The sequence below is a fragment of the Gossypium hirsutum genome, chromosome D11 (assembly GCF_007990345.1).
Source record: "Gossypium hirsutum isolate 1008001.06 chromosome D11, Gossypium_hirsutum_v2.1, whole genome shotgun sequence".
NCBI lineage: Eukaryota > Viridiplantae > Streptophyta > Magnoliopsida > Malvales > Malvaceae > Gossypium > Gossypium hirsutum.
The window spans coordinates 47,905,028-47,977,116 of record NC_053447.1 but is presented as its reverse complement, the minus strand read 5'-3'; the positions used below and the strand labels follow the sequence as shown (position 1 = coordinate 47,977,116).

At 35.3% G+C, this 72,089-nt stretch overlaps 2 protein-coding genes and 1 long non-coding RNA gene across 6 annotated transcripts; 2 read left to right on the top strand and 1 right to left on the bottom strand.

The window, feature by feature from the left end:
- The first annotated feature begins 42,330 nt into the window (after positions 1 to 42,330).
- Positions 42,331 to 46,815, top strand: LOC107913567 (RNA polymerase sigma factor sigA). 4 transcript variants are annotated; one of them, XM_041104184.1, is made up of 10 exons: positions 42,331 to 42,727; positions 43,654 to 44,489; positions 44,584 to 44,782; positions 44,886 to 44,978; positions 45,201 to 45,329; positions 45,497 to 45,550; positions 45,637 to 45,714; positions 45,816 to 45,878; positions 46,056 to 46,168; positions 46,466 to 46,815. In XM_041104184.1, exons 2-10 carry the CDS (start codon positions 43,801 to 43,803, stop codon positions 46,572 to 46,574), a joined length of 1,527 nt encoding a protein of 508 aa, XP_040960118.1. In that variant the 5' UTR covers positions 42,331 to 42,727; positions 43,654 to 43,800; the 3' UTR covers positions 46,575 to 46,815. The 4 variants fall into 4 exon arrangements, with proteins under 4 accessions (XP_040960118.1, XP_016697690.2, XP_016697692.2 ...); XM_016842201.2 differs by having other exon boundaries at positions 42,334 to 42,727; positions 43,657 to 44,489; positions 45,416 to 45,550; XM_016842203.2 differs by having other exon boundaries at positions 42,387 to 42,727; positions 43,657 to 44,489.
- Positions 46,816 to 47,760: 945 nt separating this feature from the next.
- On the bottom strand, positions 47,761 to 51,273 carry LOC107913566 (septin and tuftelin-interacting protein 1 homolog 1). Its single transcript, XM_016842200.2, has 2 exons — positions 51,036 to 51,273; positions 47,761 to 50,909 (listed from the first exon to the last, which is right to left on the bottom strand). Exon 2 carries the CDS (start codon positions 50,882 to 50,884, stop codon positions 48,323 to 48,325), a length of 2,562 nt encoding a protein of 853 aa, XP_016697689.2. The 5' UTR covers positions 50,885 to 50,909; positions 51,036 to 51,273; the 3' UTR covers positions 47,761 to 48,322.
- An 11,427-nt stretch (positions 51,274 to 62,700) lies between these two features.
- On the top strand, positions 62,701 to 64,222 carry LOC107913569 (uncharacterized). Its single transcript, XR_001688562.2, has 2 exons — positions 62,701 to 63,245; positions 63,367 to 64,222. It is a non-coding gene; the product is annotated as an uncharacterized lncRNA (long non-coding RNA).
- Positions 64,223 to 72,089: the final 7,867 nt, after the last annotated feature.

The window sequence follows — 72,089 nt, the reverse complement described above, 5'->3', positions numbered from 1 at the left end:
ATGGAATATATTAGTCCTTTGAAGGTCATGATCATCCCCCAATTGGATGTTGAGGGTGCGCCTCACAACTAGACAATGAAAATCATCTCCATCTATTGGTGGTTCCACCAACTCTTCTTCACAATAAAACTTACCTCTATCATCGACATCATCAATTAATGTAGGCATATCCAGATCTGTTTTGTCCAAATCAGAGGTATGTTAACCATCTTCTTTGATAAACAAAAGTCTCATTTTAGCACAATCACGACTATAGTGCTTACACCCTTTGCACTTAAAACATTCAATTTCACGAGCTCTTTGTTGTTTTGGTAAAGAATTAGTAAAAGTGGGCTACTTAGAAGAAGATTTTGTAGGAGCCCTAGTTTTCCACTCAAAAGATTTAGTCTCATCACGTTTTGGTAGCAACTTATTAGTGGCATAAGGAGGTTTTGAGTTCTTGAAGGTAGAATTAAAACTCGTATCTCTATAATATTGTGATGCACCAAATGGACGAGATTGACGTTGTTGAAATTATTGCTCAACCTTAACTGCCTTGTGTATCGCCTTCTTAAGATCAATGTAGGTTTGAAAATTAAGAGTATTGGTTATCGAAATGTTCAAGCCATTTACAAACCATACCATGATAGCCTCTTCATCTTCTTGTACATTTTCTCTTTGCATGAGCATCTCCATCTCCATAAAGTACTCATCACCGGATCGATTATTTTAAACAAGACATTGAAGTTTTCGTTTAATATCCTTATAATAGTGAAAAGGGACAACATTTTCTCATGATCTGTTTCAATTGTTCCCCTGAATCAACATCTCGTTCATGATTCATTTGGCGGTTCAACACAAGTTGAGTCCACCAACTCAATGCATAATCCCAAAATTCCAATGTAGCTAATGGAACTTTCTCCTCCTCCGAACATCTATAATAATGAAACATGATCTCAAATTTATCCTCTCAATCACAATATGCATCTAGATCACTCTTCTCTCAAAATGGTGGAATGTTGAACTTTGGTCTAGCTACAGAAGGTTGGCCACGATCATGAGTACCCAAAGTTTCATTAGTGTGACGATATCCTCGTCTACCAGTATTAGAACGAGTGTGAGGCTATTAATTGTCCCCATCATCATCACTACCACGAGCTCGAGATTATCGGTTCGAAAAAGTCTCCAAACAAGAAATAACTTAAGTTAGCATTTGAATTGGATTGGGAAGCTGATTAATGCTCTCTTTTTGTTCCATTCGAAACTTAGCCAAATTAGCCTCAAATGTATCACGTACCTCGTGCAATTGTTGATGTTGATAATTTGTCATCCCCAAAATATTCTCAAATGTAATATCATGCTGTTTGTCATCAGATGGTATCTCATCATGATTTTTATGGCTATGAATGTCATGAGTCATTATGGAATTACTGAGAAAAAAATTTAACACTCACAAGAAAAAAAATATAAAGTAAACTCACCGTTAACTTTCAAAAAGAAAAAAAAAACTTAATGAGGCAAGATATCAATCTTGCAAGTTTTAAAGTTATCTTAACAACAACCGTTTTAGATTTATTTAGATCGTGCACTAACAAAAGTAATCCTAGGCACTAGGAGTCCAAGGAAGGGCTAGACACCAATGAAGCTTGTTACACTGATGAAAAATGTGCAACTTTGTAAATCCATTTAACACAAGAAAGAAGAAAGTGTTGAAAATTATAAAGGAACAATAAAAGCAAAAACAAATGAAATTCTATTGTTAAGAGTCAAAGAAATCGCATAAAACCTGAAAACCGAAAAAATTACGGAGAAACTTGACAAACTTCGTTCGAAGTGTTCCTAATTTCCAAAAATAAAAAAATTTAAAATAGAGCCTCATTAAATAATGTAAACCTGATTTGGAAAATTTCAGCAACAAAATTCAACCCACAAAATTTTTTATTTTTCTTTATTTTTCGTATTTTTCTATATTTTTCCATTTTTCGATCACTTTTTTTTGTGGGAAATATTTTTCAATATTTGAAGAGAGTGCCAAGAATCAACATATAAAATTTTAGATCATTTGAAAAATGTTTACCCACTGAAAAATATTTTTTTCTGAAAACTTTCTAAGTAAAAAAAATTATTTTGATTCTGTTTACTGGAAATCAGTTGATAAGAACACAAAGAACACATAAACTCCTAAGAAACTGACACATAAACAAATGAAATTCTATTGTTAAGAGTCAAAGAAATCGCATAAAACCTGAAAACCGAAAAAATTACGGAGAAACTTGACAAAATTCGTTCGAAGTGTTCCTGATTTCCAAAAATAAAAAAAATTTAAAATAGAGCCTCATTAAATAATGTAAATCTGATTTGGAAAATTTCAGCAACAAAATTCAACCCACAAAATTTTTTATTTTTCTTTATTTTTCGTATTTTTCTATATTTTTCCATTTTTTCGATCACTTTTTTTTTGTGGGAAATATTTTTCAATATTTGAAGAGAGTGCCAAGAATCAACATATAAAATTTTAGATCATTTGAAAAATGTTTACCCACTGAAAAATATTTTTTTCTGAAAACTTTCTAAGTAAAAAAATTATTTTGATTCTGTTTACTGGAAATCAGTTGATAAGAACACAAAGAACACATAAACTCCTAAGAAACTGATACAAAATGATATAGATAGTGAATTAGGATCGAAAAGTTTTCAAGTTGCAGGTTTAACTTAAGACGCTAGACCGAGTTGAATGGAAAATTGTAGCCTTAATACCTAAACATAAACAACAACGTTATTAGAAGAAAAACAATGAAAACGATAAAAAATGTTTGAAATAAAGAGAAGGAAAAAGAAAAAGATTCGATTTGGAGAAATACTCTTAGTTTGATTAACTTTGATGTTCTTAGACTAAAGAAAATACAAACCAAATGGATTTTCAGATTCTTGAACCTAGAAAATAAGAACTTGAAGTGATTAGATTCAAGAAAGCAAATAAATAAAATAAACAAGTAAAACTAAAGAAGAAATGAAAAATATGATGGGTGGACAAAATTAAAGATGGAAGATAGAGTATAGATAATTGAATAGACGCCCTAAGAAGCTTTTGGGATGAGAGATCCAACAACTCCCTTCAATCGACTCTAATCTCCCCTTCAAGAAAGATCTCTTGGAAAGTCAAAGCTTGAAGATAATCCCCAACAATCTAAGAAGATTGTGTTGAACAACTTCTAAAACAGACAAGAAACAAGTCTTGCAAAAAGAAACTCAAAGAGTTTTTTTTTTATTAATCAAAAGCTGACAATGTGTCGTAAAGATGGTGGATATCACTCCTTTTTATACTACAATGAGGTTGGATAAAAGAGAAACAAATCACTAAAATTGTGGAAGACAACTTGACTTGACTAAGATTATTAATTGGGCCACTAACAGATTGGTCAAACTAAAAATGAAAAATAAACTAAGTCAGAAAAAGATCCAAATAGAATCTAGTTGAAACTTCAAGATGGGCTTATGGACGTACCCATGGGCTGATTTTGCATGTTGGATCCGCTCATTGCAAGATTGGACTCATTTAAGCTCGTCAATGTGATCCATTTCGTTCCAACTCCAAAATGTGGTTTCTTAAACCAATATTCAAAATCTTGTTTTCTTTTAACTCTTGGATCTTCATATATGATGGAATTGGGCCAAGAAAGTGAATATTAATATCCTTTTTTTCCTTTGAATAAGCTTGTAGGTTCTTCGTTACAAACTCTTGGACTACTACATTCAATCTGAACTTGATTTGCTTAGCTTTCGATCTTGTAATAGGGCCTTGAGGTAGCGTTTTCCCATCATGCCCATGCTCCCTTGATTGGGTCTTGATGCTTGCATCATAAACCTAAAAGAGCAAAACTCAAAACCCGAATACAAAGCTCTCTTAAAAAATCTCCCCAAAACTCTTCATCAAATCTCACATAAGAGATATTCAATCAAATCTTTAAATGAGGGTTATAAGGACCCTTTAAATAGGCTAATATTAAAGCCCTAATATGATTAAAATATTTCTAGATTAATCAGATTTCAACTAGTAGAAGATAACGGAGTTTAACTGGGAGAAAAGACATAATTTATGTGGAAACACGTCGCCACGTCGTGATGTCATTTATCGCCTTGTTGTGACATTGTCCATTGCGTCGTTCTGATGTCCCAAAGCTCCTTGTCATGGTGTTGGGCCTATTTTGAGTCTTCTTCAGTTGTTCTAAGTGCCTACAAAGAGCCCGATAAATGCAAGGCACCCTACAGTACGGGCATCATTCAACGTCATTTTGGGGCTTAAAAAATATGCTTTGTTGTGCAAGCATGTATGTCTTAAGACATCAGACCCTTAAAGTAGTATTTGGGCAATCTTTCTTTTTTGTCACAAGACATAAGTGTCATGTATCGAGACTTGGAGGTAGAAGACCAAAAATTCAAGTCTAAAATGCTCAATCCCCCCCAAACCTTACCTAATCATACCATTATGTCTCAACTCAATTTAAAACATTTTAAAAGCTCATTGAAGCATAAATTAAATTCTCAAATATGTTTAAAACAATTTATAAATCAAAGGCTACATAAAATATCTAAACAACTTCAATAACACTTAATATTGACAAATTTATTATTAGTCCAAGCCTTTATGTGCATACCAAAATACAATTAATGAAGTTAATATTTCTTGGTGTTTGGATAAATCTGTGTAAAATATTTTCTGTTGTTTGACAGATTTCTTAAAAATATTTTATAAAAGTTTTTTTCAATGAAACATACATTTGATATTTTCTTATCTTTTCATTATTTAATTAAGTTTATTTTATATCTATAAATTTATATTTTACATTTGTTTTGCGTATATTAAAAATATTTTGTTAAATTCAAGTCCATTACAACGTTATTTTTTAGTTACATGACTACCAAGTGAGGTTTTTTTTATTTAAAAATGTGACATCAACAAAACTGACAAAAAATTTAACAATGTCAGCAATTGGACTTGATTTTCAAATCCTAAAAGTAAAGAGACTAAATTCTTGAAAATAAAAGTACAAAGACTAAATTGCAAATTTGTGAAGAGTACATAGACTTATAACATATTTTAACCTTTATACTACAAAACATTTATTATTAAAATATTAATATTGAATATTTTCAATAATATGTGAAGAATATTATTTAAAATTATTATTTTTAAAATTTATTATTAAAATAAAATTAAAATAATTTTTAATAAATTATATTAATAATTTATTATATGAGTAAATATACATAATTAAATATGTATGTTTAATAATATTGGAAAATATAATATTTTAAGTTAATTTTTAATAATTTTAAATATTTTTTAAAATAAAAATAAAATGTATTATCAATATAATAATATTAAGTTTGATTTAAGTTAATTTTTATATAAAAATAAAATTACCTATATAGGAACTTTTTTCCGGAAAATGACTTACGCTTTTAAGAAGGGTAAGTCATTTTATAGGAAAAATGACTTATTTTACGTTGACCAAACTGTTTTATGTGAGACAAACACAGGAAAATGCAGGAAACATTTTCCGTAAAACCTTTTACATGTAAACAAATGAACCGCTAATCTCTTCGGTGATGCAACCTTCTAAAGGTCTGGGCTTAGACTTCTCAGAAGAGTCTTCCAGCTACCTATTTAAAGCGCTAAGCTTGAAGTTGCTTCGACAACAAATGTGACATCTTGTAACTCGAATCTGGCGACCGTGTCTGGTATCCCAGTGTTACAAATAGCCAACCATATTTTAAAGGAAATGTTGTGCTAATTTGATTAAGTTATCTTTGTTATTTTCCCTTGTATTTTCACACTCTACAAATAGCCATTCTTTTTGAGAGATTGAACCTTTGTATGTGAGATTTTGGGTGAGTGGTTGTAACAAGATAGGACTAGCTATTGGAGTTGCAATTACTTCTTTATGTAAGGGTAGATTGGGTTTTATCCAATAGGTGGTTGGATCAATTGTGGAATGAAACTATTCATAGAGTGAGGCTCTGTAGTGTAGGATTGTTTCCAAACTATGTTAACAAATGACTGTGTGCAAATCTCTCTTTTCTTTCTCTGTTTTTCGTTTCTATTTCATTGATTGATCAAAACTGTGATTGAACACGTATTTGGACAGTCATGTTAAACTTACAACAAACTATTGTGTTTTTCAAGTTGTGTTGAGCTAGCTGAGGGACCAATTGAACAAATATAATTAGGGCTCAAATAATTTGTAATTATATTCTGATTCTTCTTCTATTAATTATAACATTATTTAGTCATAGAGTCAATCCACTAAAAGCAACTTATAATTTTGCTCGTTTAATAATTTGTAACAAATATAATTAGGGCTCAACTTATAGTTCTTCTATTAATTATAAAAAAATATAATTAGGGCTCAAATAATTTATAACTCTTCCTTAATATATAGCATATTAGAAGCAACTTATAGTTTTGCTCGTTTAATGACCTTATCATTAGTGTGTTACCGTTATAGGATATCTTTAATAAAACTCTTTGGGTTAAATTTGTTCACTTAATATGATCCTATTTATCTTATGGTAACCATTGCATCTTTCTCTGTAAACAAGTCTATTACTAACAAATAGTAATAAAATCATTGTTTTTGGACAAATGACTCGTGGTCACGTTTCTTTTTCATCAATGTACAATGTCAGTTAGAGGATACCATTTACTCTTTATTGAGCTATAACTCCGCTATTGCAAGTAAATTTATGCCATACATAAATTGTATACCCAATATACCAACTTTTGACTCTATTACCGATTCAACACAGACTTTTAATATATCAAAATATATGAGCTGCATTCACATAGTTACATACTCAGGAATAAGGCAAGTCACACCATGAATGTCATAAGTGAATAAATCTATAAATGGATTTAAAATTAATTCAACTTGGTTCATGTCTGATGTATTGTTAATCCAGATAATCATATCTATGTGTCTATCTTTTTAGAAGTCATCTGCTCGATAACTAAGATAAGTTATCTCCCAAATTAGACTTGATAGACAACACAATAGTCCATTGAATCAATTTGCTTAATTTTGATTCTTTGGGACATGGACCATTTAAATTACCTACTAATATAAATTGTCTTCTCGCATCATGACTCTACCACATGATGCAACTTGATCATTGTTAAACATTAGGTAATCAGTGAGCCAATATTTGCTTATACATTTTGCTTTTCATGCAAAAACCATTAAAGACAAACATACAAAAAATGTAACACTCTACACTCAATTCGATCGTTGGATCCAAATGTGTGATGTCACATTACGTTATTGAAGCAACTCGGACTTCCTCAATACATTTCCACTAAAGTTAATACGTAATTAACACTCATATCAATTCAACCATCAATCATAAATATATACATACATTAATAATGCTAAAGATTCTTAATTAACAAGTCATAGGATTATGCGAGGTTGAATTCGATGTTAGGATTCAAATTCAAACTCAATATTCAAAATCCAATAGCATGTCTCAAGATAAAAAGACTATTTCTCGAGATAGATCTCCCTTTGATTAGCATTTTTGTAACACCCCTCACCCGTCTCTGTTACTAGATTAGGGTTACGAGATGCTATCACACAAAACAAAACAAAATCATGCTATATCAATTCCAACTTCATTAAACGATAATAATTCATCAATCATTTAATCAAATACGGAATCATACATTTCCAAGCTTCCATTTAATATCAAGAACATTCAAAAATCATCAATGGTAATTTTAACAAATTTTAACAATTTTAAAAATAGAAATACGAGTTAGCTGGACTTAGTTGCAATGATTTCAAAAACATAAAATTTACTAAAAATGATTGAAAAAAGTACTTACTATGCAATAGTATTGAGCTTGGCCAAATCTTTGGTTCTCAAACAATGGTGATTTCGGTGGAACAAAAGAAACATTGAAGAAGATGTTATCTTTTTTTTTATGTTTTTAAGTAATGTTTAATATTTAATTGCTTAACATATATTTTATTTTATCTAAAATAATGCCATCAACCGTCGACCAACATTTAAAAAGGGTATATTTACCTTTTAAATCCTTAAACCCATTTTAATCATACATTTTAGCTAATAAAATAATAGTACTTAACTTTTTCGTCTATTACGATTTAGTCCTTTTTTCTTAATTAATTAAAAATTCATCATAATTACCAGACCAAACTTCAATTCACCTATATAATAGCTTTGTAAATATTCAATAATAATATTTTTAAGCTCGGTCTATCTGTAACACCCCAAAATTTCTAATTTCGTTATTATGAAAATATGAAACAAATATCTGTTAGCTTTAATGGTTATGTGTTCTGGGAGTGTTTGGGAGGTCCCAAGTTCAAGCCTTCGCTTGGGAAAATTTTGGTATTTTGAATGAATTAGGCCTTACTCTTGTTTAGTAGGCTTTTATTTGATTGTTGGGTAAATTACATTAGAATGGGCCTGCTGATCTGGTGATTAAATGGTGTGTTATTATGGTGAAGGTCTTGTATTCGAATCCCGATGCAGGTAAGGGTATTTTTTTGCTCAGATTTCGGGATAGAGTTGTGTAATAGGGGGATTCTGAGTAGTGGATGTGTAGTGGGAATTAGGGGAGAAGATTAAGGGATTTTGGGGTTATCGGGCTTTTATTTTATTTTTTCCCATAACCAAAATTTGACTCTCTTTTCCAAAAAAAAAAGTATGTCATCTATTCTTCTCCCTCTCCTCTTGCCGATATTCTCTGAGTTTTTCCATCTTTCTCTTTTTTTTTCTTCTTGATTTTTCCCCAATCCATTTATTTTCCTTCGTTTTCGAACACGGTTAGTGCTCGCTTAGTTTCGGTAAGTGTTTCTCTTTATTTCTATCATGAATCTCTTAAAGACTGAAGTGGTAATATTTTTTCTCTGTGATTTTTGGCATAGGGGGAGGCTCAGATTGGTGAATTCAGTGTTCTCGTCTTACTAATAGTTAAACGAAGGGTTATCATTGGTGGTAAGTTGGGTTTCTGTTCATTCTTGGTTGTCAATTCACTTGTAAATCCATTAAATTGATGTTGAGTATCTTGATTATAGGCTTTGGAGTGCTCAGGTACTGTTTTAGCATCAAACAAAACCAGGTGTGTACTTGAAACGAAAAAAAAGGGATTCGGCAAAAAACCAAAATTGATTGTTGTTTGGATAGCAGCAATAGGCTAACTTTGAAAAATCACCATAAATTGTGAAAATCAAATTAGAGGATGAAAAAAACATGGAATTAAAGCTTACTAATTCTAGTTTCTTATAGAAGAAACGGTATAAGTAATGGAATTGTAAACCGTGAGGTATAATAAACTTTGTGAGACAAGGTCAGATTGAATTCGGGTTCCCCTATTCTGACTTTGGAAATCATCAAAGATTGGAGAAAAATAATTAGGGGTTAAAATTTACATGTTTAAATTAGTAATGAGTCTATTTTCAATATAAACAAATGGAAACATCATCCAAATTTTTTACTAAGAGATAATTAATTTTTAGCAAAGAAGGAACGAAGCTATCAAATAGCAGAACAAAGGTAAGTTCGAAGATTTTACTGTACTTATTGGCTGAACCAAAAAAATTGAAAATTTTATGGTAGAAAGGTATTTAAGTCTAGCTTCAAAAACATTAAGCAGATCTTAATTCGGAATTCTATAGCTGAAGATATAAATAATTTAGTAATAGTAACTCAAGTAGACAATTTTGAAGGAACATATAAGTAAATAGTGAAAACATATATGAATAATTAACTAGCAGGTACATTAAAAATGGATAACGTGACCAAGGCTTATTTGGGCCGAGTAGGCCACATGGGCGTATGATCCCATTTTTTTGAAAAGTTCTGTAAGGTTGCACGGGTCGCCTAAGTTGACTGTGGACCTACTGTAGGGTCGGTAAGCTTTACTTAGACCCCTATATTTGTGATCTATCTGTCTGATTTTTATACCGAGCATGACTTATGATATCTGAATGTATGTACTATTAATTGCATAATGGCATGACATATTTTGTATGTTGCATTGCATCGAGGTGGGTTGATGATATTCGGAGGAAGTGTCTGAAAGGTTATTAAGCCTGTTATCTAACAGTTCAGTTGCAACCTTGTGATTATGTGCCGCATTTCGGTACATCATAGTGTGTAGGGATGGGTGGGTTGATTTAATCCCCACATGGTGTGTAGCGTTGGACGGAGATGGTGTGTAGAGGTTGGTGGGTAGGATTCTAATTTACTGTATCTGCATTCTGTATCCAAGGCCCTAATGTATTTCTGAAACTGTATCTAGATGGGCTAAGGCCCAAACTGATTATGTGATGGGCACAAGCCCCAGACTGTATATAACTGAATTTTGTTAATTATCTGTATGCATGTTTTCTGTGGGGATTACACACTAAGTTTGCAAAAACTCACCCTTTCTCTGTTTAATCTGTACAGGTAATCCCCAGACTTGACGGGTTGATGCAGCCGAGGACTCGATGGTGGCCACACGTAAATTTTAGTCTGTTTTTCGTTAATGCCTAGAATTTATTACTTATTTGGGGTTTTTGATATATCTTATGGGCTATGGACTGGTAGGCTTTAAATTTGGGACTTTATACTGTTTTTATGGATTTTTTAAAACTGTAACTCCATAAAATACGATTTTTTTCTAAAAATTAAGGTTTTTCATAAATAAATTCGATTTTCCCTAAATTAATTGGTTACAAAAGCTTCCGCTAAGAGACAAGTTTTAAAGAAAATCAACTAGTTTTTTTAATTAAATAAAAGCTAACTTACTATAACGATTTTTAAACTCGACAATCTTGTCTTCAAATCCCTTTCCATGTAACATCGCCAAATTTAGCCATAACGTCTAGGCTGGGTTTGGGGTGTTACATTTAGTGGTATCAGAGCCAAGTTGCAAAACTCGGCTGTGGATTTGGGTTTTAAAACTTGGTTTTAAAGAGATGAATTTTAAATGGTTTGAAATATTTTTGACTGAGTATGTGTTACACTGAATCTCCGGCGCCGATTCTGTAAGTGTTCTAAAAACTCTGATAAGTTTTTGATAATATGAGTAGCATATCCTGAAACTACTATAGGTAGTACTCTGTACTGAGAACGCTGTAGATAGTGTATACTAAAACAGTAGCGAAACTGAAAACTATAATAAGATTGCGATTCGTGATAATAAACTCTAAACTTCTAATATTGTTTTGCATAAAATATCTACTAATAGATATCGAAACTATAACTGATTCATAAAATTGTTAACACAGATAAGCTACGAATTCTATGATGAGTGCACGAGGTATCCACAGATGGGGTACTAGAGGCTGAGGTTGAGGCCGTAGTGGGGCTCGAGCTGAGTTCTCGTCGTTAAGTAGCATGCCAAATCTGGATACGAGTGAGACACCAGTTTCACGTGCTACAAAGACTGGGTCTCATGATCGTATGGCCGAGGACGACACCTTGTCCCAGGCTATGCTGAGGATATTAGAGTTGGGCCCAACACTAGATCTGGGAGCCGATGGTCGGTTACAAACTGACTCCGGTCCAATGAGGCTGAGCTATTCAGGGGTGTCACCGGAGTCGCCCCTAGCGTGTCTGAGTACTAGATGGAAGCCACGGAAAGTATCATTGACGATCTAGACTTTACCCCTGAATAGAAATTGAAAGGGGTTGTTTCCTTACTTTGCGATAAAGCATACCAATGGTGGCTGACCGTTAAGGAGGGCACTCAGCCCGAACGACTGACTTGGGATTTCTATAAGTCTACTTTTTAAGGTAAACAAGTGGGGGCAAGTTACATTAACGCTAGAAGATGTGAGTTTCTGGATCTCACACAAGGGGATCGTTCAATAGCTGAGTATGAGGCCGAGTTTCTGAGATTGAGTTGCTATGGGTGAAGCATGGTGGCGACTGATTATGAGCATTGTGTTCTCTTCGAGGATGGACTTAGGGACAGTTTGAGAGTTCTAATAGCTCCGTAGAGGGAGCGTGACTTTTCAGTACTAGTAAAGAAGGCGAAGATCGCTGAGGAGGTGAAGCGCGCTGAGCGCTAAAACTGGGATAAAGAGAGAGGCAAGACTAAGAGGGATTCTGAGCCCTCGAGTTCTATGATGAGGCCTAAGAAAAATGTCAGATCTGGTGGGCTTATTAAAGTTCGGGCCCCTGTTACACCTACTAGGATCAAAATTTGTGGGCATTGTGGAAGACGCCATCCGGGCGAATTTTGGAGGATGGTTGGGGCTTATTTAAGATGTAGGTCTACTGAGCACCGTGTTCGAAAGTGTCTGTTGAGGGCCGATCATGTACAACCTACGGGTTCTGGTACTGCACAGCTACCAGGGCTAGTTCAGCAGCTGCCTAGGGGCCGTGGTCAGGCTAGGGGTGCTAATGGTATGGATCGGGTGTAGAGAGCACCGGGTAGAGGTGTTGGATAGGCTGAGGCTAAACAGTCGACCCTAGTTTATGCTGCTCATCGTCAAGAAGATAGAGATGCTCCGGACGTTATCACGGGTACGTTTCTTATTTTTGATGTGCCTTACACTGCGTTGATAGATATAGGATCTACGTATTCCTATGTTGCCTGTTCTGTTTCCAAAAACCTAAGGATTCTTGTTGAGAGTACTTCTAGTGAGGTGACTGTGTTGAGCCCGCTGGGGAAATCTGTTAGAGTTAGCAAACTGTTAAAGGTTTAAGAGACGGTATTTCTGGCTGATTTGATGGAGATTCCATTTAGGGAGTTCAATATGATATTGGGGATGGACTGGTTGGTCAAGCATCGTGTCAGTTTGGACTATATGACTAAGAGGGTCGTATTGAAAACTGAAGGGGGTAATGAAGTAGTTGTGATTGGGGAACGTTGGAATTAATTGGCTAACGTGATCTCTACACTGGTAGCTGAGAAACTGGTTCGCAAGGGATGTGAGGCATATTTGGCCTACGTAAGTGTTTTCGCTTCTAGGGACTACTGTTAAGGACTTCAGAACTATAAAGGATTTTCTGAACGTCTTTTACTAAGGGGCTACCAGGTTTACCTCTGAATCGGAAAGTGGAGTTTGGATTGAGCTTCTCCCTGGTACAGCTCCGGTGTCTATCGCTCCCTATCGAATGACACCGAAAGAGCTTACAGAGCTCAAGGCTCAAATTCAAGAGTTATTGGATCGTGGGTTCATCCACCCTAGTGTGTCTCCGTGGGGAGCATCGGTACTATTTTTTAAGAAAAAGGATGGATCCGTGAGGATGTGTATCGACTACTGACAACTAAATAAGTTGACTATTAAGGACAAGTATCCATTTCTGAGGATTGGTGATTTGTTTGACTAGTTTCGAGGGGAGTCTGTATTCTCCAAAATTGACTTGCGTTCTAGGTATCATCAGTTGAGGGTTAAGGAGGCTGATGTGCATAAGACGGCATTTAGGACTCGTTATGGTCACTACAAGTTCCGAGTGATGCCATTTGGACTAACTAATGCACCGACAACTTTTATGGATCTGGTGAACCTAGTGTTTCAGCCCTACCTGGATCGACTTGTAGTGGTGTTCATCGATAACATATTGGTTTATTCGAGGACTGAGGATGAGCATGACAAGCACCTTAGGATTGTTCTTTAGATTTTGAGGCTGTATTGGACTGAAAGCAGCCTAAGAATATGTCTAAGATTCGCAGCTTTTTGGGGCTGGCAGGTTATTATCGACGGTTTGTGGAAGGATTTTGCTGATCGCAGCACCCTTGACTAAGATGTTACGTAAAGGTGTACCATTTGACTGAACTAATGCGCAGCAAGAGAGCTTTAAGAAGCTTAAGACTGTATTTACTGAGGCTCCTGTTTTGGTACAACCTGAACTTAGAATTGAGTTTACGGTTTATAGTGATGCATCACATGTCGGTTTGGGATATGTGCTGGTGCAAGTGTTGGAATGCCGGCTCCCCTGCGGCGCAGTGAAAAAATAAAACATTCGGTGATCCTAACCATGGATCCATGTGTGAGGAACGAATCGGGGTGAAATAAAGGTTTCAAAATTACCGAATCTTTGTTCTAAGTAAACAGCAACGCCTCAGCAACGAGTAATCTGATCTACTATCGAACCAAGCCGCAATCTATTGTGACTCAGGCCTCTACGTAATCCACCCAGTTGACAATGAACGGAAGGATTTCCCAAAACTGTTTTGGAAAAGACTTTGCTTTGACGGCTACTAGACCCTAAGCAACGAAAAAAAGGGATTTTTATATTTATTTTTAGGGTTTCTAGAAATTAAATAAATATAACAATGTTTTTATACCGAAAACTATAATTACATTAATTATAATAATGATTTCGGTAAACTATATATTTATTTGAATTTATATACTAACCAAATTCATGTTCTCATTATGCATACAACAACCTTGTACATAATGTGTTCGATATTTGATTACCCAATTAAATTAATTCTATAATTAATTTAAATCAAGCGACAACTAAACATAATACCAACTATGTTCTATTCCGTTCATTTCAACTATAGGGTGTGACCCTATAGGTTCTTGTAACATTAGCAGTATACTAGAATGATTCCAATGTTACAAACAATGAGTGGTACCTAGCAATGCGTCATTGCTACCTAAGTCACAAGAAATCATGATTCGACGTAACCTTTTTATGATTAACCTTTCATGCAATAATCCTTAAGTCATTTATCTCTGGATTGGACACAAGTCATGGAATAGTCACACTTGCATAGTCCATTCCATGTTCCTTGATATCTTAAGTAGACTATGATATACAAATAAGTATGACATTTCATATCAGCTTATTTGAGTATGGCCATGCATTTCTAGTCTCACTCAATCAAGTGGCCTAAGATATTACTCCCATTATGTAGGAGGGACTTATCCTATATCGATCAACCATATCCCTCTACATAGATCGTGGTATATCTAACCTCAGCCTTTATAGAACAACCAGTTGCGGAGTATGTTTGACTGTATCAAAATATACAACTCACGATGTTGGAATTCTGATGATCTCAATTCTGAGGATCATATACATATTAATCACTATGAGTAATGTTGTGACAATTACATAATAATCCAAGAAACATACTCATAACGGGTCAGTCCAATATGTTGTTCTCTAACACACATATTCATGCATCGATTTTGACATTCCATATCAATGACAACTCTTTATCATCAATCAACTACATGTTAGTCTTAATGCATTATTGTTGTCTCATCCAACAATAATACTTGACTAAGGACCTTTTAAGAATAATCATATTATTCTCAGGACATTATTATAAAACAGTTTATTTATACACACAGAAAGGAAACTGAAATAATAATGGTAATGCCTTATATTAATAAATATTATAAATCAAGTATGTTATTCCAACCATCTCATGATTGATCTTTGGGCATACTCTAACAATCTCCCACTAGCACTAAGACCAATCAGTTATATATCTAATACCAAGCGACTTAGTGTGACGATCATGCTTCTGCTGTGTCAGAGGCTTGGTTAGGGTATTAGCAATGTTATCATCTATAGGTACTCTGCATATCTCTTCATCCCCTCGATCGATAATCTCTCGAATAAGATGGTAGCGCCTAAGTTTATGTTTGGATCACTAGTGAGATCTAGGTTCTTTAGCTTGTGCAATGGCTCCATTATTATCACATCAGAGTTCTATAGCATCTGATATGCTAGGCACAACCCCTAGTTCAGTAATGAACTTCTTGATCCAAATCGCTTCCTTTGCTACCTCACTGGCTGCAATATACTCGGCCTCTGTTGTAGAATCGGCTACTGTACTTTGCTTTGAACTCTTCCAGCTCATAGCACCACCATTAAGGCAAAACACAAAACTTGATTCTGATCGAGAATCGTCCTTGTCGGTTTGGAAGCTGGCATCAGTGTAACCTTTTACACTTAACGCTTCCTCACCACCATATATTAGGAACGTATCCTTAGTTCTTCTTAAGTACTTAAGGATATTCTTGACTGTGGTCCAGTGACCTTCACTTGGATCTACTTGGTACCTGCTCGTCATACTTAAGGCATATGAGACATCTGGACAGGTACATAACATGGCATACATGATAGATCCAATAGCAGAAGCATATGGAATTTTACTCATGCGTTCTCTCTCTTGTGGAGTTGAAGGACACATTTCCTTCGAGAGTGAAATACCATGTCTCATAGGTAGGAATCCTTTCTTAGATTCTTCCGTACTGAACCTTTTCAGTATTTTATCTATGTATGTACTTTGGCTTAGACCTAGTAGTCGTATTGATCTATCTCTATAGATCTTCACTCCTAAGATGTAAGTGGCTTCGCCCAAGTCCTTCATAGAAAAACAACTTCCTAACCAAGTCTTAATAGACTGCAAGGTAGGTATGTCATTTCCTATGATAAGTATGTCATCCACATACAGTATCAAGAATGTTATAGTGCTCCCACTAACTTTCTTGTAAACACATGACTCATTTTCATTTTTGATAAAACGAAACTCTTTGATTGCATCATTAAAACGAATATTCTAACTTCGAGAAGCTTGCTTTAATCCATAAATGGATCTTTGTAGTTTACATACCTTTCTAGCATCCTTTGGATTGACAAAACCTTCAGGTTGTGTCATGTACACATCCTCTTCAAGTTTCCCGTTAAGGAAAGCTATTTTGATATCCATCTACTAGATTTCATAGTCATCAAATGTAGCTATAGCGAGCAAGATCCTGATGGATTTAAACATAGCTACAAGAGAAAAGGTTTCATCATAGTCAACACTATGAACTTGGTGAAAACCTTTAGTGACTAATCGCCCCTTGTATGTTTGTACATTACCATCCATATCGGTTTTATTTTTGAAAACCCACTTGCACCCTATGGGTTTAACCCCTTCGGGTGGGTCAACCAAAGTCCATACTTGGTTTTCATACATGCAATCCATCTCAGATCTCATGGCCTCAAGCCATTTCTTAGAGTCTGGGCTCGTCACTGCTTCTTGATAAGTCCTAAGCTCATCTTGATCTATAAGAAGAACATCACCATGCGTTGTAATGAGAAATCCATATCTCTTAGGTGCTTGGAGTTCTCTTAAAGATCTACGCAGTGGTTGTGTTTCTATAGTAGTTACTTGTTCCTCAATTCCTTGTGAAACTTACTGTTTTTCTATCTCTGGTTCAGTGGTATTTTGTGATTCTCGAATTTCTTCAAGTTCAATCTTTTTCCCATTTCCTTTTCTAGAAACAAATTCTTTCTCTAGGAAGACACTAGTCTGAGTAACAAGTATTTTGTTCTCAGTGAGATTAAAGAAATAATATCCTTTGGTTTCTTTCGGATACCCCACAAAAAACACACTTTTTTAGATTTAGGTTCAAGCTTAGTAGACGTCTGATGTTTAACATAAGCTTCGCAACCCCAAATTTTCATAAAAGACATACTGAGACATTTCCCAGTCCACATCTCATATGGCGTCTTTTGAACCGATTTAGATGGAACACGATTTAGTGTGAAAGCATCTGTCTCAAGTGCATGTCCCCAAAAGGAAATCGATAGATTAGTATGACTCACCATGGATCGAACCATGTCTAACAAAGTTCAATTTTTTCTCTCAGAAACTCTATTCCATTGAGGAGTACCAGGAGGAGTAAGTTGTGAGACAATCCCACATTGCTTCAAAAGATCATCAAACTCTAAGCTCAAATACTCCCCACCTCGATCAGATCGAAGTGTCTTGATAGTTTTGCCTAGTTGATTTTGTACTTCATTTTTGAATTCCTTGAACTTTTCAAGGGACTCAGACTTATGGCGCATGAGATAGACATACCCATATCTACTGAAATCATCAGTGAAAGTAATGAAGTAGTGAAATCCTCCTCTAGCCTGTGTATTTATTGGCCCACATACATCAGAATGTATTAAGCCCAATAAATCACTAGCTCGTTCACTTTTACCAGTAAAAGGAGATTTAGTCATTTTTCCCAATAAGCAAGATTCACATACTTCAAATTGTTCAAAAACAAGTGAATCCAAGAGACCATCTTTATGGAGCTTGGATATGCGTTCCTCACTTATGTGGCCCAAACGACAATGCCATAGATAAGTTTGATTTGAGTCATTTATTTTTGATCTTTTAGTATTTATGTTGTAGATGGGATTTGTTTGATCTAAAATATAGAGGCCATTAATCAATTGTGCCGAACCATAGAAAACATTATTGAGATAAAAGGAACAACAATTATTCTTAATAATTATCTCAAAACCAATTTTGTCTAAACAAAAAATTGAAATAATGTTTTGAGTCAAACTGGGCACATAATAACAATCCTCTAAACATAAACCAAGTCCACTAGGCAAAGATAAATTATATGTTCCTACAGCTAATGCAGCAACTTTTGCTCCATTTCCAACTCATAGGTCCACATCTCCTCTAGCCAAAGTCCTACTCCTTTGTAGTCCCTGTACAGAAGTACAAATGTGAGAACCACAACCAGTATCTAATACCTATGAAGAAGTAGTTGATAAATTAATATCAATAACATAAATACCTGAAGCAGACGTTCCGTTTATTTTGGCCTTCTTGACTTCCTCAAGATAGATAGGGCAGTTCCGCTTCCAATGTCCAGTCACACCACAATGAAAATAGTTTCCTTCCTTAGCCACCCCACCTTTAGGTTTCAATGCAGCCTTTAATTTTCCAGGCTTGGGCCTACCTTTGCCCTTGGGCTTTGTCTGAACTTTGGCCTTTCCCTTGCCCTTGTTATTACGGACCATCAGTAAAGGCTTGGGTCCAACCTTTTTCATGTTGCCTTCATCAGTTCATAACATACTGAGCAACTGTGGCAGAGTCTTGTCAATTTCATTCATATTGAATTTGAGGACAAACTGGCTGTAGCTATCCGGAAACGATTGTAGAATAACATCAGTGGCCAACTCTTGGCTCAATAGAAACCCAAGCTTACACAGGCTTTCAATATAGCCAATCATCTTAAGGACATGAGGTCCTACTGGGCTTCCTTCAGCTAGCTTAATAGGGCCCTAGAGATCTCGAACCTCTCTTACCGTGCTTGCCCTTGATACAGTTCTTTCAGGTGCTCAATCATTTCATACGCAACCATGTCCTCATGTTGCTTCTGAAGCTCAGGATTCATAGTGGCAAGCATAAGACATCCAAAGTCTACCATGTCATCTAGATGCTTCTTGTAAGCATCTCTATCAGCCCTCGAGGCATTAGCGGGTGGTTCGTTAGGAACCGGTTGTTCAATGACATATAATTTTTGTTCTTGTTTGAGGAAAATCCTCAAGTTATGGAACCAGTTAAGAAAATTCAAACCATTCAATGTTTCCTTCTCAAGGACCAATCGCAATGAGAGTGTATTAGTGTTTGCAGCCATAATGTATCTATAACAATAAAATATACGTGTGTAAATTTACCAAATTTATATCAATCATTAGAAGGACTTTATTAAATGATGATCCCACTATTTTATTACAAAATTAATAACCCTCATTTATTAGTTTCGAAAAGACTTTCTCGAAAAGTATTTCAAGTGGGTTAAGGATCCATATTTCACCTCCTCTTAAGTCAGCTTTGGCTTTACTCTTAAGATTATTGTTATCTAGGTAAGCAACACTTGCTAATTACATCATATGTAACTCCTAAAGTTTGGTGAACAACTCTTGTTCTAATCATCTTATGATTTATCCAAATTACTTGCCTCTAGGTTTCTAATCCTATTAGAATAACCTAGTTAAGTCATTCACCAATTTTAACCAACGAATATCACTTGTTTATTCTTTGCATTTAACTAAGATAAATACTAGTACTTCGCTTTAGCAGATTCTACACAGTATTGATCGAGGCCTTAACGAGGGTAAAATTAAAAGCCTATATTGACTTAATATTTTAATAGAGGGATTTTGTTAAGGTTGTTCCATCTCACCAATTATGGTTTACCTTAGTCCATTTAGCTATTTAATTGATCTCATCAATTAATGTGGTTCATTATTATCAAATTTTAACATATTTAAAATTTGGCATGCCTTAAACATCCATAGCATCTCATACATGAATAAATAAAGAAATAAATAAATGCAATAGTTATAGCCCATAAACTAAGGTGGTGCAACCCAAGCCAATAGGAGAACCAAAAGGAAACCTAAAGGTGTAAGCCGTTTCACAAGCTATCGGTCCACACTAGTTGGCCCATCTTCCTTCTCGTCTAGCCCACAGCAACTCTTACAAATTACAATATGAAGAAACTCGTTTTACATACGAGGGAGTAAGATGTGAAGAGAAATAAAAGAGAATAGTAGTAAGGCACGACACGCAGGCCGTATTTATAAAATTACAACCTTTTATCAAATGGGCCATCGGGCTATAACTATGCATTTCAAACACCGTGCATGTCAAAGATAGCCTACATAATTCAACGTCTTGTTAAGGTGAATTATAAAATATACTTTCAATGTCTTATTTTCGGGAGTTTAGTCCTTGTGGTTTCATGCCAGAACAACCCTTGTTCCACTAACCAGTTAACTCTTATTGGAAACTGTAAGCACCATCGTCGCACCATTACAGATCTGTTAACACTTAACAGTAATAACATAAAACCGAATAGGTCATAACACCATGATTAACATTTAATCCATTGTTAAAAGGAACGGTTATCTGGTTACTCTTAAACGATTTAAAAGTTAGAAACGTAATAAAAATTGAAGCATGCATCTCATACAATTGCATCACCCAAGTATTTAAACCCGAGTACGTATCATACAAGTGGCTCTGATACCACTATTGGAACGCCGGCACCCCTACAGCGGTGAAATAAAACATTCGGCGATCCTAACCATGGATCCATGTGTGAGGAATGAATCGAGGTGAAATAAAGGTTTCAAAATTACCAAATCTTTATTCTGAGTAGACAGCACCACCTCAGCAATGAGTAACCTGATCTACTATCGAACCGAGCCATAATCTATCGTGACTCTGGCCTCTACGTAATCCACCCAGTTGACAATGGACGGAAGGAATCCCCAAAACTATTTTGGAAAAGACTTTGCTTTGACGGTTGCTAGACCCCAAGCAAAGAAAAAATAGGATTTTTATATCTATTTTAAGGGTTTCTAGAAATTAAATAAATATAACAATGATTTTAAAACAAAAATTATAATTACATTAATTATAATAATGATTTCGATAAACTATATATTTATTTGAATTTATATACTAACCAAATTCATGTTCTTATTATGCGTACAACAACCTTGTACATAATGTGTTCGATATTTGATTACCCAATTAAATTAATTCTATAATTAATTTAATTCAAGCAACAACCAAACATAATACCAGCTATGTTCTATTCCGTTCATTTCAACGATAGGGTGTGACCCTGTAGGTTCTTGTAACGTTAGCAGTAATACTAGAACGATTCCAATGTTACAAATAATGAGTGGCACCTAGCAATGCATCATTGCTACCTAAGTCACAAGAAATCATGATTCGACATAACATTTGTATGATTAACCTTTCATGCAATAATCCTTAAGTCATTTATCTCTGGATTGGACACAAGTCATGGAATAGTCACACTTGCATAGTCCATTCCATGTTCCTTGATATCTTAAGTAGACTATGATATACAAATAAGTATGACATTTCATATCAGCTTATTTGAGTACGGCCATGCATTTCTAGTCTCACTCAATCAAGTGGCCTAAGATATTACTCCCATTATGTAGGAGGGACTTATCCTATATCGATCAACCATATCCCTCTACATAGATCGTGGTATATCTAACCTCAGCCTTTATAGAACAACCAGTTGCGGAGTATGTTTGACTGTATCAAAATATACAACTCACGATGTTGGAATTCTGATGATCTCAAGTTTGAGGATCATATACATATTAATCACTATGAGTAATGTTGTGACAATTACATAATAATCCAAGAAACATACTCATAACGGGTCAGTCCAATATGTTGTTCTCTAACACACATATTCATGCATCGATTTTGACATTCCATATCAATGACAACTCTTTATCATCAATCAACTACATGTTAGTCTTAATGCATTATTGTTGTCTTATCCAACAATAATACTTGACTAAGGACCTTTTAAGAATAATCATATTATTCTCAGGACATTATTATAAAACAGTTTATTTATACACACAGAAAAGAAACTGAAATAATAATGGTAACACATTATATTAATAAACATGATAAATCAAGTATGCTATTACAACCATCTCATGATTGATCTTTGGGCATACTCTAACAGCAGGATGGTAAGGTGGTTGTATATGTGTTTCGTCAGCTTGAGACACACAAGGCGAACTATCTGACGCACGGTTTGGAGTTGGCTGCCGTAGTCTTTGCATTAAAAATCTATAGGCATTATTTGTACGGTGAGAAGTGTATTATCTACATTGATCATAAGAGCCTCAAGTATCTCCTCACTCAGAAGGACTTAAATTTTAGGCAGCATAGATGGGTTGAGCTACTTAAGGATTATGATTGTACCATTGAGTTCCTCCCGGCAGGGCCAATGTGGTGGCTGATGCGTTTAGCCGTAGGGCTATGATCGATCTAAGAGCGATGTTCGCTCGACTTAGCCTATTTCATGATGGAAGTTTGTGGGTAGAACTTCAGGTCAAACCGACATGGATTGAACAGATTCGAGGTAAACAATTGGGGGATAAATCTCTCAGGTTACGTTTTCGTCAGGTTGAGAATGGTGACACTACTGATTTTGGGATAAACAGTGATGGGGTACTTTGTTTCCGCGGTCAAATTTGTGTACCGAATGATGAGGATTTAAGGTAGTCGATTCTGAGAAAGGCGCATGGTAGTCCCTATACTATGCATCCCGACGGGAACAAGATGTACCGAGGTCTTCGAAAATTATACTGGTGGCCAGGGTTGAAGCGTGAGGTTACCGACTTCGTTGCTCGCTGTTTGCCTTGTCAGCAGGTTAAGGCTGAACATCAGTTACCTTCAGGTTTGCTGCAACCAGTTAAGATACCGTTATGGAAATGAGAGCAAGTAACGATGGACTTCGTTAGTGGGTTACCTCTAATGCCCACTAAGAAGGATTCTGTCTAGGTCATCGTGGACAGATTGACCAAGCCTGCTCACTTCATCCCAGTAAGGATAGACTTTTCTCTTCAGAAATTAGCTAAGCTCTACATATCAAAAATAGTGAGACAAAATGGGGTACTTGTCTCGATCATTTCAGATCGGGATTCTCGTTTCACGTCTCGGTTCTAGAAGAAGCTTCATGAGGCTCTAGGTTAAAGATTAGACTTCAGTACTGCTTTCCATCCTCAGACAGATGGTCAGTCAGAGGCGGTGATTCAGATACTGGAGGACATGTTGAGGAGTTGTGTTATTGATTTTCGAGGCAGTTGGGAGGAGTACTGGCCGTTAAAAGAGTTTGCCTACAATAATAACTTCCAGTCTAGCATCCAGATGGTACCTTATGAGGCACTGTACGGTCGTAAGTGTCGCACTCCTTTATGTTGGACTGAATTAGGCGAGCAACGTGTTCTGGGTCCTGAGTTGGTCTTTGAGACAAATGATAAGGTTTTGAAGAGGTTTTTTTTCTAGAAACTAAGGTTTTTCGTAAATAGAAATGATTTCCCCTAAATTAATTGGTTATGAAAGCTCCCTCTAAGAGACAAATTTTAAAGCAAATCAACTAGTTTTTTTAATTAAATGAAAGCTAACTTCCTATAACGGTTTTTAAACTCGACAATCTTGTCTTCAAATCCCTTTCAATGTAATATCACCAGATTCGGTCATAACGTCTAGACCGGGTTTGGGGTGTTACACTATCAAAACGAGGTCTCGATATCTCATTTTCCAAAATCACTTGACTTTCGGTGCGCGCCACTTGTACATTGACCAACTGACCAATTAATAAAATTTATTAAATCACGATTCACTATTATACTATATATAACTCATAAATATTAATTAAAAATATCTACGAACTCTTTCGTCAAAATTGTGGTCCCGAAATTACTATTTCTAACACCACTTAAAAATGACCCATTACGTTTTTTCTTCAATGTTGATATGTCTGAAGACATTCGGGTACAAGTATCGATACTAAGTTATTCATGTCTCGAGACTGGTCTCAAGATACATTTTTCCTGTTTTCTTAATTTAGCTCCGATGCTTCGATGTCTCGAGACTTGGAACAGGAAAAAATTATTTTAGCTTCGATGTACCCATGTCTCGAGACAATAGTCACATTGTCTCAAGACTTCATCCATTTTGTCTCGAGACTGGTTTTGGCTAGGAACGAGAGCCAATCCACTAAAATATACCAATGGTAAAAATTGTTCTTGAGGTCTCGAGACATGTTCTTACTGTGTCGACACTCCAACGTAAAATGTTTTAAATTAAGCATTTCAATTGCATTCAAATCTTAACCAAAACTTGTCTAACTTACCTAAACTTTACACCAAACTCAAATACAACAATTTCACTTGAAAACGTATTCAAACACCTCACAAACATAGTATTCAATGCTTCACCACCTAGCAAAGTAAATTTCATGAACAAACACATATGATCATACATAATATTCAACTAATCAAACATTGAAATTAATCTTATAAAACATTATAGGCTTAAAAATTTCCAAAACAAACCAAACATATGTCCAACCATAAGACTTGACCTAGGTACATACCATTAATCATAAATTTATATGCAAAAATAGTACACATTTGATTTAAGTTGAGCTGAGCTACTGACCTTGGATACTTATAGTTTTGATCTAGTAAAAACCTACCCGAGACGTGCACAAGGAAACAAACATAACCATAGGTTGAGAGTATTGAATACTTAGTGGTGCTAACATAATTTGAAAACGAACATAAAGCAATAAGTAAACAAACTTATTAATAATATATATACATAAATGTTTAGATGGGTTCAACATTAGGCATATCACATACAAGCATAATACCAATTCATATCCAAAACTTATTATCATCACTTCCATTATTCATTCAAAAATCACATTTTTGAATTATCATAGTATAAATATAAATATCTCATCAATATAATCATTTAAAACCATTTTCAATAAAAATATTAATCCCTATTAACCGAATATAGACTCGAAGGTCAAGTATACAAGACCCATCCAACACACCAATGACTCATAGGAGCATATCCATCCAATACACCAGTGTCTTTAAAGAGCAAGGACCGTAAGCATTAAATCATATCCCTCCAACAAAATAGTGGCTCATAAGAGTGTATCCATCCAACATACCAGTGGCTTAAAAGAGCAAGGCTCGAAGGCAAAAATCTTCGTCAAATCTCCACAACTCACTACACATACTCTAGACCCTAATTGGCATGTCAACTATAACTGACATCATTTAATAGGATGTTATCCAATCATAAAACATTATAAGTTTTACCAAATACTATATCATTTCATTATGTTATAATATTATATTCAAATCATTAAGTCATAGAGATATTCATGTTTCTCATCATAACAACTCGATAAGTAATTTTATGATGCAACGTTAAACGTGTTCAACTCATCAAATTATAATAACCTATTTCACAATATTAAGCCAACCTCAAATCATCATATCAACATAACATAACATATTTTACAATCATAAAACTCATGTCATATATATACCACAAAACCATTATAGCTTAACCATATATCATAGCTAATATATACCATATTTAAACCACCAACACTTAGAGCATAATTTATACTTTTAATTATTATAAATATTACAATTTCTTAAACCTAATTACTTAACAAGCTTATGTAAGGAAAAAAATTATATTAGCACAAATCGAATATGTTGCCCATTCCCCGTATTTGCCTTTGTCCCTCAACGTTCTAACTCCATCTTAAACCATGTTCGATAATTCATTTACAAAATAGTATTAGTTTCACAACCAATTAAAAAATAACCCAAAACCAAGTATAATTGCATGCTTTACAAATAAGTCAAATTTTAATTTTTATATTCGAAGTACTTGTGTCTCATTATTTACTCGATCGAATCAAAACCTGAATTTACATTTATTCTCTAGGGACCTCATACTTTCAATCCATAGCATAATTTTCCAACATCTTTCTTTCTTTACAATTTGGTCCTTAATAATCTAAACATAACAATTAAAGTTTAAACTTAATCAAACTTTATTCTAACATCACCCAGTTCAATTTCTAATATATATCAGCTAAGCTTAGAACATCTAATATCCATAATTAATTTTTCTATCTAATTTTCTTAATATTAAACAATTATATCCACATAAAAATTTCAACAATTCCTCAATCCAACGAATGGGTTCAACTAGAGTTGTCCATGGGCTGGGCCCTAACAAAATTTTAGGCCCGATTGATAGGCCTGGGTTTGGCCCGACCCAAAAAATGGGTCTAAATTTTTACCCAAGCCCAACCCAGATAAAAATGCTAAAACTCAGACCTGATCTGGCCTAACCGCATTAATTTTTTTAACTTTATTTTTTATATAATTTTTTTAAAAAATATAATACACCAAGTACACTAAAAATATTTAAAAAATGTTTCCTAAAAAATGAAAATAAATTAAAAAGTCTTTATACTTAAATAACACTAAGATAAGTGCAACTTAATAAGCAAATGTCTCTAAAATAGTAGCAAAATTAACAATAAAACAAGTGTTATACAATATCAAAACATTAACAAAAAAATAGTACAAACATAATAGTGAAATGGTAGCAAAACAATGACAAAAAGTGGGAAAATAGTAAGGTTTTTTTATTACAAATTTGAGCCGAACCCGAGCCAAAAACTTTACCCGAGGGTCAACCCATTTTCTAAATGGGCCTTTTTTTCCCAAGCCCATTTTTTGGCCCTATATTTTTACCCAATCCCTCCCATTTTTGGGTGACTAGGCCCATGAACAACTCTAGGTTGAACTTATTAATGATCATTAATTAAAAATTCAACAAAATTTAAGAAAAAAATAGCTTTCTTACCTACTAAAATTGCTCGCAACAAGAGGGTGGAAATCACTTAGAAATTCTCCATTCTCCCTTAAGCAAACGGTGGGGAAGAAGATGGTAAAAAATGAATTCTCTCTCCCACTTGCTCTTGTTTATACATATATAAATATAATTAATATATAAATTAAACTAATAAACCAAAACCTAATGTTCTAGATTCAATGATGTTAGCATAGTGGAAAGGAATTTATTAGATTATCCATTGCCCCTAACATTAACATAGCATGGTCTAATTGCATTTAGACCCTTGGTTTACTTGCTACCTACAAACTTGTTCAAATTCCAATTCAATTTTCACTAGTTGTGGTCTTTATGTAATTCAATCCTTGTACTTCTAGGAAATTTCCACTAACATTAACTTAACCTTTGATAATGCTTTCCCATGTCTAAGAATCAGTTGTTTGTGCTTGTACTTCTAGTAAATTTGTAGTAGAACAATTTTAGTTAGTAGTAGATAGTGAGCTAGTGAATGAGGTATTGTGAGTATTTGTCAAGCTTGTTTGAGGAGTGCATCATTCATCATGTCAACTTGATGGATACTCAACCCACCTTTCTTCTTAAGCTAACACAGTTGATTCCATATACTTATGTGGAGTTTTTTGCGAGTAGTGTCCTGATTCGACCAAGGGTCTTGCCAGTGTTGAGTTAGGTACCTTAACGCAAGATAGAGAATATATTAGTGTTGCTGCCAATTTGGATTGTATTAAAACTAGTTTACCACTAAGTGATAATAGTTTGGATTTCTAGTTGGCAAGTTTTTATTGTATGCGTTCCAAGGTGGTCTAGAAAAACTATTGGAATTATGACACTAAGAATGAATTGCAGAGAAGAAAAAAAGTTTTAGCAACAAAGTTATCTACTAAAATTTTTATATATTGCAGTCTCACCTTTATTAAACAATGAAACATGAGTATTTATAACAAGAAAAGCTCCTAACTACAAAAGGAACTAAGAAAGATTTTATGCTAATAAATAACAAATATATTATGCTAATAAATTCTAAATATTCTAAAAATGAAAAACATAATCATAATTGCACGCAAGCTCTTAAAATCTAGTTAATGTTCTTAGTTCGCCAAAGTAATGAGCTCACCACTTTCTGTGAGTCCACCAATATTGTAGAGTTTGCCAATATTGGATTATTCGCCAATAAGGGAGAGTTTGCCAAGTTCAGTCCTCCATATGTGTCCACCTTGTGCTGTGAGTTTGCAACTCTCAAAAAGTTCACCGTTCTTGCAGATTTCACTAAGTGTGCACGCTACATGAATGGTTATCTCACAAATCTCCTCCTTGGCCTTCATGTTGCGAACACCAATTTTATTTCTCAACTCTTCAAACCTTGTCTTTCTAAATGTTTTAGTTAGAATGTCTACAAGTTGAGTTTCAGTATTGTAATAAATCAGAGTCACTTCTTTTCTCTATTCGACTTCTCTTACAAAATAATACTTGATCTTGAAATGCTTCTTCTTTCCATGAAAGATTGGGTTCTTCGTAATTGCTATGGCGAACTAGTTGTCGGACAAAATTTGGGTTGCTTCAACCTGCATAAGATTTAAGTCAAACAAAAGTTTTCTCAACCAAATTGCTTGGTTGAGTGTTGCTATTGTAGCTACATACTCTGCTTCAACTGTGGATTATGCAATTATCGATTACTTCTTCGAACTCCAAGAAAGTATGTTACTGTCATTGTACCCTATAAGCTTCAATGAGTCTAGCCCAATCATTTTCAGTATACCCTACAAGCTTCAATGAGTCTGCCATTGGAATTTTTTCCATTGTGAACCAAACATTAAAATCAGTTGTTCCTTTGACATATTTTACCACCTTCTTCGCAGCTTTGAAAAAAGAAGTATCGCAGCAATGCATAAATTTTGACAACAAGCCAACTACGAACATAATATCAAGTTATGTCGTTGTTAAGTACAACAAACAACCAACAAGACTTTGATAGTTCTTCTCATCAACCTTTTGAAATTTTCCACTGCTGTTGAGTTTTTCTCTAAGTGCAACAGGTGTGTTTTACACTTTTTCATGCAAAACCTCTTTAAAATCTTCAATGCGGAGCTCTGTTAACTTATGAAAATTCCTACATGAACTTGTTGCACTTTCATTCCAAGGAAATAGCTCATTTCCCCAAGGTCTAACATTTCGAATATCTTCTCCATTTGCAACTTAAACTTCTTTACTAAGTCATTGTTGGTCCCAATCACAAGACATTTGTCTACATATAATGAGACAATCAACGAAGTGACTTCGCTAGTCTTCTTTACATATAGAGTCTGCTTGCTAGGGCTCCTTTCAAATCCCAAACTCGCGACGTGCTCATCTATCCTCCCATGCTAAGCTCGTTGAGCTTGTTTCAAGCCTTATAGGGCTTTCTTAAGCATATATACCTTCTCTTTTTTTTCTATAACAACAAACCCAAGAAGTTGATTTAGGAAGGTTGATTTGACAACTAGCTGATGAATTTTCCAACCCATTTGTGCTGCCAAGGCCAATAATAGTCTGATCATGTCCAGCCTTGCTACTGGTGCAAAAGTCTCCTAGTAATCAATTCCATATTGTTGATTGCAGCCTTTTACAACCAACCTCGCCTTCAGCTTGTTAAGTGAACCATCAACATTGAGTTTGGTTTTGAATACCCACTTGACACCAATGACCTTTTTGTGCGATGATTTATCAACAAGCTCTCATGTTTGGTTCTTGTGAATCATACTTATCTCCTCTCGCATGGATTCTTTCTAGCCTTTTATAGTTTCAGCTTCTTTAAAGCTCGCAGGTTCAAGTAGTGCTACATCAACTCGTTAATAGATATCATCAACGGATCGCATGCCTCTTACTGGAGTGTTGTTGAATTTGGATGCAATTAGCTCATTGCCAGACTATGACCCCAGCTCGCCATTATCACCATGATTTTGCAAACCCAGTTCACACATCTTTTGTTTAGCTTTAGTAGCATCCTAGTTCCAAGTTTTACCTTTGTTGATTACAACATCCCTACTCGCTAAAAGTTTCTTGGAGGAAGGATCATAAATTCTATAACCCTTCCTATTCCTGCTATACCCGAGAAAGATACCTGGCTGCGACCTATTTTCTAACTTGCTCCATTTCACTTGTGGCATATGAGCAAAACAAACACAGCCAAAAAAATTATGTGAGAAATAAAAGGTTTATTTCCAAACCATGCTTCGAATGGAATCTTTCCTTCTACAGCCTTGATTGGTAGTCTGTTCAGCACATAAACTCATGTGTTCACTGCGTTAGCCTAAAACTCCTTTGGTAACTTGCTTTCAAATAGCAGACATCTCGCCATATCCATTACTATTCTATTCTTCCTCTCGTACACTCTATTCTACTGTGGTACGTAAATGTTGGTGAACTGGTGATGGATCCCAGCTACATCACAATAGTTTTGGAATTTATCTGAGGTGTACTCAATTTCATTATCAAACCTAACCTTTTTCAACTTGCAATTGATCTGGTTTTCAACCTGTACTTTAAACTTCCAAAACACTTCATCTACAACAAATTTTTGTTTCAAAAAATAAACCCAACAATACCTGGTAAAGTCATCGATGAACAAGAAAAAAATATCTACACATATTCAATAAGGGTGTTTTCAAGAGTATGCACACATCAAAGTTAATCAACTGTAACCTTTCATGGGCTCGCCAAGCCTTGTTCGCTAGAAATGGTAACCTTGCTTGTTTCCCAAGTTGACATACCTCGTAGATGCTTCTATGCTCCTCAAAGTTGATTGTTTCTTTGACCAAACCTGCCTCATACATTCGACTACGGGATTTATAGTTCGCATGTCCAAGTCTTTTGTGCCAAAGTTTCACGACATTTACAGAACTAGAATAAGCTTTAGGGTTCGCTAGATTCCTGTCTAACATAAAGCTTCTATTTTTCATTAAGACTGTTATAACTTTCTGTTCCAATAATTAAAATATAATGCAACCAAATTATTAAAGACAATATTGTAATTTTTCTCAAGCAGTTGACCAATGCTGAGCAGATTTTAATCTATCGCAAGTACTAAAAAGACATCTAAGATTACTTTAGTACTTGATGGCAAATTGATCACCAGTTTGCCTTTACCCTTAACTTCTAGGAGTTCGTCGTTACCAATCCTCACCTTAATATCGCAGCTTCTGTCAACCTTCTTGAAGATGCTTTCATGTGAGGTTATATGGTTAATGCATCCACTATCATTTAACCAACCTTTTGTGACTCTGTTTTTCGATGTAAAACATGTTCGGCGAATACCTGCCCCTCCTGAATAAGAACTACCACAAATTCCTGAGCTTGCACATGATGTTGATAGGTTCTTCCTTTGTTCTTTCATACGTTCTCCATGTGACCCAATTGCTTGCATGATCTACATTTTATATCTGGTCTAAACCAACAATATTTTTCAAGGTGAGTGGTTTTCTTACAGTGCAAAAATGGTGAATATTTCTTCTTTCCAGCATCTTGCTTCCCCTTCATGTCTTCTCTATCGAACCTTTCTTACACTTGTATTTTGGGGGGTTCGCACTATCAATGCTTAGAGCTCGCAATACATTTTCTGCATGCTCCTTTCGTCTTGATGCTTTTCTTTGCTATTAAGCAAATAGGGAATTTATCAATTCTGGAAGAGAGATCGCTGATAGGTCCCTTCAGTCTTAAAGTGAGAAAATTTTAAATTCATACCGCTCAGAAAGCTTTGTCATAACCTTCTCAACAACCCTGTTATCTGCGAACTATTCCCTAAACAACCTGATGTTATTAACTACCACCATGATACTGTCCGTGTACCGTTTCACTATTTCAGCCTCCTTAATTTTCAAATTCTTAAAATTTCTTACGAGTTTAATGAGTCGTTGTTGTTTGGTCTTCTACGAGCCTTGAAACTCTTTTTTTAGCTTATCCCAAGCTTTTTTTAGGGTCTTGTAGGCCATAATGCGTGAGAATATAACATTTGAGAAACCATTCTGTATACAGGATATCTCTTTATATCTTTTAGCTCGTTCGTCACTGTGGTGCTTGATTTATGTAACTTTAGCATTGTCCCTCAATGGTGCGTGCTCAACGTCTGTATTTACAACCTCTCACAAGTCATAAGCTTGTAGGTAAGTCTTCATCTTTACAACCCAAATATGATAGTTTTTACCATTGTAAACAACTAGTGAATGTGGAGAAAAGCTCGATGAGGCCTTGTAAAACACAAAAAGGATCAAAATGGCCTTTAAGAAGGTAGCTCTGATACCAATTATTGAAATTACGATACTAAGAAAGAAAAAATTACAGATAAGAAATAAAAGTTTTAGCAACAAAGTTGTCTACTAAAATTTTTATATATTGCACTCTCACATTTATTAAACAATGAAACAAGAGTATTTATAACAAGAAAAGCTCCTAACTACATAAGGAAATAACAAAGATTGTATGCTAAGAAATAACAAATATATTATGCTAATAAAGTTTTAAATCTTTTACAAAAAAACATAATCATAAATTGTATGCAAGCTCTTCTAATCTAGTTCATATTTTTAGTTCGCCAAAGTAATAAGCTTGCCACTTTTTGTGAGTCCGCCAATATTATAGAGTTCACCAATATTGGATGATTCGCCAATATGGGAGAGTTCGCCAAGTTCAGTCCTCCATAGGTATTCGTCTTGTGTTGTGAGTTCGCCACTCTCAAAGAGTTCGCCAAGTGTGCACACTGCATGAATGGTCATCACGTAATAAAAATATTTTTTGCTAATAAAATGATCAAGCTGACACCCGAGATATTTTCCAGTCCAATTAATGCAACGAACTTAAAGGATATTGATAATCCACTTCTTGTGATTAGGTTTCCTAGATTTTTTGAAAAGGATCTATGATTTGGCATAGTTGATTGTTGACCTCGAGAATTTACATTACGTTTTTAGAATGTCTTTCAATGCTCTAGCTAACCAGATAATGGCATTGAAGAAAAAGTACGAGTTATCAGCAAACATAAGACGATTTAATGGTGGACAGTCTTTGTTCAGAAGGAGTAAAACTTTTGAAAAGTGATCAGCCTAAATAACCATCAAGGATAGAAAATTTTTGATATAATAGAAAAAAGGTATATGGATAACGGGTCACCCTGGTGTAGTCTTTTATGCTGGGAAAAAGCTATTTTTGAATCCTCGTTTAGAAGTACTTGATAAGATATTGTACTCACATTGAAGTATTAGTTGCCACCGATGAGCACTGAACCCCATGTGTGCCAGAATGTTTGGCAAAAAGTCTAACTAACTCGATCATAAGCTTCACACATGTCTATTTTGAATGCAACTAAGATGCCCTTGCCTTGTTGTCTACTCCAAATGGTATGAATTAGTTCACTAATAAGAAGAATGTTATCCATGATATTCTAATACTAGATAAAAGCATTTTAGTGCAAAGAAATAACCTCAATCATGATTGGTTTGAAATAGTTAACAATACTTTTGAGCATATCTTGTATATGGCATTACAAAGACTGATAATTCGATATACATTGAGGCTTCATTGTTATTGACCTTTTGGAATGAGAGCTATTAATGTTTTTTGTTGAATTATTTGAGGAGAAATCCTAAATTAAGGAATCTGAGGCATGCTTGAATTGTAAGGCGACCCACAATATTTAGCATTGTTGGTAGAAAAAGCCAAGCTTTCCATCTATTCCAAGTGCTTTGGATGGGTGAATGTGGAATGCAATAATCATGTTTTCATCTTTTATGAAAAGGGCTTCAAGCTGCGCTTGGAGTGCAGTTGAAATGTATGGAATTCATTAGATAAAGAAAGACAAGGATGGTAAGAGATACTGAAAACATACCTAACGGTCATGCCATGTATTACTTTAAGGTCATCTATCCACTGTTCTTGCTCATTAAAGAGCCCCAGGATACGGTTAGTAGATCAACGCTTGGCAGCTACTGCATAGAAGAAATTTGTATTTCGATCTCCGTTTAATATCCAATTAGTCATTTCTTTCTACGCCTAATGAATATGTTCTTGCTCCTCAAGGTTAAGGAGTTTTGCTCGAAATTGTGTTTCTCTTTGACATTGAAGCAAAGTGTTGGGTTATCTTGGTATTGTCGTAATTTTTTTCAGTTGTTCTCGTTGTGTACTATGGTTTCCAAAGATCATTTTGTTTCAAAAGTAGGGATGTGACTGAGTGATCTTTAATTTTTGCATTAAGGCGGATGTTAGGGAGCTGGTTATGTGAGAATTGCAAGCTTATTGAATAATGTGGCTACATTGCTTGTGGGTATCTCGCATTATTTCAAATTTGTATAGGCATTGGCCAATTGGTGTTTTAAAGTCAAAAAAAATCACGGGGCCATGATTTGAAAGCATGGTAGGTAGATTTAAGAAAGCGAAGTTCTTAAACTATTCTAGACTTTCATGATTAACAAGTTCATGGTCAATTTATTCTCAAACCGTTTTATTGTCATCATAATTATTTATCCATGTGAAGTGTGGACATTTTCAGGGATCTCCATTAATTTTCATTCACCTAAGTGAGTTTTAAGTATAGTCGTTTCGAGAGTATCCATTTTTGAAAAATGATTTTGGCTATGAAGTAAAAGTCTTGATTAAAATTTCTCAATAATAACCATGCATCCGGTTGGGGAATAACGAAAGCACATCGAAAAATTGACTTCCAAACATTTGCATGTTGTGGTAACGACGGATGCCTATAGATTAATGGCAACAAAAACCTATGAATTGAGTTTACAACATAAACAAAGATCCTAGAGTTCTCCCAATATGTCATTTAAGAAATTTTTTTCTTTTCATATATAGTTATAGATATGATTCTTTTTTTAAAAAAAAATTGGGTTGGTAGGTCTTGAAGCCCGTGAGACTGATAGGTAGGTTTTGTAAGGCTTTTAAGTAGGCAACAACAACAACAAAGAGGCTCATACCATATTCAAACAAAATTATATTATAGTACATCCACAATCTAGGTGTAAAAAATATATAACAAATATATTTATAAAAAAATTAATTTTTTTCATATATAGTTATAGAAAAGTTTTTTTTGTAATTTTTTCAATCGATTTGATTAATGTTCAACAGGCAATACTAGCGCAAATTGCATATAAAAGCCCATTTTATTAAAAATTTACCAAAATAGGCCCTGTAAATAATTATTTACCGGAATGGCCCTATTTCCACGTCAGCGCGTCCACGTCAGCGCGATGTCAGGGGACGTGGCAGGAAAACGAGTCCCTGAAGAAGCGTTTTTCCTACGTGGACAGAAATCGCTCCCTCAAGGGCGCGCTTTTTGTCCAAGTAGGCAAAACGCTTCCTCAAGGACGCATTTTGCCCGTGTCTCCTGCGATTAGGGTTTTGGGTTATTGGTTTAGGGTTAGGGTTTTGGTGTTTTTAAGTTTAGATTTTTAGGGAAAAAATTAAATAAATAAGGGATTAGGGTTTACGGTTTACGGTTTGTCAATTAAATTAATTATAAATTTTTCAAAATTGGATTAGGTTTCTTGTTTATTGTTTTTTTAAGAAAAATCAATTAAATTAGGGTTTAGGGTTACTTGAGTAATTTAATTAATTTTTTTAAAAAAAAATAGATTAGGGTTTAGAGTTAAAGGTTTTTAAGGAAAAATCAAATAAATTAGGGTTCAGGGTTACTTGAGTAAATTAATTATAATTTTTTATAAAATTAGATTAGGGTTTAATGTTTAGGGTTTTGAAGTAAAAACTCAAATAAATTGGGGTTTGGGGTTTAAGGTTACTTAATTAAATTATTTGTTAATTTACAGAAGCTCCTATGTGGACGCACTTTTGCTACAGTAGATCCTAAAAAATAATTTCGAGTAGACGTTTCTGAGCAAATAGTGTCAAAAACGCTTTAAGCAGAATGCTTTGTCAGCAGAAGTACTGAAAGAAGCTCCCACGTGGATGCGGTTTTGCTACAGTAGCTCCTAAAAAAATAATTTCGAGTAGACGTTTTTGAGCAAATAGTGTCAAAAACGCTTTAAGCAGGATGCTTTGTCAGCAGAAGTACTGAAAGAAGCTCCCACGTGGACGCAGTTTTGCTACAGTAACTCCTGAAAAAATAATTTCGAGTAGACGTTTCTGAGCAAATACTGTCAAAAATTCTTTAAGCAGGATGCTTTGTCAGTAGAAGTACTGAAAGAAGCTCCCAAGTGGACGCGCTTTTGCTACAGTAGCGCATGTTTGGCCTGAGGCTATAAATGATGCAAATTTTTTTCTCAGATTCCATAAGTTACAACAAAAAAATTTGAGAGAGGCTAAGAAGGATAGAAATTGAAGATGAGTGAACGTATTAGTGCTGTTATTTACTATGATGGTGAGGTTTGCCACACCGAGAACGGTGTTGTTTTTTATCGGAGAATACAGTGCGACTGGTTTTTAACCAGAATATAGATTTGACAGAACTTCGTAAAAGAATTAGGCGTAAAATATTCGGAACGACGCCAATGAAAGTTCTGTCTATTACATATCGATTCTGTTCTTCTGTTGATCCGATGACATATGACTCGTTCGACATAAAAGGTGCTCGTAGCTTAGAGGCAATGGTGCAGACTCATCTCGCTAGTGGAGCACCCTATATTGAGTTATATGTACAATTTACATCGCTAAATGATGCACTTGCGACTGGTGTTCAAGAGGTATACGTGACCCCTGCCTGACACTCGGTTAGTGGGTTACAAAACACGGAACAGCCTATATTTGGTAGCGGTGTGGAATACACAACCCTTGCACGACACTCTGTCGCTAGATGGGACATGCACCTCAGTAGGTCAATATTTGATGCTGGCAATCTACATCCAATTGGGGACGTTATGAAACGCCCAGAAGAAGGGATGATGTACTCCCTACGACGTCCACCGGTGAGGGGACCTCGTACGTTACAGATGATGGTGGGTTAGAATATGACTCCGATGTGGATCCACCTTGAGAGCCCGGGCCCGATGGTGCAGAAGTTGTATTATTCTCTAAACCGAAGCCTATTCCAACCGAACCTGAAGATGTTGAAGGGGGTTCAAATGAAGAAGAAGATCCACGATTCAGGGCATACTCACCTCCAGCCCATATGCATAATGTCGATCTGTCTGCAGATGATGCATTGGAGTTTCCAGATCTACCACACCGGTTGTATGATCGTACAAGTTCGGTACTGGATTTGGGTGAATTTGAAGTTCGTAATCAGTTTTCCAACAAGGATAGTTTTATTGGTGCTTTGAAATAACATAGCATCAATAACAGCGTTAACTACCACGTCGTTAAGTCCAAAGCTGATAAGTTTGAGGCAAAGTCTGCAGTGCAAGACGGTACATGTTCATGGAAAATCTACGCCTCGTTGAGGAAAAGCACAGGTTGTGAGAGATTAAAAAGTACAAAGGTCCACATACATGTGTTGCAGGTACAATATTTAGGGTTTCTGAATAATATTGTTATTATGTAATGTTGCATTATTTAATGTACTCCGTTTATAGGTATTTCACAAGATCATCCTAAGATGGATTCAGCTATGTTAGCTAGCTTGATACTACCCACGGTGAAGGTAGATCCCAGGACTTCAGTGTTGGTCTTAATTGCCAATATACGTAGCCAAATGGGGTAAACGCCCTCTTACCGCAAGGCTTGGATAGCTAAGCAGAAGGCGTTGGAGAAGATGCATAGTGGGTGGGACGCTTCATATAATGAAATATGGCAATGGTGTCAAGTGCTAGAGAGATATGTCCCAGGTTGCATAACAGACCTTCAAACGGAACATGCGTACTACAACGATCGATTGCTACATGGATGCCAAGTGTTCAAATGCCTGTTTTAGACCTTTAAGCAATGCCGAAACGCATTTCCATACTACAAGCCATTGGTACAAATTGACGATACCTTTATGTTTGGTAGATATACTCATCGGCTATTGGTAGCAGTGGCACAAGATGGCAGTGAGAGAATTCTTCCACTTGCATTTTCAATAACACCGGGGGAGTCAGCTGATGACTGAAATTTCTTTCTATCTAGATTAAGGACGCATGTGTGCCCCCAACCTGATATATGTGTTATTTCGGATCGGGGCACCGACATACTAGCTGCAATTGATCGACAGGGAAGCTTATGGCAGCGCACACACCATCGGTATTGCCTAAGGCATGCTGCTTCCAATTACTACAGGCAATATTCATCTAAGAGTGAACGACGACAAGTGACCAACATGGGTATTTAGTCTCTATTAATATAATTTCGTTTGTCATTTTAGATTTATTCTAATTGAAAGAGTGGTATGTAATATTCGCTGTGAACTTATATTGGCAGGGTATGAAATAAATAAAGATCGTTTTCATGAGATGTTGGCAATTTTGCATTCAATTAACGGCGAAGGCGCGGACTACCTTTGTAACATACCTTTCGAATAGTGGGCACAAGCATACGACGGCGGCCTACGATATGGTCATATAACCTCAAACCTGACTAAATACATAAATTCTATTCTAAAAGGAACGCACCATCTACTGATAACATCGGTTGTGCGAGAGACATATTTTCATTTGGCGGCACTATTTCCAAAGCGAGCAGTGAGTTATGCAGGCCAGATGCAGGGAGGCCATGTATGGTGCAGTAAGGTAGTGCAAGAAATTAACAAGGCTAAGGCGCGGGTGAACACCATACACACAATGTGTCACGATCGAGACAACTTATGGTTTTGCGTGACAGAGTTTGACAAACCGCACCAAGGTGTTATTGGCGGGCAATATCGTATACACTTGCAAAATAGGACTTGCGACTGTGGGATGTTTGATGCACTTCGTTATCCATACGCTCATGTAATTGTAGCTTTTCAGAATCTTCATCTGGATCCGATGAGCTATATCAACGAAGTGTACAAATTAGAAAACATGTACAACATCTGGAGACACGTATTCCCACCGGTCCCAAATGAACGTAAGTGGTCGTCTGTATCGCTTGCTCCCTTTAAGCTGTTACCGGATAGAAAATTACGTCGCAAACCAAAGGGTCAACCTTGCTCGACTAAAATACGTAACAATATGGATATCCAAGAAACAGCCAGTCAACAGAAGTTGTGCGAATAGTGTAGGAACCCAAGGCATACAAGCTGATCATGCCCAAACCGCAATAGTTGAACGTTATTGTAAAAAACTTTGTATTATTTATATTTTTTAAAATGAAAAATTGGTACAAATATTCAAAATATTGACTTATTTAAAATAAAATATATTTTATTAAAAATATTAAAGTAAATTACAATTACTTTATTCAAAACAACGTTTTATTTTATTAAATGAAATAATATAGAAATATTCAACATATTGCCTTATTTAAAAGAATTTCTATTATATTAAAAATGTATAAGTAAATTTCTATTTTAGTACATGAAATAATATAGAAGAATTTCTATTTTATTACATTAAATAATATCAAAATATTCAAAATGTTTGTACAAATAAAAATCAATCTTCATGCCCACCGAATTCAGTGCCACATGGCGGTCGTCGACGGTTACGCGCTGGATTCCTCCTTCGTCCAGCTTCCGGCGGGGGTTGTGGTTGCTCCGGCGAGGATTCTAGTTCCTCTGATAGGGGATCTGGTTGTCGGTGTTGGGACGATGAGCCACCTTGATAGAATAGTAACTGTGAAGGTGTTTGCATCACCAACGGCGAAGCTGTTTGAAACCCATAGGTGATGGGGTTTGGTAAAAAAAAGAGCTCTCGGACGGCCCCTCTTGCGATCCCTCGTGCGACACTGGCCTATACATCAGCGGTCCACTCGACGTAATCGAAAATGGAGATGAACCGGGCCATTGACTCCAACCTGCCATAGGACTAGAGTAAGGAATCATATAAGGGTTAGGATACATAAAATGGCTAGGATACGTACCTGACATCATCTGAAAAGGCTGTGTCGTGGGTATTATCGGTTGAACTGTTGGATCGGGTGACTGTGTCAGTGCTGTTGCTGGGCCTGGTGATTGTATGGGCGATGATGATGGGCCAGGTAAATGTTTGGGCCTCGTTGATGGGCTTGCATCGTCGTCTCTTCTTCTTGGATTTAAAGGGTCACGTCGTTCCCTTTGGACACGCAATTGCCGTTGTCTCTCCTCTGCCAATAGTAAATACGGATTGCCATAGATCCTAAACCATGGCATGTATTCTGGCACGCATGCTAACTCTGGAACGACGATCGGTTCCCGAGTTGGTATATAATCATACCGATCTTCCCATATTTGGATGTAGTATGACCAGAATCTCGGCCAATCCGTATGTAATTGCCGTAGGTCGATTTTGTGATGACCATCTAACACCTCAGGTGCCACGGGAATCAGTTGTCGGAATCTAAATTGCCGTAATACTCTGTCCGACTGGTGCATCTCCACAGTCGCAAAGTTGACCAATGGGACTTTCACATGCCAAGCGTTTGGATTTTGGAAGTACTCATCCGGAATTACTGCTCGAATTGTCGGATCCTCGTATGGTGTCCATTGAAACTATATAACCATGATGGAAATATTAGTTATATACTAAATACTAAATACCAATCGACTATCTCATGATGGAAATATCTATTTTATTTAATACTTACTTGTGCTTCTGACCGTTGGTCTAATAGAAGCCGTATATCTTCAAGAGAGGTAGGTAATTGAGCATAACTTGCCGGATGGTTCCACCTAATTAAATAAATTTTTAGCATTCGATTATATTTTAAATCTACGTAATAATTATAAAATTTAATATAAAATTTACCTCGTTATGAGTGGGAATGTATACGGGTGGTCCACTTGAGGACGTAAAAATAGAAAGTGAAACCGTGCCCATGACAGCAGTAGTGACAGACAACCTCCGATTTTCAATTTATTCGGTCGCGTCGCCTCGCACATCTCCTGGTACAATGTTGCCAACACGGTAGACCCCCAACTAAATTCACCAGTTGCTCGAAAATCAACGAGTTTCAGCAGCCATCTTAGGTGTACGAGGTTTCGTGACAAGTTCGGCATCAGATAACCTCCAATTATCTGAAGAATGTATGCCCGAGCATATCGGATTCTTTCTAGTTCGGTTGAATCATAATCCGGATCAGGGAATATGTCTCGTAACCAGCCCATCTCGATCCGACCTCCGTTAATATTCTCCGGAATAGCACCCAAAAGCTCGTAGCATACCGCTCCCCAATCACCAGATTGAACAGACCCGGTGACTGCGTACCCATCCACCGGCAATCTCAATTGCAAATTGACATCTTCCAAAGTGATAGTGCACTCTTCACATGGAAGATGGAATGTGTGCATCTCGGGTCTCCACCTCTCAATCAACGCACTGATAAGTTTCGAGTCCAACTTGCATCCCCGGCCTACCGTCGTCACGTGCTAAAAACCCGCCTCCCGCAGGTAATTCTCTACCAACGGTGATGGAGGACCATGCATATTACGAATATAGCATTGCAATATCCGATCTATAGACTTTTATAACAAATAATAAAATAATAATTATTTAAAATTGCATAAATAAAAAAATCTTAAATAATATTTAAAAATTAAAGTTAACACTTATCATTTTCATTTGTTCGATGGATATGTGCTTGTCATCAAGACGAATCAATTCTCCGACCATTGCTAAATTGGTACAAATTTTTACGATTTAAAAAAAAATCAAAAAAATAAAATTTAAAACTTTTTTAAAAATAATTAAAAAATTAAAACTCTTTTAAATAGAAATTTGAGAGAAATTTGAGAGAAATTTGAGAGAATATTAGAGAGAAATTGAGAGAAATGATTTAGTTGTGAAGAAAATGAAAGGGGGGTTTATAGTTTTTTTTTATCGTTGGGGGGTCACCAACGGTAAAAAAAGCAGCCATTGCTACTGTTCATGCGCGGGCAAAACGCATCCCCAAGAGAGCGCTTACGTGGCAGGAAAATGCGTCCTTGAGGGAGCGATTTTTGTCCACGTAGGCAAAACGCTTCCTCAAAGACGCGTTTTCCTGCCACGTCCCCTAACATCGCACTGACGTGGATGCGCTTTCGGAGAATTGAGTCATTCCGATAAATAATTATTTACCGGGCCTATTTCGATAAATATTTTTAAAAAAAAACTTTTATATGTAATTTGCCGGCAATACTAAATATTAGTTTAGATAAAAATATAAAAGAAAAGAAAAACGAATTAACGGGAGTGAGGCACACTGTTTGTTGGGGGATGACGTGGAAAGTGGGCCCATCATTCATCGATATTTGCTCACATTTGTTATTAGTTAATTCGTTAGTGGTGCCCAAACCCAACCCATCCTCAAATATATGAAACAGATTAAACCGAGAAAAAAAATCCCCAAAAAGTAAAAACAGAGAAGCGAAATGGAAAGCTATGAACCACTCAAACACCCAATATCTAGTGTAGCCAATGGAATCTATCTTCTCTATATCCTTTATGTCCATTTGGCACCCTTTCTTCTTCAATTTTATCATAAATTAAATCCCAACATAATCACTATATATATATTTACAAATTATTAAATCTAAAAAAGCTTCTAGTTTCTAAAGCAAACTCCGGAATACCGGTTCCAAACTCTTTCCTCTTCCTTTGCTAACTGTTCTACTTTACACTTTGGAACACACGTCTTTCTTTCTTCTTCTTGTTTCTTTCATTTCCTTCTTGTTGTAGCTGGCAATTTTTTAAGGTAAGCTTTTGGTCATTGCCTTTTACAGACCTTGATCTTTCTATCAAGTTTGTTTTGATAAGATGTTCATGTTCGTTTTCTCCCCTTCTCTTACATGGATATGGGTTGTTGTTTTTGTTCATAAACAAGTGAAAAGTACATAATTTAGGTGAAAGAGATAGAAATTTGTTCCATTTACAGCTATAAGTTTGCTATGTGTTTGCATAAATGACTGAACTTTGTGATCATAATTCAATTTAATAATAAACAAATTTTTGTGAACATGGATATGGGTTGTTGTTTTTGTTCATAAACAAGTGAAAAGTACATAATTTAGGTGAAAGAGATAGAAATTTGTTCCATTTACAGCTATAAGTTTGCTATGTGTTTGCATAAATGACTGAACTTTGTGATCATAATTCAATTTAATAATAACAATAAAACTTGGGTTCTGCTTAAAAATTAATTTTCTTTGTTGTGGAGACATCCAAGTTAGAAGATATTTCTTAAGATTAGGTGGTTTACAAGCTTAAAAATATAAGTTTTAGAGGAAGATTGAGCATAGAAGAATGAATTAGTTTTTGTGTTTCAAATTTCCAGATTCTTTGTTATTTATAACTAGTTTCAGATCTTGAAGTATCAGTCATTTAATGCTTTAAAATACTTCAAATATCAAACCATTTGTTGTTGTGTTCACATGGTTGTAGGATTCTCATACAATTAGGGGTTTTTTTAAAAAAGATTTTGGTCAAACCATCATGAGCTACATCTTTCCGGGATTTACTTGAACTAGATAAAACCTTGTGTTACTGATTGGGAAAAACCAACCTTTTTCATTCCTTTACTTGTTTCATTTATTTATCTATCTATTTTAGTTTAGTTTCTCATTGCCATATAGTTTATGTATATGAAATAAATAATCCTAGCTTCTTTTACCCTCTTTGTAGCAGTGTCATACAGGAGATTTAGAGTACAAGAGGAGAATATTTTTGTTTAGCTTAGTCGCCTACGGGATATAACGGCTGAATTGTTTTAATTTTGACAAGCGTGCTAAATTGTGTGATGGTAATTGTATCAAAGTGAGAAGAATCTGTATGATGGCCACTGCTGCTGTGATTGGACTTAGCACTGGAAAGAGACTCTTGAGCTCTTCCTTTTCTTATTCGGAAACCGTAGATAAGCTGTCGTATGCTGGTGATTATGGATCTTCATATTATCAAACTCCTTCCACAAAGACTTTAATGGTTGCAAAAAGATCATCTAATTGTAGCCAAAATCTTCCATCATCCAATCGGCACACGCAGTCAATTAAAGCTTTTAAAGAGCATGTGGATACTGCATCCAGTATTTCAACAGTAGAGCCTTGGATCCATGGAACCAATGACTTAGAACAAGAAAGCTATGATCTTGACTACTCTGTAGAGGCTCTTCTTTTGCTTCAGAAGTCTATGCTGGAAAAGCAATGGACACTTTCTTTTGAGAGGACGATGTTCACTGAATCACCAAGTCGAAAAACTCACAACAAGGTACCTGTTACATGTTCTGGGGTGTCTGCTCGGCAACGAAGATTCAATACTAAGAGGAAGATTCTGAGCCAAAATAAATCAATGATACAACCTAACGCTAAGCAGCTAAGATCATTGATCGGGCCAGAGCTGCTTCAAAATCGCTTGAAAGGTTATGTGAAGGGTGTAGTGAGTGAAGATTTGCTTAGCCATGGGGAAGTTGTGCGCTTGTCAAAGAAAATCAAAGCTGGACTTTCCTTGGAGGAGCACAGATTAAGGTAATGATTTATGATGTTGTATTAGATGAATCATTCTAATTCAAAACCATTAAATTCTTGAAACTTTTTTCTTACTGTTTTCCTGGAAATCTAGATTGAAGGAGAGACTGGGATGTGAGCCATCTGATGAACAGCTTGCAACTTCCTTGAAAGTTTCTCGTGCTGAGTTACGGTCAAGGTCAATCGAATGTTCTTTGGCAAGAGAAAAATTGGCAATGAGCAACGTTCGCTTGGTTATGTCGATAGCTCAAAGATATGATAACATGGGTGCTGAAATGTCTGATCTTATTCAGGTAATCTACTACATCAATTGCCATAGACGCATGATAAATCAATCTGCTGACACTAGCTATATCAAACTATGGACTTTTATGAACTTGGTTGTTTTATGTGTAGGGTGGTTTGATCGGACTATTGCGTGGTATCGAAAAATTTGATTCTTCAAAGGGATATAAAATTTCAACTTATGTGTACTGGTGGATACGTCAGGTAATAGTCATCTAATTTTGTTGAGAAACATTGTGCACGTTATTACTCGCTCCGAACCAAATAAAAGTTTCTAAATTAATATTATCGTTGATGCAAGAGCATGGTGCCTGAGATTGTCAATTGTGATGTGCGATTATGATTGTACAACCTAATGCTTCTGTAGCTTTGTAATTATCTTATTATGATCGTACAAAATCTAACATAGTTCATACTTCATCTCAGGGTGTTTCTAGAGCACTGGTTGAGAACTCAAGAACATTAAGATTGCCTACATATTTGCATGAAAGATTGGGATTAATCCGAAATGCAAAATATAGGCTGGAGGAGAAAGGAATAACACCGACTATTGATGTAAGTGGCTTCCATTACTTTTAGCTTGATTTGAACTGCATCATTTTATTTCAAAATAAATAAAAATGTCTAATTTCCATGTCCAGTCTTTACTTTATGCAAGGAGCCAAGTATCTTATTCTCTCAACGAACCATCATTTAAGTATTTGATTCCTTTATACTTTCAGAGGATTGCTGAGAGTCTAAACATGTCTCAGAAGAAAGTTAGGAATGCCACAGAGGTATGATTTTTTCGGAACTTACTTTCTAGGAACTATATATTGCAATTGCACTTTCCATGCTCATGCTATATTTTCACTAAATGCAGGCAGTCAGTAAGGTCTTCTCCCTTGACAGGGATGCATTCCCGTCTTTGAATGGTCTTCCTGGAGAGACTCACCATAGTGTAAGTTCATGTTTTATATGAACCAACTCTATAGAATTTCAATCCCCCTTGTTCCTCTTTCCTGTTATCGACTACTAACAATTTTCCTTTCATCTTTTCAGTACATTGCAGATAACCATGTAGAAAACAATCCATGGCATGGAGTAGATGAGTGGGCACTCAAGGTAAATATTTTAGATACAGTCAGAAGAGAGGCTCATAGTGCTTGCTATTTTAGATAAAGAGGGAAATCGGAGACTGATTTTATGATATAATAATATGTAAAATCTGCTACTGCTAAGCTTTACTTTAACTGTTTCTTTGTTGTGCATGTGGATTTCGATGTTGCATTACATTTACAGGATGAAGTGAACAGACTGATCAATATAACGCTCGGAGAACGAGAAAGGGAGATTATACGGCTTTATCATGGTTTGGATAAGGAAAGTCTTACATGGGAGGACATCAGTAAACGGTGAGCATATTGAGTGCAAAGCTTTAGTTGTTTTATACTTAAGATCACCTTGATTTCTATGTCATTAACAAAGAAAATATCATAGATATTTATTCCTCATGTCACAGTGATTGATGTTGAAAATAATAATACAAAGAAGAAGAAAAAAAAGGACATTTGTTTATATATACAGATTTTCTTTTACATGTATGCCGACTTCGTTGGTTTTCAACAGTCTCTTTCTGGTTTCATTTCTCATGCAAATTTCGTTCAATTTCAAACACCGTTTGACCTTTTCTTCTTTTGTTAATTCTTCAGCATAGGTTTATCCAGGGAGAGAGTTAGGCAAGTCGGACTCGTGGCGCTGGAGAAACTAAAACACGCAGCGAGGAAGAAGAAAATGGAAGCCATGCTAGTCAAACATTGATTTTGTAACGCTTCAACATACACATGATAAAAAATGACTATATATATACAGAGGGAAAATTTGTAACTTCAAATTACTTTTCCTTGTCAAGAGTCACTGTAGAAGCTCAGGTAAGGGACCAAAAATCCTAAACTTGCTGTGACAAGAGCCCAAGTGTCCAACAAACTGATTAAGAATCTCTAAGTTGGAGCAAATTTTTTATGTATTATATTTCTGGACACAAATACCTGGTTTTGGATCATTTTTTTTCTGTAGTTTTGATGATAAACAAAGTACTTTAAAAGCTTAATAGTCAACAAACAGGAAAAAGTTCGGCCAAAAAATTTCGACTACCAAAACTTCATAGTAATTCTGTTCTACAATAATCCACCGATAGCTTCACGGGGGTTTCTAGACTCGAAGCCTTCTAGACTCCCTCTCTCTCTCTCTCTTTCAACACTCTTTTTAACATTTCAAAGATAGCAACTCCATTCAAGCAAACGAAAATAAGCTGAAAAAAGTTCAAAGTCCTCTCAGAATTTTCTAGCAGTAACCAAGATAAGATCAAGAAAGCAAAGATTAGATCAGAATGTTCCAAGTGTTACAAATTAGAGCTCTCCAAATCGGCCAAAATGAATGATCCTACTAGTTCAGCTGCTGCACCAGGCCCTTCAGATTCGGTTGTTTCTGCAACCTTAATTTCTAGTCCTTCAAAAATCAACAACAGGTGTGAAAGCTGCAACAGGAAGCTTGGCTTGATGGGGTTTACATGTCGGTGTGGCAGAGTTTTCTGTCAGTTCGACCGCTACCCCTTGGAACATTCCTGCAACTACGATTTCAAGAAGGCCGGTCGTCGAAGTTTAGCTAAAGAAAACCCGGTTATAAGGGGAGACAAACTCAAATCCAGGATGTAACTCTATATCTTATTCGTATAATTGGTCTGCTTCATTTTCCCTTATCTTGCTTTTGTTGCAGCAAGTATTAAACTATTGATATTCTATTTACCGGTTATCAAGTTTTGTGCTAACATGTCTGGTTTGTGGTTAGAAATTGATCAGATTAATTCTACGATGACCAGTCAAAGCAAGCCAATTCAACCTGCACAATATGAGCTTCAAGATGAACATGTCAAAGAACACAACGCCAATCCTTATGCATTAATTGCTGATAAAAATTAAAAAAAATATGTTTATATGGATCTTTGACATTCAACAATCAAGAAGCTTTTTCATTGCCATCATGTCAAACCATCCCAACACATCAAAGTTGATTGAGAATAATGTCAGATTACAATCGGGCAAAATATTATTATTTACCAGATGAATGGTAATGCCTACATTGCTAGTGGTCAAACCTGGTTCCTACGAATCTGGACATGCCAGATGGATCATTGGATCCCCAGTGGTTAATTCCCAGAAAAGCCAACATACAGGGTAGAGTTGAGGTCATTGATACATAATAAAAGGAGAGAACCTGGCAAGCCTCCTTCAAAATAGAGAAACCATGTTCACTGACAGTACTGCTGAATAACATATTTACAAGATCAGAAGACACCCATGTAACGCTCTGAATTGAGCTTTTCCAAGAAATTCTCAATTCCTATAACTGAAAAATCAAGGGGGAACTAAACTCTTGTGTACTCAAAACATTTCATGCATAATACATTTGACCTCTATAACCAGAAAAACCACCAACCTCCTTTCAAAGGACAGCTTAAAACTCAAAAACACTTCTCACTGCAGCATCTTTCCTAGTGAACTACCTAAAACTCAACGTCTCCTCGCAAGAGAATTATAGTGCATTTTCAACAAATCATCAAGTGAGACCAGGGACCAGCCATTATCCTTTTGGGCAAAAATTTTCTGGTTAAGTGAATCAACTATTACACTTATGTTACCGAAGCCATATATCTGTTGACCATTATGCATCCTTCCAGGCTTGGGCTTGAATAGTAACTCATGCTGCTGTGCATAGGCCTCAACTACCTCCTTCAAACTCATCTCAGGAACACCATCCATCTGGGCTGCAGCTGGTTGTTGTGCATGTGCGGCTGCTCTCTGCTGAGCCTCAAACTGCCTCTGCTCACGCACCTTAAGATACGTAACATTCTCCCTCAAACCAGGCTGCACTACTGGTACATGGTCAGCAGCCTGAACCATCATCTCAAGACCACAGTTAAGTTGATTGCGGATGCTTTCATTAGCCAAAAGCTCCTGTGGCAGAAGTCCCTTCCAACCCATGTACCAATTTTTTATCTCCTCAAAGTCGGGTTTTGAGCACAACCAATGATACAAAACCTGCAGCCACTTTACAAAGAAAAATTTCTCCATCAAATCAACCATGAGATGAATGGGAATTGCAGAGGCCCAAGACATAACCCAATAAAACTGATCAAGCTTCTGATCTGCAGGGTTTATTTGGAACTCCTGCAGAGCAATCTGCAACTTGGGGACTATATATTGGCGCATAAGTTGTTCCCAACTCACTGAATCAAAAACAGTCTTCCAAGGTGATAGTATAGCATAAGCAGATGGATCACTTGGGTGCCAAGCATCAAGAACATTACTCAACTTCATACGTATGGTTTGATACAAGCCCTCCAACTTCGGCCCCAACATTGGCAACCATGGATGAACCCAGACATGGATTGGAACAGTTTCCTTACGGGGATTCCATGAGTCAACTGCTCTTGACAATTTCGGCATTACCACAGTATCCAATATGATCTGAAGAATAGGTGACGGAAGTAACTTTTCCCATGATTCCAAAAATCCAAGCATTGGTTCAGGGTTCCTAGGCTCCCATGTGTTTATGCCAGATATCCTCACAGCTGGTAAAACAACTTCCGAGATCAACTGACAATAAGGTGTTGCTACATCCTCCCAAATGTCATAACTACCATCTATTTGCAATAAATCCTTCCATGCTGATATCACCTCCATCCTGTAAGATGGATTCACAAGAGGATCCCAACCCTGAAACATTCTTATAAACAGAGGCAAAGCTAATGAACATGCAATGCAGGACAAGTTACACAATTTGTAATCATCAGCATAATTTTTCTGCAAATCCCTAAAACTATTTGCAAGGGACTCCAAGGTCAATTTCCCAGATGAGTTCTCTTCCTCAATCTGGCCAAGCACACTAACAATTTGCTCCATATTAGCCAAATGTTGCTTCTGATGTGAAGCCTCAATCTCCAACTTTTCCTTCTCCTTTTGCAAGCTCAATGCTGTCTCTTTTTCATTCCTTAAATCCCTATCAATCTTCTGAATATCAAGCTCTGCCAAGTCAACAATTAACTTCAAATTATGCTGCAACTCGGGCATCGGAACATCATTCTCTCTTGCCTTCTCTTCAGCATCTAGATTCTCCAAGTTGGTTAAAACTCTTACTTGTGGCCCCCTCATATCAATCACCTTCTGAACAATCTCAACACCCTCTTCTTGCTTCTTTGCTAACAACTCTTCCACTGTAATATACTCCTCCTTTTTCCTCCCCTTTGCATTCTTCGACCAAAGCCTCTCCTTTGCTTTCCCAACAGGCTGCTGGCTCACACTTTTCTTCTCTTCCAACTGCTGCAACCCTGGCAACTTAGCCTCCTTAAAATCATTAAACCCCATCCCCATATTCTTAGGCCTCATCTTTGCCTCAATAGGTGCAACAATTCCTTGCTCATTCTTCCCAAGACCACCTCCTTTATACCCCATTTTCTCAAGCAACTTCATCCCAATACCCTTAGTATGCTTCTCGAAAGACCCAACATCACCATTACCACCTCCAGCCTCCCTTCTGCCTCCTAAGCTTTTCTTCTCCATTTTCAACCTCTCCCTCTCTTTCTCTCTCCTTTGTGCCCCTTCCTTTATCTTCCTCCCAAAGGCAGTAGGCAAAAAACTAGTATCACCATCCTCATCAGCAACAACATTACCATCACTTTTGGGCAAGCTATCATTTCCACCAAACCCTAAACCTACGCCAGACCCCAATCCAGGCCTGCTATCATCCCCATTATCATCCCGAACACTATTATCGTTCTCTACCTTAGAATTATTATCGATTTCTTGGGTAGGCATTACAGTACCTGTAGAAACAAAGTTGACAGGCTTCGTCAAGTCGGCTTTCTTCCCGAATTCTTTCCTTCTCTTCCTTGATGAAGAAGAACCACCGTCTTCAGAGTCGGTATCAGATGCAAAAACACCATAAATAACATCATCTTTTGTCTGAGTCCGTTTTTCTTTGCGCTTTTTGTAGTAGAATTCGCCGTCTATCCATTGTGCGTCTTCAAAATCGTTCTCCATCCCAAACCTTTCCATCTCTTGATATTCATCCATTTTCTTCTCCGCTTTTTATCAAAATCTGAAGCAAAAAGAGCAAACAATCAGAATTTACAAACGGAAAAAAGAAAAAGCACAAACGGGGAGATCAATAAAAGTTTGAGTAAGAAGACGAAATGTAAAGTAAGATTAATAGTAGCAAAAATACCTGGAAATCTCGGCCAGAGGAAAATTTACAAAGAGGGTGGGAATCAGATTTATACGAATTTGAAGAACAGGGGAAATTAGAAATCAGAAAGAAGTGGGGGGGAACGGAGTAAATTAGGGATTTAGGGTTTAGGTTGCACTTAACGAGTCCGGGTAAGGATCCGGAACCTAAAAATGGTTTGATTTTATACCTGGGCTAACCTTCTATTTCTCCAAAGGGTGGGCCCAATTATTTGATTAAATATATGAAGTAGTGCAATTTATGTTTAAATAACCAGTTTATGTTTCCGGCTTTAATTGCAATTCACACAATTTTATACCTCTTTTACAACGTATATTCATTATACCATTGAAAATTTGAATTGATACTCAGAAGAAATTTAGGCCTTACTTAGTAAGAAACGAGATCTACACTCTGTTTAAATGTAAAATCAATTTGATTTTCATGTTGGATCTTTGTGATGTGAATTTTAGATCACATCAAATCATGTTGAATATGTTTTTTTTTTCTTTACTTAAGAGAACGAGTGGATGTAGTCAAATCATGTTTGTTAATTTTTTTCTTAGGTACTAAAAGAGTCGGAGCAAGATTTCTTAGCTTAATTGCAATCAACCATTAGGTTATGGTTAATCAAGTTCTTTTGTTGTTCAATAGGGCTCTGTGTGTTAATGTTTGTTCTAGCATATATTTTTTATGAGGTAGCAAATGTGAATATATATATATTTTTATGTTTGCTATCATGTTAGCCAAAATGGGTGGGATTGTTTAAATTATATCCAGTTGGTTTCTCAGTTCATTACTTAACATTTTAAGTTACATTATTGGTGTTAGGGCTCAACATGAAGTTGTGATTATCTCCATACCCATTAGAGGCACTAAAACCTAAAAATTACTCGTCTTCTTGCTTGATCTCTTTGTCAAAATTGATGTGGGTAACACTGGTAACATGAGAAAATTAATCTTCTTTCACCGGTAAAACTGCATGTAATTCACCAAGGTCTATAAAGTGTGAATAATAGAATAATTGATAGTAGAATTAGTGTTTTCATTGTTCTAAATATTAGACTGAATCAATGACATTGGCTCAAAGGCTGTGAAAGATCTAGTTGGAATGTGATAAGTAGTGCAATCTTTGTATAAATTGAAATGAAACAAATGGAGTGTGATGAGAGGATGGGAATGGTAGTAGCTCTTTAGGATTGAGAAGTCATATTCATGACCATGAGTTTCTTCTTAAGCTTGGTGTTCTAGTAGTTCTTAATATCATTGTTAGTCCGTCCTAGTAACTAAGCAACCATTATTGGCCATAAATCACGTGGCATCAAACTATTAAGAGCCTATATTTTATCCATATTTACGAATTATTTAAGTATAGTTAGGAAAAAAATCATATTTACATAATGATTTATTCGATTTTCTAACTTTATAAAAGAAAGACATTGAGTCGTCATTTATTTAATTTTTCATCTCTTTTAACTCTTAAACTGTATTTTTTTGTCAAAATACCTTGAAATGGTTGGAAAAGTAAACATTTTTTAACTTTGTTAACATGGTATTCCATGTGTATACGTAAGCAATTAATTAATTTCTTAAAATATCTAAAAATTATAGAATATTATTATAATTTTTAGTATTAAATAAACTTTACACTTTTTTAAAATTTTGATAATTTTTAAGTTTTTAGATTTTTTATAGGTAAAAAATTAATTAATTTTTCAAAATTTTTAAAAATTATAGAATATTATTATAATTTTTAGTATTAAAAAAATTTTACACTTTTTAAATTTTTGATAATTTTTAAGTTTTCAGATTTTTTTTAAAAATTAATTAATTATTAATGTGACATACATGTGGATATCATGTCAGTAAGATTAATAAATATTACATTTTCTATTCATTTTGGAGTGATTTGATAAAAACACAAATTCAAATATTAAAAGAAATAAAAATTTAAATAAAAAAAACTAAACTAATTTTTTTTTACAAAATTAAAGGGCTAAATAAATCATTAAGCCTTTTTAAAACCACAGAAAAAATCATGATGTACGACTATAAATTTTGTGTGCTACTTTAAAAGGGGATAAAATGTTGTTTGTGGTGTAGTGGTAAGATAAAATTAATAGTACTTGCTTTTTTCTTGTTTTCTCCTTTCAAAGCATGTCTTTTCCTTTCTTCTATAAACTTTCAAATAGTCTTATTCTAGGTTAAATTAGCCAAAAATACCAATAAAGTTTGTTAATTAGTCATATAGGCTGATTTTTTTTTTAAATTTAGGGAAATAGGTCATTTTTAGAGAGTGTGTGTAAAATTGTGTCTAATTGGGCACGCTTTTTGCATGGGTGGTAGGAAAGTTCACCCAACTGGATGTACTTTCACACACTCTCTCCCTAGCCAACGATTTTTTTAGGGTTTTTTACGGTTAGGGTTGGTTTTTAGGGTTTATGTATTTAGTATTTTTATTGTTTAGGGTTTAAGGGTGACACCGTAAAAGTTTATAGGTAGATTTAAAGGGTCGAGGATGCAATAATGCATCTCAGAACACATAAATTTTATATGTCATGTCAGGATAGGACCATTACCTCTGTTACTCATTTATGGAAGTCAAGTTCTGGGGTGACAGTGCGACGATCACAGGTCGAAGTCTAAGTAAAGGTCCCAGTTGGCGGTCGTTATACAATCATGGGTTTGAGTATAACTGAGGGCCAGTTGACGATCGTTATGCGGTCACGAGTTCAAACTTTTTGGATACTCGGAAATAATGCCTTAAATATACTATACATAAGACTGAGGCCATAATCATAGGAAAATGAAAGGCTTTCCGATGTAATCAACGTAATTTTTTTCTCTATTTCTAAGCAGTCGGTATCTTTAACCTTTTATTCTTATCCAAAGGCTGACACCGAGGTGGACACAAGAGGAATCTTAGGAGGAGAGTGGATGTTTCGGCTGAGTAGAGGTCAAACTCGGGTCGACATAGCAATATTTGTAGTTATTAGTGAATTGTTTAATAACGACAACCATTTTTGCCCCGAAAAGAGCACCGCCTAGGAGTCCTCTTGCGTCCATGATGGTGTTGGCCTTCGAATAAGAATGAAGGCTAAAGATATCGGTTGTATGGAAATGAAGAAAAAAATTACACCGATTATAGCAGAAAGCCCCATAATTTTTCCTTGTAATTATGCCCTTAACTTTTGTATAGTATTTATAAAGCAACATCTCTGAGCATCCAAAAAGTTTGAGCTCGTGACCGCACAATCACCTTCAATTAACTCCCCGCAATAACGGCCATCGATCGAGACCTTTACATAGACTTCCATCTGTGATCATATAATGCACCATCACCCTGAAACTTGACTTCTACAGGATAGGTTTCTGAGGTAATGTCCCATGTCGGTATGATATATGGAATGTGTGTTTCTTGGAGCGATATCGCATCACCGATGACTCAAGAATACCTTAAACATGAATAAATATTATTGACAAAAAATATGAACATTGAAGCGAGAAGAAAACTGAGAGAGAGAAATATCGTAAAGTGGAAGGGTGATGGTTAAGAGAGATGATTGTTTAGGGATGATGGAGTATAGAGGGACAGCCCCCTCTTTTATAGGCACTAAAGAGGGGTGAGATTAAAAAGGAAAAATAATTTATGGTTGAAAATACGTCGTAGAAGAGACATTTTCATTGAACTTCTAAAAGAGGTACCTTAAATCTTACCAGGGATTCCCAAGCTCAGGGCATATTGGTAGGCTTTGATGGGTGGTGGACAAAAAACGCATCCAACTGGGTGAGCTTTCTTGCTGACATGTCAGGGAAATCGTGCTTATTTGGACACACTTTCTCACATTTTCCCTAACATGTTAGCAATAAAGCTCACCCAATTGGACGCGCTTTCTGTCCACCACCCTTCAAAGCCTACTAAGATTCCCTACCCCTAGGAATCCCAGATACATTTTCAAGCATAGAAGACCCTTTCATTATTGTGAGGGACAGCCCCCTCTTTTATAGGCACTAAAGAGGGGTGAGATTAAAAAGGAAAAATAATTTATGGTTGAAAATAAGTCGTAGAAGAGACATTTTCATTGAACTTCTAAAAGAGGTGCCTTAAATCTTACCAGGGATTCCCAAGCTCAGGGCATATTGGTAGGCTTTGATGGGTGGTGGACAAAAAACGCATCCAACTGGGTGAGCTTTCTTGTTGACATGTCAGGGAAATCGTGCTTATTTGGACACACTTTCTCACATTTTCCCTAACATGTTAGCAATAAAGCTCCCCCAATTGGGCGCGCTTTCTGTCCACCACCCTTCAAAGCCTACTAAGATTCCCTACCCCTGGGAATCCCAGATACATTTTCAAGCATAGAAGACCCTTTCATTATTGTGACTTCAATGAAAATGCATCTATTGAAATGCTTTTTCAAGTATGTCTTCCCTCTCTCGTTCTTTTTTCCTATTAAATTACAAAAGTATTCAATATTGTGACACAAACAAGTTTGTTCATTTTTGAAGTGTTAGATGCAAGTGTCGTTACCATTTCTTTGAAAACCATCTGTAGATTTTTTTCTAAATATTTAATTCGTTTTAAATTGAAATGAGTCGACGAGTGAAATCCATAATTTATTATGACAGTCAAATTTACAATATGGACGTCAGGGTCGTATTTGGAAGAGCCCAGTCTGTGAACTTGGATTTCAGTCGTACCATTCAATTGCATGAGCTATAGTCAAGAATTAGGAGGAAAGTTGGGAGTTCAAGCCGAGAAAGAATTTCGAGCTTGACATGTAGATATCTAGCATCACTAAACCCTTTTAAGTATGAGTTATTTGATGTGAAAGGCAAGCTAGAGCTAAAGGCGGTCCTAGATTTGCATTGCTCAAGTGGAAATACTATACTCAAGTTACATGTCGAGTTTGTCGAGGTTGATGGAGCTGGTCCATCTTCGACCAATGTTACGATTTATGCGGGAATCGTAGCAGAAGAAAAATGTCCTATAACATGGTTATGCGGTGGGTTCACTGCTTTGTTATGAATCTCACATTATAATGTCTCGGAATCATCAATGAGAAGACATTCTTCAGATTTAGGCACCGATTTCATCTTTGGCGACCATTCTGTCTATTAGTCGGGGTATCTCGGTAACCCGAACCATGACACCCAGACACAACATTCAGTCAATGAGTTCAAGTTCAACTCTGGAGATTCGGTGTCCTAGGCGGAAGCACTTACACCAGTATGCCATCAACCTACACTGATTGGTAATTTGTTGCAAATTTTGATCGTAACATAGGGTATAGAAGAACTAATGATTTACTCCTGTAAACTCTAATTTATATAGATATTTCATAGTTGTTAATATCACCTTTTTACTTAGAATTTATGTTAATCCCGAGTATTTGATATCTAGTTGGGTGATTTTCATTCATATTAAGACATTAGACATAAATTAAGTGAAGCTTGCAATTTCATACAAATAAGTATTAATTTTGCTTAATTTTATTATTTTATGTTGGATGTTAATTTTTACTCAAAATGTTGCAGATAGACCATTAAATTTATAAAGCATGGGAGCTAAATAATATCACACATGAACACAAGTTAAATTGTATATCATGTGGATGACAAGCTCATTAAAATGGACCTAAGAATTCCATGCAACCCAACTTCGAAGATCGTTGTTTAAAAAGATTGAGTCTGCTATGAATTGGGTGTCAAAAACCGTCCAACAAGAGGGAGAATGGCATAAATTTGGCAAAGGCATATGAGCAGCCCAAAATTAGCTCTCGGAAGAATCATTTGGAGGTCCCTGCAAATGTATTAAATCATAAATCAGCCCCCAACTTCCACCTTGATTGTCGTCCAACCCCTAGCACAAATCAAGCTAGAATCAAGCAAGAAAATCAAGGAAAAAATAGCCACTATCCACAATTCATGGCTAGCCAAGAGAGGGAGCATTTCAAGGGATCCCTCAAGCTATTTTTAACAAACTCTCATGTCACCCTTCTACTATAAATACCACATTTCATTCCCATATCCTTCATCCATCCATCCATCATTCATTCATTCATTCATCCATTCTTCATTCTTCTCTTGTTCATTCTTCTTCTCTCTTCCACGTATAAGCATCCCCTCTCCCCATTAGCTTTAGCTAGCATTTCCCTTGAGGAAATCCACTATTGGTCGCCCACCTTAAGGAGTATTTTGCAAAAGAGCAACACAAGGATTGTAGGAAGCCACTGCGATCGATTTTTAGAGGATTGCCGAAATTATTTTCTTCTTCCTTATCTTTATTTTGTTCTTAGTTATTTAACATGTTCGCAAATTGTTTTAATGTTTTTCCATTAAAATGATAGCTTAATTTTGTTTTAGCTGGAATGATTACATTAATTTGATAGGGTTCGTTTGATTCATGTTTATGATATTCTGTGTTTTAGTCGTTCATTCATCCAATTAAAATCATTTATGTATTTCATGAACTAAAATATGTTTGGATGCATTAGAATTAGTTTATCGATCCTAACCAGATGGCAATTAATGGGCACAATAACTAGAAGGTGCATGCTTGATTTAGATCCTAACCAGATTAAATTAAAGGTTCGTAATAACTCGAAAGAGCTCTAATGCCTTGTATAGCTTTTTGGTTTATATGATTAAATTGTTTTCAAACCTAACCCATTCTTGTTACTTCACATAAATTCTAAGGAATCCTTAGTTAAATATGGACATAGAAATATACATGTTTTTCTAAGTATAAGATTTTAAAAGAAATTATATTAGATTCTAAGCTCATGAAAAATCGAGTTGCCATAGGAATATTTTCCAGAACTTTATTAATCATGATGAAAATGAATTGAGTCAAATGTGTAATTATTCTAACTTATTCATGTTATTGTTATTTAACTTGTGAAATTGTTGTTAAACATCTCATTTCATTTACTGCATTTCGATTAATTCATTTGCATTTAGTTAACATTAATTTTATCCATCACATCAAAACTATTGTGTTTTCTTACCAACTTGTAATATTCAATTTTGCAATAATTTGATTAACATGTACAGTCCCTATGGAGACGATAACTCTTTTACTTACTTATTACTTGATAACAACTGTGTATACTTACACAAACTACGTGTTACAAGTTTTGGCGCCATTACCGAAAACTGTTAATTTAATCATTATTTGTCAAATTATTTCTTACAATTTGGTTTATTTATTTTTATTTTTATTTAATTAATTCTTTATTTTTTGTGATTTATTTTCAGGAGTTTATGAGCATAGATCGAATCATTGATCTACTTTTTGTAAACCCTAAAATCGATTAGACATTTCGATAAAAAAGACGAGAAAGATTAGCCCAAAGTTAAGCTGCAAAAAATGGACCTTGAAAATCAAAATGATGTTCAAGGGAATGGAGCCGCTAATGTTCGTAATCCAATCCTTATTGCTGATAACAGGGATCGAGCTATAAGGCAGTATGTTGTGCCTTAATAAAATCTATGTTTCATGGATGATTAATTAAAATCTATATTTCAACATTTTAAAGTCAAATTTGAAATAAACAACCTAAATGCCATGCATGCTACATAAAACTGAAACCTAAAGTCCCATGCCATAGCTCAAAATAAAATAATATAGTCTTTAAATAATAAACTATCAAATAATAAATAATCTAAAATATTTTATAAAAACAGATCCAAACTAAGCCCCCTGAATACCGAGTCCACTTCTTAATCTAGTGGGTTATTTGTAAATATGGAAATAAAAAAGGGAGTGAGTTATAAAGCTCAGTGTGAGTTCATTCACAAGTAAACTAGTGCAAACAGTAGACAAATCGTAGAAATTTTTAACTCATAAAACCATCACAATTGGATAGTAAATCAGAATATCGGTATTTCAAATCAATTCTTCACTGTAATATCTCAGCATTCACAAATTTGTACAAATGCTTATGAATGCAATGCAAGTTCAATTTAACAGTAAGAAGAAAGGTCCTACTCCACCGCTACACTCCACAATAAGAGTTCCCTAGAACTCTTATTTTTTGGACACTCCAGCTTGTGGATAAACCACCAATGTTATAGGTTAATACGTTGTCAGTAGTTGTGAATACATAAAGGGGTTGGAGATTAAAGCTGCCAATAAAGTTTGTGGATGAACCATCAATGTTTGTAAGTTAATACGCTGCTAGTAGGTTGTGAATACCACATAAAATTGCCAAAAATTTTGTGGATAACCTACCAGTGTTTACAGATAAACTGCCAGTAAGTCCTCATTTCATATCGTCCCACCCCATGCAATGCAATATGGCAAGCTCAAAATGAATTAATACGGTAGCATTTATTTATGCTTTTAACAGAACAATACAGTAGTAATCAATATGCTTATAACAGTTTAAATAGCAAATAATATATTTATAATAGATCAATTCAGTAGCAAAAGTCATGCTTATTAAGTGTTCAATTTAACGGTAACATAAGGCATGCTTGCATGTACAATCACAATCACAAATACAAATACAATAAACGTATGTATTTTTCACAATTCATGCAGATATATGTATAGTATTAATTCATAAATTAGATAATGGTTCTAACGTTAATCATATTATTAGGGGCTTAATTGAATAAAATAAAACACTAAAAATAGTTCGGGAACTACTCAAGAATTAATTTGAACAAATCATAAAATTCTAGGCAAAACAGTAAAATTTGTAAAGTAGGGGGCACACGGTCGTCTAATCGAACCATGTGGGAATCCCTAGACCGTGTGGTAGGGGTATATGACCATGTAACAGACTGTGGTCATATGAAAATTGCAAAATTAAGCTATAGGGGAGATACAGCCGAGTGGAAGGGTCCAAGCCGTATTGTTCATGAACTACTCTATGGTTTCTAGGGCACATGGCCGTGTGGTCCACTCATGTGGTAGACTGTGTGAAAGGTTCTTGGTTGTATGAGAAACGTCCTATCCTAGGGTTTCAGGGGTACATAGTTGTGTGGCCTTATCCTAGGTACGGTTTTGCCCCGATTCACTGGTAAAAGAACTCACACCTTTCACCAGGAGATTGAGCGATATCCCTCTCGTTCAAATATGATCTGAGGTACCTAAAATGGGTCCTTCAACAAAAATTTTATGGTAGAAAGGTATTTGAATCTAGTTTCAAAGAAATCAAGCGGATCTTAATTCAGAATTCTGTAGCTCAAGATATAAATAATTTAGTAACAGTGACTCAAGTAGACAGCTTTGAAGGAACATATAAATAAATAGTGAAAACATATATGAATAATTAACTAGCACCGGTTACATTAAAAATGGATTACGTGGCTAAGGCCGATTTGGGCCGAGTAGGCCACATAGGCGTGTGAGCCTATTTTTCTGAAAAGTTATGTAAGGTTGCACAGGTAGCCCAAGTCGACTGTGGACCTACTGTAGGGTCGGTAAGCTTTACTTAGACCCCTATATGTGTGATCTGTCTGTCTAATTTCTATACCGAGCATGGCTTATGATGTCTGAATGTATGTACTATTGATTGCATAATGGCATGACATATTTGTATGTTGGATTCCATCGGGGTGGGTTGATGATATTTGGAGGAAGTGTCTGAATGGCTATTAAGCCTGTTATCTGGCAGCTTAGCTGCAACCTTCTGATTATGTGCCGCATTTCGATACAGCATGGTGTGTAGGGATGGGTGGGTTGATTTAATCCCCACATGGTGTGTTAGGTTGGATGGAGATAGTGTGTAGAAGCTCGTGGGTAGGATTCTGATTTATTGTATTTGTTTTCTGTATCTAATATGGGCCAAGGCCCTAATGTATTTTTGAGATTGTATCTGAATGGGCTAAGGCCCAAACTAATTCTGTGATGGACACGGGCCTTAAACTGTATCTAACTAAATTCTGTTTATTATTTGTATGCATGTTTTCTGTGGGGATTACACACTGAGTTTGCGTAAACTCACCTTTTCTCTATTTAATCTGTACATGTAATCCCCAAACTTGACGGGTCGATACAACGGAGGACTCGATGGTGGCCACACGTAAATTTTAGACTGTTTTCCGTTAATGCCTAGAATTTATTACTTATTTGGGGTTTTTGAAGTATCTCTTGGACTATGGACTGGTTGGCTTTAATTTTAGGACTTTATACTGTTTTTATGGATTTTTTTTTAAAACTGCAACTCCATAAAACACGATTTTTTTTCTAAAAACTAAGGTTTTTCGTAAATAGAAACGATTTTCCCTAAATTAATTGGTTACAAAAGCTTCCGCTAATAGACAAGTTTTAAAGCAAATCAACTAGTTTTTTTTTCGAATTAAATAAAAGCTAACTTACTGTAACGATTTTTAAACTCGACAATCTTGTCTTCAAATCCTTTTCCATGTGACATCGCCAGATCCGATCATAACGTCTAGGCCGAGTTTGGGGTGTTAAAACTTCTGTACAAACATGAAATAGAAAAGAAATATAAATGAAACAAGTGGAGAGTACTATTCCTAGAAAATCTCGACTTGATCTCTTAACTCCCTCTTGTGTCGCACTCAGGGCTCCTCGTCAGGAGCTGGTCTGCATCCCTTTCATGTCTTTTCACCCGTTGGAGGCTTAAGTCGCCATAGCCAAAAGCTTTAAAAGATAGATTGCAGAAGATAATACTCCCCCTCAAAAAAACTTTTTTTTCCTTTTCACGTGAATATTAATATTTATCCAAATAGCAAAGGTGTTCTTTCATCAGAATCATGTTGCCTCTGTACATACAAGTTAGTTGTACCAGACTGGACAGCTTACACATTTTTATTCTTATCCGGACAACTATCAGGTGCGGCAACAATTTTGGGCCCAATCTGGAAATACTCATACAGTGACATCAGTGCCAAAACATGACAAAATTAAGGATAAATAGGCTAGGATCCACTGGGTTATAAAATTCAATTTACTGAACTGAAAATGCTAAAATAAAGATAACTAAATTGGGACAAATTAACCAATAAGTAGGGAGAAAACATATGTTCTTTCTAGTACTATCACTTTGCTGTATTTTCTTGTAGTTATTTTGTAACGTTCTTTTAGATATTCTTTTGATTATGTTATTGATGGTAAAATAAGGTATTTGAGAGAGTGGTTTGTAATAATTTGAGTTCGAATTTGGGGTTTCAAATATTCTTGTGTGTAAAGGGTAGTTTGGGCTTTAGCCAATAGTTGCATAGGATGAATTGTTCAATAAAAGCATTCTCTAAACGAGGCATTACAAGGTAGACTTAATGAATTTAAATTGCGTTAACAAATATTATGTGTTATCTCTCCTTACTTTGCTACTTGTTTTACTTTGAATTTAATTTGTTTTCTTTGATTTTGTTCTAGCCTTTGTCAGAATGAAACTATTTTATAATAAACCAAATTAACTCTTTGAACAATAATTGGAACCTAGTGCAAACTGAAAGTTTTTTCAAGAATAAAGGAAAAATGATGAAAAATAAAAAACTTTGATGGCTATCTAGACACAAAAGAAGGAGAAATAAATTTTTTGAATAATTTGTTTTTTTAAAAATTTCTATTCAATAATAACATGTAAAAATAATTTTATATGACATTTAATGATTAAATGGGATCATAACTTATGTCATAAGAAGCTTATCTAATAATTCTTTTTTTTTAAATGTAAAGCTGGTATTCATTAAATGTTTAAGGGGCTCAATAAAGATTAACCCCCTGAAAGATGTTAAAAAACAGATGAAAAGACGTTACAAGCAAATCAAACAGCACACTAAAGCCACTTAAAGATGAAAAGCAAACAGCCACACACAACTAAATAACAAATAAATATTAAAATGCCTAAAACAAAACCCAAAGTAAAAAACCATAAACGAACCAAAACAGAGCCTTCCCCTAAACAACCATAGAGAGAAACCAGAGAAATACCAGCCAAAACCTCTTCAAACAAAGCTAAAAAACCATCAACCATAGTAGAAGAGGCAAAAGCTTGAGAGAAACAAGACCGTGGAGATTCAGAGTGAACCTTTTCCATTCTCAAGCTTCTGAAAAAAAAAAAACCTTAATACTATCGAATATTGTCAAATCCAGTTGTTCCAGTCCACAATTGTCATCTTCTCAACTGGATCTAGGGCTTTTTCAACCCAAAAACATGGTGCTCGATACCGATGTCCCTTCTTAGCCAACATATGGGCAGCCTTATTTACTTCTCTTGAAATGAAGTGGTAAGATATCTCCTCGAACCTTCTTCATAAGTCGTAGATACTTAGAATCACCGGTCGGAGGATCTATTTGTCTTTTTTTTTTTGATCTTTCTGATGATTGTCAAGGAATCTCATTCTACAGAAATCTTAAGGAAACCCATTTCAGCTGCAAAGAGTAAGACTCTCTCGCAAGCCCTAGCTTCTGCCACAAAAGCATCTTGGACTCCATCATAAGGGTAAGTACAGGACCCCATAATCTGACCTTTGTTATTTCGAGCCAGAACTGCTGCAACTGAAGTGTATGTATCTGTATTAAAAGAAGCACCAAAGTTTAGTTTAATAACATCAGTATTTGGAGGTCGCCATAGTTCCTTCATCATAGGTTTCATAAACTGAAAAGGATTCTAAGTCTGATTTAGCTCTTGCATGTACCCCTATATAAATCCCAAAATATCTTGGACAGAACCTTTCTGTCCTTCATAAACCAACTTGTTTCTTCTAAACCAAAGAGCCTAGTAAGATATAGCCATTAGCATTCGCTGTCTTTTATTCTTTACAATAAACATTTGTACTAACCAATCTTTATAATTTGAGGAATCCACCCTTTGGTTACTCAAAATTTGTAGGTGTTTCCACAATTGCTGAAGTACTTGACAAGTCTAACTCAGATGATTAGCATCCTCCAATGGGTTGTTGCACAGTGGACACAAAACGTCTCCGGTCAATCTACACTTGGCTAAATTGATGAAATGAGGCAAAAAATTATTGAACAGTCTTCACACATGTATATTTATTTTTTCTGGTAGTTGTAATTTCCATAGAGAGTTGTAAAATTCTTTGTAAATGTGGGGTGTAGCAGTAGGAATCTGATTAGTTAGAATGTAGATGTTCTGAAATTAGGACTTTGTACCCACTTTTTACTTCGTATTCCCCGGTTGCCTCATGCCTCCAGCCCAACATGTCATTTAATCGTATACAAGAGAGAGGGATCTTGAAGATACGCTCAGCTTGATTGGTGCCAAATATGTCTAAAATTTTAGCTTTCTTCTAGGTAATTGTTTCTTTATCAATCAACTAACTTACAGTTATCCAATAAGGATTAATAGAATTAACTAACACTCTAGTATTCCCAAGACTCGGTAGCCAAGGATCGTTCCAAATGTTCACAGCTTCTCCACTCCCGATACGACAAATTAGCCCATTCTCAATTAGATTTCAGGTACTACATATACTTCGCCAGGTGGTGAAGGGTTAGAGCTTACTTCTACCGACATAAAATTACATAAAGGATAATAACGACTCTTAAAAACTTTGGCTAACAAACAATTCGGTTGAGAAAACAACCTACATGCTTGCTTAGCCAACAAAGCTTTATTAAACATAAATAAGTCTTTGAAACCCATGCCAACCTCACTTTTGGACTAACATAATGAACTCCAAGTGCTCCAATGAACACCCCTAGCAGATTTAGTATTTTGGCATAAAATTTTTGGTAAAGAAAAACACTACATTGCATAGACTGGGATTTCTTGTAGAACAGATTTAAGAAAAACCTCTTTACCACCCATAGAGAGATAACAGATACTCCACCCCTCGATCCTTTTCCTAAATCGATCAATATAATTGGTAAAAGCCCATTTTTTTCCTCCTACCAACCATCCTACGCTTTGCTCATATCGAGAACGGTGACTAGTAATGACCTTGTGGAAGAAACTTATGTTTCGATCCCATTTTTTAGCCAATTAATCTGAGCACGTTGTTGCCAGTAAATTTTCTCTTTATCTACTTCCTAGTTTAAACCCATCTAAACATTTGTTATCTCAGCCAGATTATCATCCGTCGGATCAAAGTTAAAAAGTTCAAGTAGGCAACTTTCCAACTCCTTATTTTTCTTGTGTTCATGAGATTTCATACGGGCCTAGTATTGAAGTTTTTTTCCCCAATTTAACCAGCTTTTCAGGAATGTTAGTATTGGAGGTAGCCCAATGATTTTTTATCTCCTCCTCAAAAGACGAATTAAGACACCAAGTAGCCTCAAATCGAAACAACTTACTTGGGCAATGTCTAGTATGTACATGCTTTCCATAAGAATCCACAATAGAATGGCTTAGGTGTTCAACTGTGTGTTTTAAGAAAGGATTCCATCATTCTAAATTCGCAAAAGCCCGATCAAATCTTTCTCGAATATTAGTAGTACAAAATTTGCCCTGCTCTTATGTGTACCATCTACCATAAAAACCAAGATCAGTCAAACCACATTCCTCCAAGACGTTACTAAATGTCGCCATTTGACGCTCCGATCTAAGTCTCCCACCTTCTTTTTTTCGAATAAGCTTGTGATCTTATTGAAATCTCCAACCACCAGCCAAGGTCTTTATTGCCCATGATTCAACCGCCGAAGTAACTCCCAAGACGTACTTTTCTATCGTTCATCTAGGTTCCCATAAAACCCGGTGAGTCTCTAGTTCTCGCCCTTCTCAGGATCATGAACATCCACATCAATATGAAAATGGGAATAACTTCAGACTAATCGTAGTATTGTCTTTCCAACACAAGGATAAACCGCCTTTAGTACCTATTGCATCAACATCAATACCACTACTAAAATCGCATTTCGATTGAATCACTTCCATCTTTTTTTAACAAACTTTTATTTCTATAATAAACAAAACTTGGGGATTTAAGGCTCTCAATTTTTTTCGGAGCCAATTAACCATTCGTAATCTCCCTAATCCATAAACATTCCAATTAATGAACCTCATTGCATTCGGCTGCTCCGCCCTGCAGAGCTAGCTGATTGATCCTGGGTGTTTTCCTCCATAACTTTTACAGATCTGACATTTCCACCACCCACCATTCGCTTCCGTTTCTTTCTTTCTACGGTTTCAAGGGGTTTATTTTCAGAAACCAAAATTAGTTTCATAGGCCCATTTTTAGAAACTTCCCCTAAAATCCTTCTATTTTTCATATTATGGATATTAGCATATCCCTTGAAATAGGCCTCCTTTCCATATCCAAGAGGCATAAAATTAAGATTAGTATAAGATTTCTCAACATCCCTCCTCCAGTCATGCCCAGTATCTCTCTCCATCCCAAAATTATTCCCAATAGATCCACTTTCTTTTTCCAACTGTTTACTGGTCAAGCCATCAGCTTCCCGTAGCCACTTAGTTATCGAGGAATTCCGACGTTTCGCTACCGCCCTGAGCGAAATATCCTAGCCAAAAATAATTCTTGAGGGATCAGTTTTTGTTCTTAACGGGCAAAAGCTTTCCTCTTGCCCAAGCCTACAGTAAATGAAACAAAATAAACTCAACTTCTCATATTAGAACCGTGCATAAACCACTCGTTCCTTCCCAATCAAGATTTTCTTTTTTCGTTTCAATGACATAGTCACATCCAGGCGGACTCTAATGCACATGAATTTCTGAATCCCTATTGTCGGGATAGAGGCATCATATTCCACAAACTGCCACAGAAAATTTCCAAATTTCTTGGCCATTACTTCAGTCATCATCCCTGTGGGTAAATCATGGATTTGAATCCAAAATTCAGAGGTTGATAGTGGCACCAAAATAGGATCTTCACCAGGTTGAATCTTATGCAGGATTAACAAATGGTTGTTAAAAAACTAAGTGGTACCCACTAGTACTCTATTAATATCAATATCATGAAAGAAACGTAATAGGCATCTTCTCTCTCCAAGATCCGAAATAAAGATGCCTCCAATTGGGTGCCATAGTTCGGCCATGGTATTTCTTAATGAAAGGAAGTGAACTGTGCTATCTATTAAGCAAAGTCCTACCAGACAATACTTGTACTCATTATCTACCACTAAGGCGTCCTCACAGAACGCATCCTCTTCCTCATCCACTAGATTCAAAAGTTGCTAGTTCGTCCTCTACATCTCTCAACTGGATGATTCTAAGAAAATGACAAAAATAAGAAAAAAAAAGTACAAAAGCAACAGACAGAGAGCTCATGTCAAAAGACGGAATAAGTAGTTTTCAAAATACCAGCTAACCAATTCTACATTATAAAAATCAACTTTTGAATATTCTTGTCAGCTTATCTAATAATTCTTATTGCATAGAATTGATGGTTGTATTTAAAGTTAGAAAAAATATATATTTCTACCAAATGAAATGGAATGTAAATAAGGTAGATTCCAAGAAAAAGAGCTTTCAATAATTTATAAAGAAAGGCCTTGACAAGTGCTATATATATATATATATATATATGAAATAATGAATTAGGTAAGTGCTTTTCCAAAAAAAAAAAACTACATAAAATAATGTAGCATGACGAGGAAATTAATGTAATGCTGGGCTTTAATTCATGATATTACCTAAACCAACTAACTTAATTAAATACAATTTTGATGTTTAACTAATTACACCAATCAAAACACATGCGATAGACTAAAAGAGACAACAGGACAACATACTCGGGAAAAAAACAAAGAACCTCAGAGAGTTGCAGGTTGGGATTGGATTCGTCAGTACATTAGTTTGAAAAATGAGGTTGAATTAATTTATCCGTAAATTAGTAAATAAGGGTGAAACTAGGATTTATGTGAGAACGATTGAGATAAAATTTTAAAATTTAGGGTGAAAGCTAAAGGACTTAAATTAAAAAATTTTGAACTTTTGAAATGGGACAAAATTGCAATTATTTCAATTAAATAAAAGTTAAATGGGAATAATTGAATAATTGACATGCACTACAATTACACCATTGAGCAAGGCCCTGCACGGATCAATTGAGTTGGGCTAAAATACCAGATCAGCCTCTTAAACTGTTTTTATTTAATTTAATTAAAGTTTTTTTTTAATAATTTTTTATCAAATTGAACCAACAAGTCATATAAAAAATTGATAATTTGATCAATTTAACTATTAGTTCGATTATAAAAATATTGGTTGCTGCAGTATTTTGTACTTCTTATTTTATTTATAAAACATGGTTGATGTAATAAAAAAGAGCTTACCTAATAATTTTTTTCGTGTAAGATTGATGGTTGTATTTGAAGCGAAAGAAATATATATATATTTATATTACATATCAAATGAAATGATGAATATGAAACGGAAACAAAAAGAAAATGTAAATTCCATGTTGACCACCTAAAAAAGACATTGAAAGCTATCTAAATATATATAAAGAAAGACCACTCCCTGAATCTTCCGCTTTTTCCCCTAATAGTTTGAGCCATGATAAGGACTACATAAAATAATGTAGCATTACAAGGAAATTAATGTAATGCTTTGGCTTCAATTCATGGTATTACCAACTAATTTAATTAAATACAATTTGCATCAACTTGGAATTGAGGTCTAATTAATTAGACCAACCAAAACGTATGTTATACACTAGAAGAGATAACAGGGTAGTCGACTCTCAAAAATAAAGGTTAATTTAGTAATGTTTCTCAAAAGTATTTTTTTATTTTTTGGGATAAATTTATTCTTAATCAAGCTGTTTTTTAAGAGAAAAAGTGCTTCTCCCAAACTAAAAATTGGCACAGAAGCACTTTTTTCATAAGCCAAAGATTTTAGCTTTTAAGAAACATTCCTAAACTAGGCCTAAACCATATCAATAGACTTGATATTTTATTTACGGATTTAAATAGTTATTGATTTTGATTTTTCTTTTTTGTGGATTAAATTTTAGGATTTTTTACCACATTAAAAAGTTGGTTTTTGCAATACATGTTTTCACAAGTTAAATTATTTAGGATGTTATATATAGAGATGTTCATGGATCGGGATAGGTTAGATCCATGTAAGGTATCCAGACTAATTTTTTAAGCTCGAGCCCAGTTTTTCTTCAATTTGAATCAATTTTTTTTGTTTTAGTAAGTAAAATAAACAAATAAAACTAATTACATAATGTTCCTCTGTGCAAGACTGTCACTCGAATGGGCAATAGGAAAAGTGCTAACACCTCCCTTGGAATCTCCTCAAATATCTTCAATCCTTGGTTTGTTTCCAAAGCCATTTTGGCTAAACAGTCAACAATTTTGTTGCATTCTCTAGGAAGATGTTGAATGACCCAAAATCTTACGTTCACCAACAAGTATTAAATACGTCTAATAAGAGTAGAGTTCGAACTTATCAAAGAAGAATCCTGAATCAATTCTTTTATCACCTCATTTTCATTACCGATAACATGTAAACCTAACTTCTTACCCAATTCCAAAGCCTCCGAAGCCTCGTTCCATAGCTTCTTTTTTCGATTTTAAAATTCCGAATCTGAAAGCTGACTCATAGGAGAACATGGTTTTGGGATTTTGTTGTTGCATTTCCTACCTCTCCAATTTTTCTTAACCCCAAGTTGAGAAATACTTTTCTCCTCAATCTCGAAAAGAGTCCTCACTCTTCTAACTTTTGAAGGAATGACTTCATCGGACCTCTGTTCTTCAATCTCACAATGATCCTTCGTCTCAATAAAATTGTTAGGAATAAGAACATTACACATGACGCTCCCATCCGCATTGTTAGGAGTGAAGTGAAGACCGATCCACCTCCAAGTCTTCTCTAGCCCGAATAGGAGATCTAACTTCACCATCAAGCAAAGGCCCATAATACAAACGTCTTCGGCTGCAAAAGAAGAGATTTTTCCGTCCAAAATCTCATCTTGAGAACTTGGGTTAAAAGAGTCCAACAGTACAATCTCATTGTTGGCATCAAAACCATTTGAATTAACCCTTAACTTCCCAAGAATAGAAGTCTGACCACTAACGAAGCAATTATTATCCCCACCCAATTCACCAATTTCTAAGACATCCCCCCACGTATTTCCAAGTATAGAAGTTTGACCACATATTTTTCTATTAAAATTAAAAACCATTTTTTAAAATGAAAATAAAAAAATATTTTATCAAACCAAACGAGACCTTAATTTTTTATAAAATAAAATTTTAAGTATTTTTTATTTTCAATATTTTATAATTTAATTTAATTTCTAATTATTAAAATCAAATAAACAAATCATGTAAAATGGGTAGAAAAAAAATCAAAATTGTGTAGTAATCTTCAATAAAAAATTCAATTTTAATTACAAACTTTAATAAAATAAGGGCAAATTACACCAACAGTCACTCAATTTTGATGTAGCTGACAAAGCAGTCATTTTGATTTCAATTCAGTCACTCTATTTTTGAAAAATGACAAATTGGTCACTATCGTTATAGACGTAACAGATAGCTGAGGTGGTTAACTTGCCATGTTGGCATCCCACGTGGAAACGACGGTCTCTATACCATCCTCCATTAACTTGCAGTAGAAGAAGAAGAAGAATGAAAAATAAAGAAAAAATGCAACCCATGTGTTTGCTTTGCCAAAACAGAATCCGACCTTCTCCCTCTCCCCCACCATCCATTTCCCTCTGCTAAACATTTCGTGTTTCTAGATCACCAAAAAGAGCAACCCATAAGAAAAGCCATTTTTGTAATTTTTTGGGGAAAATTTGAAATACAAAATCAGAAATTAAAAGGACAATATATATATTGGGTTCTCTCTTGAAAATGGCTTGATTGAGGTTTGAAAAAAGCCTTTCAAATTCGTATTCTTGAGGTTGGTTATTAGAAAGACTGTCTCTAGGAGGAGCACTTGAAGGTTTTGAAAGGAGTAGGAAGTTGATGATGATAGTTGTAACAGTCTATTTTTATTTAAATCGGAATAGTGATTTTGGGACCACAAATTTGATGATTAAATTATTATTTTAATGTCTATGGGATGTTAGTGGGATCGTATTAAAATTTCGTTAAGAAGTGTTGACGTTCGCATGCTTAATTACGTAAAAAGGACTAAATTATAAAATATGCAAAAGTTGAGTTCTAGTAACTAAAGGTATCAAATTGCTATAAAATTTAAATATGAGTGGACTTAAATGGTAATAATACCATTCATAAGGTTAGTGGACAATATTAGACATGGTTTAAGTCAATATTAAAGTAAATAACTAAGGTTCAAAATGTAAGTTAATCAATCAACTTAAAATTAAAACAAACAAAAGTGTGGTATCATCTTTCTAAAAAATTTTATCCACCAAAAATAGGGAAAGAAGAAACTATATTCAAGCTTTGAAATTTTGGCAAGTTCAAGTCTTTGCATGGTATGATTCAAAGTCCCGTTTTTAATGATTTTTATGTTTTCAAGATCATTATAGCTTAATCTAGGTAGCCTAGGGACTAATTTCCAAAACTATTAAAGAGTTAGGATTTTGCTATGGTTGTTTTTGCATGATTTTTTATGTTTGATGGAAGATTTTGAGTCCTTATTGTTAAATAAACAAGTTTTGTAAAGGAATTTTTTTATGAAAATTACATTTAGGGACTTATTTATAAAAGTAGTAAAAGTTTAAGTTAAATTTATGAAATGGTGATTTGTATGAGCTGGTAGATGTCCCTAGAGAATTTTTCTAGCATGAGATGAGGATTAAAATGCTTAAATTTCAATTTATGAGCTTAAGGACTAAATCGAGAAAAGTTAAAATATTTAGGGTCAAAGGGTAAATATGCATAAACGTGAATTATTAATTGAATTGAATTTTTGAGATTGATTAAACACTTAATTGAATGTAATTATTTATTTAGATCAAGATAAATCTCAACCGGATCTAAATTAAGGAAAGGCGAAAATTATAGATTAGCTGGATCATATTTCTATGCTTTAGTTGCTAAGGTAAGTTCATAGTATTTCAATATGTAATTGAATTTCTACTTGTATTTTCACATTATAGCTATGTAATTAAATGCTTATAGTTAATTATTTCTTGAATTACACATATGTGCCCTTGTTTGTACTTCGGTACCCTTGAATTGCACATACGTGCCCCTGTTTGTACTTCGATACCCTTGAA

Coding starts and splice junctions, on each gene's coding strand:
- LOC107913567 (XM_016842201.2), top strand. CDS start 43,801: ATGATGGCCACTGCTGCTGTGATTGGACTTAGCACTGGAAAGAGACTC. Junction 45,715..45,815: donor CTGGAGAGACTCACCATAGT/GTAAGTTCATGT, acceptor TCATCTTTTCAG/TACATTGCAGATAACCATGT. Junction 46,169..46,465: donor TGGGAGGACATCAGTAAACG/GTGAGCATATTG, acceptor TTAATTCTTCAG/CATAGGTTTATCCAGGGAGA.
- LOC107913566 (XM_016842200.2), bottom strand. CDS start 50,884: ATGGATGAATATCAAGAGATGGAAAGGTTTGGGATGGAGAACGATTTT.